At 38.7% G+C, this 70,685-nt stretch overlaps 5 protein-coding genes across 7 annotated transcripts in view; 3 read left to right on the top strand and 2 right to left on the bottom strand.

Moving 5' to 3' along the window:
• The window catches only part of phlpp1 (PH domain and leucine rich repeat protein phosphatase 1), a 47,658-nt gene extending 39,565 nt beyond the window's left edge, over positions 1 to 8,093 (top strand). The window contains exons 6-17 of the mRNA XM_017422496.3: positions 446 to 673; positions 1,242 to 1,444; positions 1,805 to 1,865; positions 2,294 to 2,389; positions 2,998 to 3,153; positions 3,410 to 3,610; positions 3,748 to 3,910; positions 3,988 to 4,118; positions 4,351 to 4,464; positions 4,820 to 5,014; positions 5,203 to 5,431; positions 5,539 to 8,093. Of these exons, the coding sequence (XP_017277985.1) occupies positions 446 to 673; positions 1,242 to 1,444; positions 1,805 to 1,865; positions 2,294 to 2,389; positions 2,998 to 3,153; positions 3,410 to 3,610; positions 3,748 to 3,910; positions 3,988 to 4,118; positions 4,351 to 4,464; positions 4,820 to 5,014; positions 5,203 to 5,431; positions 5,539 to 6,852 (3,091 nt within the window). The 3' untranslated portion in view covers positions 6,853 to 8,093. The remainder of the gene's footprint in view (positions 1 to 445; positions 674 to 1,241; positions 1,445 to 1,804; positions 1,866 to 2,293; positions 2,390 to 2,997; positions 3,154 to 3,409; positions 3,611 to 3,747; positions 3,911 to 3,987; positions 4,119 to 4,350; positions 4,465 to 4,819; positions 5,015 to 5,202; positions 5,432 to 5,538) is intronic.
• A 74-nt stretch (positions 8,094 to 8,167) lies between these two features.
• On the bottom strand, positions 8,168 to 15,572 carry si:ch73-40a17.3 (meprin A subunit beta). Its single transcript, XM_017422497.3, has 14 exons — positions 15,423 to 15,572; positions 15,298 to 15,316; positions 15,150 to 15,200; positions 15,011 to 15,054; positions 14,829 to 14,907; positions 14,142 to 14,259; positions 13,791 to 13,969; positions 12,954 to 13,172; positions 12,584 to 12,736; positions 11,655 to 11,870; positions 10,463 to 10,930; positions 10,186 to 10,365; positions 9,852 to 10,005; positions 8,168 to 8,577 (listed from the first exon to the last, which is right to left on the bottom strand). The coding sequence occupies exons 1-14, from the start codon at positions 15,495 to 15,497 to the stop codon at positions 8,355 to 8,357; spliced, it is 2,178 nt and encodes a 725-aa protein (XP_017277986.1). The 5' UTR covers positions 15,498 to 15,572; the 3' UTR covers positions 8,168 to 8,354.
• A 5,151-nt stretch (positions 15,573 to 20,723) lies between these two features.
• opn7a (opsin 7, group member a) lies at positions 20,724 to 26,397 on the top strand. The gene is made up of 5 exons (XM_017422417.3): positions 20,724 to 20,811; positions 21,526 to 21,688; positions 21,974 to 22,101; positions 23,623 to 23,957; positions 25,042 to 26,397. The coding sequence occupies exons 1-5, from the start codon at positions 20,724 to 20,726 to the stop codon at positions 25,651 to 25,653; spliced, it is 1,326 nt and encodes a 441-aa protein (XP_017277906.1). The 3' UTR covers positions 25,654 to 26,397.
• A 953-nt stretch (positions 26,398 to 27,350) lies between these two features.
• On the bottom strand, positions 27,351 to 34,940 carry ripk1l (receptor (TNFRSF)-interacting serine-threonine kinase 1, like). Of its 3 annotated transcripts, none has more exons than XM_017422374.3 (11): positions 34,680 to 34,940; positions 34,207 to 34,369; positions 32,626 to 32,782; positions 32,373 to 32,510; positions 32,045 to 32,276; positions 31,802 to 31,951; positions 31,527 to 31,603; positions 31,285 to 31,369; positions 30,551 to 31,144; positions 30,304 to 30,453; positions 27,351 to 28,669 (listed from the first exon to the last, which is right to left on the bottom strand). In XM_017422374.3, the coding sequence occupies exons 2-11, from the start codon at positions 34,365 to 34,367 to the stop codon at positions 28,371 to 28,373; spliced, it is 2,043 nt and encodes a 680-aa protein (XP_017277863.1). In that variant the 5' UTR covers positions 34,368 to 34,369; positions 34,680 to 34,940; the 3' UTR covers positions 27,351 to 28,370. The 3 variants fall into 3 exon arrangements, with proteins under 3 accessions (XP_017277863.1, XP_017277864.1, XP_024863059.2); XM_017422375.3 differs by having other exon boundaries at positions 34,689 to 34,940; XM_025007291.2 differs by lacking the exon at positions 34,680 to 34,940 and adding an exon at positions 34,592 to 34,614.
• Positions 34,941 to 42,060: 7,120 nt separating this feature from the next.
• On the top strand, positions 42,061 to 48,275 carry irf4a (interferon regulatory factor 4a). The gene is made up of 9 exons (XM_017422418.2): positions 42,061 to 42,197; positions 42,869 to 43,068; positions 43,303 to 43,489; positions 44,271 to 44,356; positions 44,465 to 44,639; positions 45,146 to 45,226; positions 45,618 to 46,013; positions 46,869 to 46,981; positions 47,875 to 48,275. Exons 2-9 carry the CDS (start codon positions 42,871 to 42,873, stop codon positions 48,022 to 48,024), a joined length of 1,386 nt encoding a protein of 461 aa, XP_017277907.1. The 5' UTR covers positions 42,061 to 42,197; positions 42,869 to 42,870; the 3' UTR covers positions 48,025 to 48,275.
• Positions 48,276 to 70,685: the final 22,410 nt, after the last annotated feature.

Raw genomic sequence — 70,685 nt, 5'->3', positions numbered from 1 at the left:
TTTAGATAGGTAGCAGTATAATCTCACTCTGTATTTATTTGGAAAAGCCAGCAATGTATCTTTACAAAATCAAGTAAAGTCTATATGTTATTTGGCTCTTTCTACCCCACCAAGACATTAGGGATTATAGGAGTTATTTATTATTTAGGTCAGTGCCGATAATTTGAATAGTACATGTCCTTCAAACTCAGACCTCATTTGAAACCAAACGCAGTGGCATGCAGGGTTGAGAATGGTCAAGATGAGAAGATAATCTGCAAGACTGATCTGGTATGCCTGTAAATTCCAGAAGTTGCCAGTAGGGCGTCAGTTCTGCTACTGCCATCTGCTGGATGTTTATTTTACTGATTATGGAAGCAGAGAGCATTAATCTGGTAGAAAGTTTAAGACTTTGAGAGACTATTAAAACATTCCTCATTATTAAGGAGAGTTATTCTTTTCTCAGTTTGCAGACGTTCCTGTTGGATGGGAACAGTTTAAGTGACCTCCCCTCTGAGCTGGGTTCCCTGCAGAGGCTGACTTATTTAGGCCTGTCCTTCAACCAGTTCAACCACGTTCCCCAGGTGCTCGAGCGGCTGTCCTCCATGGAGAAGCTTTGCATGGCTGGAAACAATCTGGAGACGCTCACCCTGCAGAATTTCAGGCTGCTTCACGTCAAACACATCGATCTAAGGTACGGCACCGCAGGCGGATCCTCGTACACTTTCTGAAAAGGTTTTCATTAGCTCTGCTGGCCTTTTTTTTTTTTTTTTCCCCCCCAGTGAACTCTGTCAACTTTGTCTCCAGAACACTCAGCGCTTAAATCGCCGGTCATGCTTGTACGGACCGCCGCACTCACTGACATACTTTATTTCACTAATTATGGAAACAAAAACACTCGGGGGAGGCCGTCACACAATGAGACAGTTAAACAGCACAGAATCAAGAAATCATTTGCCTGCAGTGGCTCCGTCAGGTGCCTTCTCATTGTCTGGGAAAACACTGATCTGGAATGACTTGCACTATTTTACAGTTAATGCTTCACTCCCTTCCAATCTGCGTAGAAAGTATAAAAGTTTGGAAGTTGTACTTATTTTTTCGCCTTTTTTTATTCGCCTTAAAAAGTAACATTTGGTATCTATTAGGAGCTTTTCTTTGGAAACTTTTGTTTTCCCAAAAATCAGCACACCCGAAAAGGTGTGACAAGAAATGCCTCAATTTTATCCGCTTGGAGTTGAACTTTTGCCTGCTTGCTCCGTTAGGTTGAATAAGATCTCCGTCATGGTGCCAGACGAGCCCGACCTGCTGAGGCACGTCACCCAGCTGGACGTGAGGGACAACAGGCTGACGGAGCTGGACGCCTCCGTCTTCCCCCGGCTGGAGGTTCTTCACTGCGAGAGGAACCACATCGCCAGTCTCAGAGTCAAGGGTTGCTTGCTCAAAGGCATCTACGCCTCCACCAACGGTGGGTGTCTCACACAGGACTTCATCGCATCCGCGTCATCCACGGCTAAAAATAGGAATCTACCGTTCATTTCGCCCCACACACCTTGCACGTTTCTCAACTGTAACTGACCTTCTCTTCTACGAACCTGGGAGATACAGTAAATGTGTCCTCTCAAATGTCGCCATCGTGCTCCTCTCTTCGCACACGTCAATATTTCTCATCAGTGCATCTGCGTCTAATTGTGTCTCTCCATCATTCCGCTCAAACTTGTTATCACTCGCCTTCCCATCTTAAATGCTCTCCTACGTTTTCTATCGTCCCGCTTCTGTGTTAGACTGTCCTTGCTGTAGGTTAATTTGTTTGGATTTCTCCCCACAGAGGTACGACAGCTGGATATCAACCCTGTGCCCTCCAATCTTAGTTACATGGATATCTCGAGGTGAGAACAACCCCTGAAGTATTTTTTGTTTATTACAAAAAAGGAATGCATTACTAATGAAATGTAAATAACAGTAAAGATGTTTTTTTTTTCTTTGAATCAAATGTCAGAGTTCCAGATCATACACATTTATAGTCAAAAGGCAACCACGCAATAAAATGCTGATTTTTTTAAAAGCTGCATTTACTTTAAAAGGTTACACTTAACCCAAGTGGCATTAAGAGAGTCACATGATGAATATTTTTTTAAGGAATTATAAAATATATTTGACTGTACCGCAGCACTGCTGTGACCTCAATTATCTGAAGCTGGACTGTTCTAAAAAACATAAAAAAGCTCCTTTGTTTTCAGTGTATTATATTCCATTTTAGGTAATTCAGTTTGCAAACCGCACATAATTCATCATCATCATCAACCCCCCTCTGCAGGAACCACATGGAGTCGTTGCCAGACTGGCTGTGCGAAGCGAAGAAGCTGGAAGTCCTGGATGTGAGCCACAACCTCATCACTGAGCTCCCAGCGAGGTGAGTCTCCCTCACAGCCAACGTGCTTGTAAATGCAGACCAACGCAGCGTTATTCTCCCTGCCCTTTGTCAGGCATCCTATCTATCCCCCATAGAGCCTCATAAATCACACCAATAGCCTGTAACCTCCCGGTCTTTCGCACGTTCTCCTTCTCTTTATGTAGCATTTTAGAAGGTCAGATGCATCTCTTCCTCTTTTTTTCTGTGTTCTGCATCGACTCTGTCAACCTTGCTCTCTTGGATTCTCTCCACCTCTACCTCTGGTCCCCCTCATTGCCTGGAGATTTATTTTTTACCCAATAAGCGTCAAGATGATAAATTTCACTTACAGGTTCCACTAGAGGCACTGCTACTGTTTGATTTCTATTCTTCCTCATGTAGAATCCCATCATTGTCCTTCACCTTTCCCATTTTTATCCCTCTTCACTGTCTGTCCGTCCAGCTGTCTGTCCGTCCGTCCGTCCGTCCATCTGTCTGTCTGTCTGTCTATTTGTTCCTTTTCCCTCTCTATCTCTCTGGTCCATCAGTTTGTCCAGTTGTTTGTTCATCTTTTCATATTGCTATTCATAGTGCTGACCCAGAACATCTGTATTTCCCCCGTGCCGCAGGTTGTTCTGCAGCAACAGTCTGAGGAAGCTCAGTGCAGGACACAACCAGTTGCAGAAGCTGCCTGAAAGAGTGGAGCGCCCTCTGCTGGAGGTTTTAGACGTTCAGCATAATCAACTGGTGGAACTTCCCTGCAACCTGTTCCTCAAATCCGACAGGTAGCATAAATCCCCAGTAGGAAGCGATGACTTATTTACGTAACGTGACAAAAAGTAAAAATTACATTATTCTTTTTATTTAAAACAGGATAACTAGGGGCAAGGATAATATGCAAATGAAAAACAAACAGCCTGGGGGTTATTTTATTGTGGATTACACTGATACATGTTTAAACCTAAAGTGACTTATCTTATTTTTTTTGGATCCCAGCATGAAAGCAAACAAAAACTGAGAGCATACTTTTTTTTTTGTCAGCCTGCGATGTGTAAATGCATCAGCCAATAAGCTGGAGCATCTGCCACCATCGAGTCTGTCAGAAGAAAGCCACAGCATCCTGCAGGAACTCTACCTGACGAATAACTGGCTGACAGACAAATGTGTGCCCATGCTTACTGGCCACACACACCTGCGAGTTTTGCACATGGCCTACAACCACCTCCAGACCTTCCCAGCCAGGTAAACGTCAAATTTGTCTTCTCAAATGGTAGACACTAGGACTACAGCAGGTGATCGTTCAGTTTGTTTTCAGCGACCTCACCTTCCCAACAGTTCAGTCACTCGTCAGCTCACCCATTTTTATCTGTATCTTTCAGTAAAATGGCCAAGTTGGAGGAGCTGGAGGAGGTTGACCTGAGTGGAAACATGCTGAAGACCGTTCCCACCACCATCATGAACTGTCGGCGGATGCACACGCTCATCGCTCACTCCAACGCCATTGAGGTTTTTCCTGAGGTCATGCAGCTGATGGAGATGAAAGTAAGTCGGCAGCAGAAAGGCATCTCTCAGGTTGGGCAGTGTGGACGGAGCTGTGACATCTCGTCTTTTGTCGTCAGTGTGTGGATTTGAGCTGCAACGAGCTGAGTGAGATCACTCTGCCAGAGAATCTACCTCCAAAGCTTCAGGAGCTGGACCTCACTGGTAACCCACGTCTGAACCTGGACCACAAGACCCTCGAGCAGCTTAAGTATGCCTTTTTTTCTGTAGCTCTTTCTGTTTTTATAGAACTCTGTTATAGACCTATAAGTGTGACAAAAACGGTTTATTTACTTCGACCTATATTTCTATATATTTTATTTAATGTAGCTTGTGTTTTGTATAGGGATAGCTTGTGCTGTTCTCTGTGGATTATGTATCTTTTTGCCTCAACATAAGGCAGTGATTTTGATCCGTTTCAATTTTTTTTTTTTGTCTTCCAGTAATATCCGCTGTTTCCATATTGATCCACCTCCAACCTTTTCATCGAACGAGGCATCTGGTGGGCCTGCTGTGTGGAGTCATGGTTACACGGAGGCCTCGGGCGTAAAGAACAAGTAAGTTCAATTCAGCGAACGGTGGAAAAAACAACCCCCATCTTGTTCATCCTTTCGAAGCCTCACAAATCTAAACCTCCTGTGAATGTGCCCTCTTAAAGCCACATGAAGTAATGCTCTTTTGAACACATGAATCACATGCGTGCACTTGCTAAATTATAACTAGAAAACAAAAGTCTGAGTGGATGCATATATTTTGGTTCAGTTTTCACCCATGTAGGGGATTCTCTCTGAGCAACTTTCCTATGATGGCAGAGGTTGTTGTGTACTGTCAAATCAGTCGTGAAAGACGTTGTGGTCTAACACAGTGAATATGTCTTTAAGGCTAACAGAGCACGTGCCTCTTTTTCTTCAGACTCTGCGTCGCAGCTCTCTCCGTAAACAGTTTCTGTGGGAGTCGTGAAGCCCTGTACGGTGTGTTTGATGGAGACAGGAATGTGGAAGTGCCCTACCTTTTGCAGTGCACAATGAACGACGTGCTGGCCGAAGAGCTGCACAAGACGAAAAGCGAAGAGGATTACATGACCAACACCTTCCTCGTCATGCAAAGGTAAACAATAGACTTGCTTCTTTTATTTCAATTTGTTATAAGCTGTCAAAGAATTTGTTTAAAAAAAAAAATACTTAGTCTTCAAAGTAAAGTTTTAGGTTACTGTAAGTATGGGTTTAGACTTCTGATCTATAAAAAAAAAAGTAAATACTGATCATATAAAACCACCTGTATCTGTCCCCCTGAAGAAAACTTGGAACTGCGGGACAGAAATTGGGGGGATCTGCGGCTCTGTGTCACATTCGACATGACCCCACCGACCCCGGTGGCTGCTTCACGCTCACAGCTGCTAATGTGGGAAAATGCCAGGCCATCTTATGTCGGGACGGGAAGCCCATGTCCCTGTCACTGCTCCACAACGTGGGGCTTGAGGACGAATACCGTCGGATCAGGCAGCACAGGGCTATCATCACTGAGGTAGAGATTATCTGAAACATCACATGTTCACTGAAGTAATTTGATGTCAGAGTAATTTTAGGCCTGCACTGAATGAGCGTATTGATTTGTACAATCTTTTTCTTCAGGACAACAAGGTGAATGGGGTGACCGATTCAACGCGGATTATGGGCTACTCCTTCCTTTATCCCTCTGTCATCCCGTGTCCCTACGTTCAGACAGTCACTTTGACTCCTCAGGATGAGTTCTTCATTTTGGGTAGCCGTGGCCTGTGGGATGCTGTGTCTCCGACCGAAGCCGTGGAGGCCGTTCGGAATGTCCCCGATGGCCTGGCTGCTGCTAAAAAGCTTTGCACACTGGCACAGGGATACGGCTGCACTGACAGCCTGAGCGCTGTCGTCGTCCAGCTGAGTGTGAGCGAAGACTGCTGCTCCTGCTGCTGTTCTGAGCCTCCTCAGCCTCCCCCTAGCCCTGGTTTGGGCCCCTATCCTCCATCATCCTCTGCCATGAAGGATCGCCCCTCAGACGGCTCCTTGGCTGTCCCCCCTTCCTCCTGCAGCGAAATCAGCAGTGAGATCAGCACCAGCGAGATGAGCAGCGAGGTGGGCTCTACAGCCTCATCCGACGAACCTCCGCAGAGCTCCTTGATGCTGCTGCAGGAGCCGCCGCATCACTCCCACCTCCATCTGCACCAGCAGGCTCATTTGCTGTCCTTACAGCACCAGCAAGCCCAAACAACCACGCAGCCCTGCCAATATCTGCTTCCAGGTTCAGAGCTGCCTTCTGCTCGTAGCTGCTGTGCTCTCCATCCTGCCTGCCTGGCAGGCTCCTTTCAGAGGCAGCTGTCTAGTGCCACCTTCTCCAGCGCCTTGTCTGATAACGGGCTGGACAGCGAGGACGAGGAGCCCATCGCTGGTGTTTTTTCTAACGGGAGTCGAGTAGAGGTGGAGGCAGACGTTCACTGCCTGAAAGCAGAATTGTCTTTGTTGTCATCACCCCAAACATCTGTACCTCCGTCCACCAGCCAGGAATGCACCCTGCTCTCTCTTCCTCCTCCACCTCCACCGCCAAGCACCCCAGAGCCCCTAGAAGAGGACACAAACCAGGCGGAGGCTGAGATTGGGCTTGAGCGAGACGAGTTGTGGCAAGGTGTCGGAGCAGGAGGCAGTGACTCCGGAAAGTTGGCGGGCAAGTGGAGGGTTAATGGTTCTGTGGCACGCCAGGAAAAAAGTCATAACCTTATTGAGGTGGCAGCGGACGCTCCCTCCAAGAAATCTGGGGGTTACTTCACCGCTCCAGCCCAGCCCGACCCGGACGACCAGTTCATCATACCACCCGAGCTGGAGGAGGAGGTGAAGGAGATCATGAAGCAGCATCAGCAGAAACAGCAGAAACCGACTGGGACGGATCAACCCACTGATTACTACGACACGCCTCTCTGAACAGCAGCACCATCACCTACAGCCTTGTCTCCCTCAATCCTCCCATTCATGTTCACAAACAAGTGGGTTTCCCTCAAGAGGCTGTAAAATGCACATGAAATCGTTTCATCCAGCTTCCATGCCCTGCACAGCCTAGTCTTTGAAGAAACATGCACTGCAGCACTCGGAGAGTGAAACAAGCAAATGAGCCCTTTAATGATATTAAACCTTAATGAATCGACACAGATCCTCCGTGTCCGTGGTCGTGCCCTTCACACAGACTGGAACTTTATTTTTACTGTAGACAACCAGCTGAGTATGTAATCAACACTAGTCTATTTGCAATAGCATTAGCTTTTCACAGTACCTAACATGGGTAACAGTTCCATGTTTTCGTTGTTTTGTAAGAACTTATCATATCTTTTAATGTGAAAGCAGCGAAATTTCTGAACGAACCTTTTGAAAGCAGAGACACATTATCTTTTTATTATCAGTGAGCGATGGTGAATGCTACATCATTAATACCACACTTAACTGTTGTAGATAGGGCACTTAAATACTGTTTTTCTTCAGTAAATCATGGCTGTTGGCCTGTAAAAATGACCTAGAAATTTTTTGTAGAAATTTCCAATACTAACTCCTAGGAGTTGCATACTCTTTATGGTGACTCAGTCACTTTTACTAATCTTCTCTGAGAGAAATGGTGATTCTTTTTTTCAATGACTGTACATAAGAGAAATGTTGTATACTGATGCTTTTAAAGGAACTGCAAACCTGTATGTCGGTGAAGGTTTTGGTGGCTGGGAGGATGTATTGTTTGACGTTATGGAGGTGTCACCCCCTTTTTATCTTACAGTGTAGACCCACAGATACATACACAGACACACACACACACACAAACAAATGTAAATGTGCAATTGCAGGATAGAAACCAACATTCCGTACAATATTTCTGCACTAAGTTGCTATGGTTTGTTTCACTTTGTTTAATCGTGATGTTCTGTAGTCATCACTGTATCTATTTAACACTAAAAAAATTTTTGCATGCACACACAAATGCCCAGACATAACACGCACACACACACATACACAAAGACATGGATTCTCACAGGTTATTAGTCACACCTCCCTCCTACAGTAACTGTTATCACCGGCATGACTGTGTCTAGTTCAGTAATACCAACAAATATATCCACATGGAAAAGAAACAACACAAATGTTCCTGTCTTTGGTATAATAAATTTTAAATTTGTGAATTTTAAGTCAAGTTGTCTGAGACTTTTTTTGTGGCACAAGATGTTTGTTTAGTAGTTAAAAAAAACCCAAATACAATAAGTTGTTTGTGGATTTAGTCCTTTTTTTTAATTAAAAGAATTTTGAAACAAATTCATTTTAGAAGATTTAGTTTACATAATGAATTTCCTGTTCTTGCTTCAAGTGGCCAGCAGATGGTAATGTTGAATTCAGTTCTGTACCTTAAAGTCTACTGTGTTCTTCTTATCAGTGAAAAGTCCAGTTTCTTCTTAGGGCCTGTTACCAGCCTGCACGTTCCCCAGAACTAAGCTGTTCTCGCTGACACGTTTCTGGAACTTCTTCTTCACGCAGACGACGCTGATCACTGTAATCACCACCATTACTCCCAGTACAGACAGAGAGGAGGCCAGAGCAAGAACGGTTTTATCTTTTAAGGACCCTTTGTGCTGACAGCTGTCCCCGTAGTACCACCAGTCATTGCCCACCACACACCTGGAGCGCAGAGGAAAAAGAAGAATGAAAGTGGAAAATAAGAACTGAATGTCATTCCAGTACGACTAAGGAATACAGCCTCATTTGCTAGTAAGTAAGAAAAGAGTTATACATAGTCAGACTTTTTAGAAAACTTTTATTCAGCTTATAAAGCAGCTTCTTTGAGCCTCATTCATGAATGAAACTATAGTTCTAAATGTAAAAATCATTGAAAACCAAAAATCTTAACAAAGGAATCAAATACACACTTATTGTTACAAATAGTCACACACTACTATACTACACTTAGAATACTCATGTGGATTCCTGTACATAACCTCTGACAAATACATGTTTTACACATTAAAAATAACATAAATCTGGTTAAGTTTTAGCTCTTGACAACCAAGTTTGTCGCCCTAAAAAAAGTACCAATAGCCAAACTAGCTGCTAGTAATACATATGCCTATTAAACTAGGAGAAATTGGAGCCCTGCTACCATCCTGTGGCTTTCAGAGAGTGATAATAAGGGGTGACACACAAAGGTTTGGACATATTTGTTTTAAAGAAATAGCTAAGTAACAGATGACCTGGTTTTCAAAAAGTTACAGTGTTATAGATTAAATATTTTAAAAATAAAATAGGCAAGATTACTTATTATTTTTTGTATTTTAGAGTTTCAAAATATTCAAAAATTTGGATTGCTTATATTCACTTTTTGGAATGCACCACAGCCTGTAAACACGCTATAACTGCAAGTTTATTTTAGCTCTTGTTTGCAGGTTGTCTTTTTTTTTGCCAGTTTTTTAGGTTTTCCAATTCTTTGAGAGTTAGGGTTCCTTTGCATGCACTGAGGGTTTTGTTTGTTTTAGGTCCATCTACAGGTTTTATTTGTGCCTGTTAGTTTCTGTTGTAAATGTCACTTTTATAAATGCCGGGATGTCTGCCTTTAGAGTTGGCTGGTGTTAAATTGAATGAATGAATTCCTTCCCTTCTTTCATATTTAAGGCCTAGTTTTACACCCAGATCATCTCCTGTTGAGAAATAACTGCATTGTGGCCATTTTGGTTAAACACTATGGGTTGTTATAAGCAATTTTACAAGACGTCAGGCTCAGAGAATGTGTGAAATGACTCTGAGCTATTACCACACCAAATTTTAGCTCCATATCTGTAAAACTGACAGTTACAGCCATTTTTGTGCTGACTAATGTTAATTAGCTGTGGCGGCCATAGTGAATTGCATTGACTCCAAACGTTAATGCTTTCATATCACTCCAGTGGAAAAGATCTCACCTGCAAGCTGCTCTGCCTTCATCTACGATGCAGACGCCACCATTCTGACACTGCTTATTGAGGCAGTCTTCAGACGGGGCCGTGGTGTCAGGCGTGGTTCCAGGTTGTGGTGTGGTGTCAGGCACTGGTTGGCTCTCTGTCAGATGGGACACATCTTGGGAGAACAAAAAGAGCAAACATGAAGCCAACAGTAAGAGCTTGCTGGTTCGATTAATTAATGTGTTGTTCTAATGGCAAACATTGAGAAGAGTGCAACAAGATGCATTAGGTTTTACAGAAAGCTAAGACACGGATAAGCTTTTGTTGAGTTTAATCTGGGATTCATTACTTTTACCTTCCATGGTGAGAAGAAAGATGGCATCTCCGCCCTTGATAAAATCTCTGCTTTTGGCTCTGAGGTGGGTGAGATACACGGCAGTACCTGAACCGGGCCCTCGGAAATACTTGGATCCATCAGCATCTGTGACCTCATTACCAATCTTGCGAGGATCATCCCAGAAAAAATTATCAGAGGCTGTTGAGTAGAATGTAATTTAGATGATAAACTCTATACTTTATTATTTCTTTATAATTTGACATTGACATATTTGAATCGAGAAAAAAAAATGCACCTGATGACTTCTTGTTGGGGTCAGTTGTGACACTACGCTGATTGGACATGCGTTTTTGAATGTGTGGGTGCTGGTCCATTAGCATCATGGTTATCTGTTTCCACGGACATGGCCATGTTTGTCCTGTGTCCCCTTCACCAGCCACCAGATTAGCATAGGCCGACAGCTGCCCGGGGTAACCCTCCTTTCCGCTGGGGTAAAGCTTCATTTGGAAGGTGTAACCTTCTTTAGAGGTGAATGGAGGGCTAAAAATAGCCGTATTTGGTGCAGTGTTCTCCAAAAGGTGGGTGAAGTTTTTTACTCGCCAAATGAACTCTGGGCAGGTGGTTTCAGAAAGGTTGATGTCATCCAGGGACAGTCCCCCTGCTGCAGGCCCGGAGCCCTCCTTGGTCCCTTGAAAGACAACGCGGAATTTTGTTTTGACGTCTAGGCTCACGTGGTGCAGCTGCCACAGCTCCTGAGGAGATCCTGTCACAGAACGAAACACAACAAAACAAAATCACTGAAATGAGCAAGTCCGTGACGGGCAGAGCTCATCTACAGAACTGTAAACCAACTAAAAAGTTGCATTTTTTGCAAAAGTGCAGTGTGAATGCTGAAGCTGAGTTGTTAAAGCTAAAAGAAGCAGAACACAAAGCCAAAATGAGCTAAATAAACCAAAAGTAACAATGTTTCCAGCAAAAAGTAGCAAAATGTTGGCTAGATGCTAAAAGACAGCTAAAGGGAAGCTAAAAAAATGTTTTATTTTTTTATCTTTATATGACTTTTCAGTTACCAGGTAAAATGTTTGAGAACCAGTTCTTATTTACAAACATGACCTGGAAATATAGCAAAGGGCTTAAAAGCTAAAAGTAGCAGAATGGTAGCTAAAAGCTAAAAGTAGCATTAGAAGACAAAAACAGAGCTAGTATGCTCAAGCAGATAAAACAAGTGTTCTTAAAGGAATATAAGATATCTTGACATATTTCTGTGGGGAAAATACTTGTAAAATTAAATATTTTGATAAATATTAAAGTAAAAAAAAAAGAAAAAGCCTTAGCACCAATCTTGTGAATGAGATGGATGTTTTGGTAAACAGTATGAATGGATAAAATAGCACAAAGTATGCAAGAAATAGTTAGATTGGAAAAATAAAAAATCAAATAAAAACACAAAAAGCATTAGTGTGAATGCTGAGTAAGACCTTAGTTACCGTCGATAGTTTTTATCAAGCGCAGAGTTCCTTTGGGGTTGGATTTGTCGTACTCCCTGACATAGATCTTCAGTGTGTCTGAGGGAGCAGCACTGTTGTAGAAGAAGAACTGCAGACACTGGTAACCTCTTCTGGGATAAAGGATCCTGCTCTCCAGCACAGCTGTGTCTCCAGTGTTGGCTGTTCCAGTGCTGAAGTGCATGAAGTACCCAGAGCCTAAACAGATAAATGTCATGAATTAATAATGCCAGTAGTCATTACTGAATCGTAGATGTTTCGATGATGCTAATCAGTGTCATAAAACTTAAGAGCCCATCTTATTCATAAATGCAAGTTTGTAATTATATTGGAAAGTCTGTTAGAAAAACAAGAAAAAGAAACACTGCCAGATTTCTGCACAAGATACTGTGTATTACTGCAGTCGTCACTATTTAGCAACTTTTTAGCGAAAGAAATATCAATTTAGAAAACATTTCTTATCTAAAAACACCAAACAGACAAACAAAAATAAAAAACTCACTCAGACAAAGTTGTTTTCTGAAGGTGCTAAAAAATTAACAAGCACAAAATGACCTTAGAAGATAGGTTCACATTTTTATCATCTTTCTGGTCCCTTGTATTTATTATAAAATGTAAAATAATTTAAAGTTAAATTTATTAAAAGTTTTTCTTTAAAAAGTAGACTAAAGCAGTCCACTACGGCTTCAATTCAGGTAAATATTTTTCATGTAAAATGCTGTCCTTCAGTTTTAATAAGCAACTGTTTTTTTTTTTGTTTTTTTTTACAACCACCAGTGAAACAAGAAGGAACTCAGTGACGTGTGACTTCACATGTAGGAATATTACAAGTACTAAAATTTTTAATCAGTCCTTTGATAAAGGGATGTGGGTTTGAATGCTGTGTCATAACCCTCCGATGTCCGTGTCACCTGTGCATTTGCCCATGTTGGAGTAGTCTGTGTCTGGCCCTCCGGCAGCCTTGGAGACCCTGACCCAGTCGGCCTTATCCTCTCGCCCCTGGATCATTCCGCAGATGTTCTCGCCCTCGAAGTCACATGAGTCCAGAAAGGTGGAACCTTGAGCTAGAAGACATTTCAGAAACACTGGTGGAACACTTTGAACCGCAATAAACTGATTGATTGCATTGCAGCGGTTATTCCAGTGCATCTATAAAATTCCAGCCACTTGGTTCACAAACTTTTAGAATAACCGTTTTGCAGCATACAGGCGAGCTGCAGCTTGACAGTCTTTAAGCCGTTTGTCGGTTGCAAAAAACGAAGCTGGTTTGTTGAAGCTTACTGCAGTTATAGAGACGGTTCAGCTTGAGCAGATCACTGTCACTGAACTCTATGCGCTGGCCAATGACGTCGCTGAAAGTGGGGATCTTCGTGACGATGGTGGGCTCCGTGCCATTTCTGAAAGCGGTTTTACTGTAGTGCATCATGGAGCCGTAGTCGTAGGGTATGCCCAAGGAGCTGGAGGTGGTGTCATTGTAGGTGTTAAAGTTGTGCTCCTTACCTGCAACATCAGACGTACAGTACGCTAGAAAACTGTTTTAGAATGTTTTCATTATCTATTATCCCAATGTGGGTTTCAGAAAAGGGTTTTTAAGATCTCGTATAAAGTTTGTTTTATCTACAGATTTTTGAACCCTTGACAAAATAGTGCTGACAAATCACACACACTGTACTTTAATAAGAGATTCACTTAATGAGCATAGGTCAATGCAATTATCACTGATATATGGATAAGGATGTATCATTGGCTTATCTTGTTAGGATTTTAATTATGGAAATAACAGCCACACCCTTATCACACATGCAGTAAAATAAGTTCTGCTCTTAACCTGAACCCGGGGCCTTTGGGTCAAATTGACCCAAAGTTACAATGAGTTTTCTTCCTCTCTTCAGTTATGAGGGCTTCAGGGGGCTTAAAGATTCCCTTCATTTGTGATATATTGTATATCATATTGTACTGTGTTGTATCGTTTTATATTACATGATATATTGAATCCTAATGTTATGTACATCATATCGTATTAAATCATATTGCATTGTATCATAATGTTTTGCTCAGTATATCAGTGATAATAGGTTACAAATTACAAAAAGGCATACATAATAAATTGTACATTACCCTCCGAGATGTGGTCCCACATAATTTTGACATAATCATCACGGTCAGATCTGGACTGCTCATGCCAGAACCCCAGAGCATGAAGGAACTCGTGTTCTATGGTGGCGATGCGGTCACAGTTGTTTCCTATCGACAATCTCTGCTTCCCAACTCGCCGATTACCAACAGAGGAGAAACAGCTTGTTTGGGAGGAGAAAACAAGGCTTCTCTGAACATCAAATAGAATCTGCAGCGTCTTATCTCAAAGGTTTTACTTGTGTACAGGATTTACAATGTTTTAATCCCTGAGTGAGTACAGCTTGTCTTCTCATTTAAACACAGTGTAAAATGAGTTCCTTTTTTTTGGTTTACCCGCTCCCTTTAAAGATGGAAATGTAGTTTTTTTCTCCGCTCCACGGCTTGAAGTCGATGCAGGTCTTGAGGCGATACTGCTCAAAGGCCTTCAGAATCACACCTTTTGCGTTGATCTCTTCAGGGAAAATTAAACACGCAAACAGGTCTATTAAAGTTTTGATATTACGTCTCATATCTTCAGTTATAAGAATAGTCATAGTCGTGTAAATTCACAAAAAGACCTCACTGAATGAGTTAAGACTGACAAGATGAAATCTGATCATGTAAGAGTCACGTTTGTGCGCTCAGGATTAGCTGTTGGTGGTTTGACATCAAACATTAAACACTGCTGCTGTGTACTTTGACATGGCTCCAAACTAGAGACTAGTTAGTGATTTTGAAATAATGTCAGATTAACTGTTTACTGTAAGTTAAACAAACCAAAAAAAAAACTTTTTTTTAAGGAAAAATAAAAATTCATAGTAATAATCTGTAAGATTATTTCTAAGCATAAACTATCTGATAAAAATTAAATTAAGAACTAAAAGTAAATATCAACTATTTTAAATGGTAATAAAGATATTTTACAGGAATATCAATATTTAGATAACTTACTAGATAAAAAATAGCAAAACGGTCAAAGTCCAGGAAAATTTATTTACATTTTACATTTTACTATTAGCTTCTTTTTTTCTTTTTTTTTACCTAAGTCATCTTCCATGTAGTAAGGGATGGTTTTTGGCCACCTGTACTCCTCCCCTATGATGGAATTTCGAGTTTGCTTCTGCAGTGGCAAATAAAAACAATCACAAAGTCATGAGTCCAGACCGAGCTCTACAAAAATGAGTTTGTGTGGATGAAAAAGGAAAGCATTCAGATTAACATACCCCCTCAATCACAATGTCCCCTTCTACCAGATTCAGCCCTGCCTCTGCAGGGGGGTCAAAGAGCGCAAAGAAAAATGGTTTAAACAATAACTCAGCGATTTCCAAAAAGGAAACTTCAACACTTCTTTTTTTTACAAACCTTCATTGATGTCAAAAATGTCCAGATCTCGTCCACCATCTACGTCCAGATCTTTAAAAACAGAGGTAAGGGAATGTAAATAAATCAGCTGAGGTGAAAGTGACACCATTGCAGATTGATCTGCAGGTTGTTTGAGATAATCACTTACCTGGGATCTGTGGAGTGGGCTACAAAATATGAAGTAAACAGATGTTTGTTTTTTATGATTAGCTAAAATAAAAATGAATGACATTTATATTTGTCAGAATTATTCAAAATGAACCAATTTCTTACCAAGGAAAAGGTAGAAACACAAAGGAGGCATGCAATGTGAAGCAAAATTAGAACTGTTGGTTTTTTTTCTGCCATGTCCAAATCTCCCTTCAAACACAGATGGAATATTCTGAGCTCCGACACGCGCTCTTCAGGAGGCAGAATTTAGAGAGGTGCATTTTGGCAATAAAGTATTCATGTTCACAAGTCAATAACTGACAGAGTTATAAATGTTCTGGGTTATACAGCAACTATAACCCTCTACTATCTGTTAACATATCTTTACACCTTGTTACGGGACCACAAAAAAGTCATAAAGGCTGCCCAAAGTACGTGAAAAAAAACCAACACATTTTGTCAGTCTAATTGTCCGTAATTATGGGGCCTCCTGATACACGAAGACTCAGTTTGTTTCAGTTGTCCGTCAAGCAGCTCAAATTTTCTTCAATGCCAGTGTTTAGTTGATCTTGAAAGTATCGTCTGACTCATCAAAGCTGTGCTCCTCTTTGCAAGTTTCAGCCCGTGAGTCAAAGATTGTGACACGTCGTTCGTAGGACTGACACACAATAGATGCGGCTTTGTGTTGACACTTCTGTGTGCTGCTTTGACTGCTGAATGGTGAAAGGAAAGAAAAGAAAAATGTTATTTATTTTTATTTTATTTATTTTTTTTTGCTCATAAACCCTCAGAGAAGCACAAAGGCTGGAAACAAAGTACTTGCCCTCTTCTCTGTCCTCCTTCCAGGACTCAACAACTTTTTTTATCCAAACTCACAGAAGTTTTATCCTTGAAAAACTTTTCCCAAGGCTCAATGCAGTATTTTGTGTCTTTTGCCAAGCTGCTAGATAACTTAGCTTTATCTTCCCCTATCTGTTGGATTTCTGAACAAGCCATGGTAATAACTAATGGGTTATGGTTCATATCTAAAAAGACCCTCTTGTTCAGCTGGGGTTCAGACATCTTTAGGTCACATCTGCCTGCGCATTATTTTTGAGGGGTAAAAAAACAAGCTGTACATTTCCATACAAAGTCAAAACCTACATTAAAAACACAAGAGTGGGCTTCTTGGCATTGAGGCTTTCTATTTTGCATCTCTTCTGTATTGAAATACTTTTGCCATAATGGAGCATTATTAGTCATACATTCAGCTTATAGGCTAATTAAATCCCTTCCTTGGTAACTTATTATATAAGTGTGGCCTGGTTCGCCTCCATCCATATGATTGCTCCTCTCCTGCCCTCTTTCTGTCAAACTGATCATTGCTGGTGAATGTGAAAGTTTGCATTTATGTGCAGATATCTGTGCGTTTCTTTAACATTTCATGCCAGCCTGTGGTGGAAGCTGAGGTGGGACAACTCTGCAGCTGACGGATGCCCACTTAGAGGTTTTTAGAATACCATGTCCTTACAGCAAGGTTTGGATTTTAGTTCCTGTACTGTACTGTACCTTTGTTTTAATGGTTGTTTCGTTCTGGAAATCTTATTTTCATAAATCTACTCCCGTTTTGCTGATTGTGGTGGAAGTTGGCTGAACAGACGGTCACAACGACACAACTTTCGTCCTAGAGCTCACTTTGTGGGGTCTGGCGGTGTCGTGATTCCAGCTTCTGTGATTATCTATTGATATTTTCTTGCTTCCACTTTATATTACTTAAAGCGTGGGTTCGTGAGACAAATGGAACTAATGGAGCTGAACTGATGCAACTCAGCTCCAGCCAAAGCCTCTCTGAGACTGACCTGCAGCTATGAGGTTTACGTTTTTTGCACAAAAGATTTTCTGAAAACAAATGAACTGGAATGTGTTTTCAGTAAAAACAAATCTAGTTATATGTGCTAATCATCTCTCAAACACAAAGGTGAAGAACCCACACAAAAACAAGAATTTAAATATTCAACTTTATATAATGAAACATGGCATGAATATAATTAGACTTCTATAAGGAATAGGATAAAAAGAGTAAAGCTGGGAAGGCAATTGTAAAATGAAATAGTTCTAAAAAAGTGAATATTGGTACCATTCTGATACATTACTGCAACAGCTTAACTGAGGAAAAAAATGCATTTAACTGTGTATTATATTTTGTGCTATTCAGTAGGAATATTTAAGAAATGAAATCCTTGTGTTCTGTGTAGTCATGTCTTTGTGGGGACGTGGGGGGATGGAAGGTTGTGGCTTTTTCTTATCAGGTGAATTTGTCCTAAAAACTTTTTTTTTCCAAATTCTCATCAGACCGCTTTGATGTCCTCGCTGTGTTTTATCTAATCACATTCATTTATTTCTTCCTGCCTTTCATGGCTGCGACAATTAATTCTTTGAAAGCACCTTTACCATTTGGATGGTGCTTTCATCTCATAGCTGGGCTCAATCTGTTCCAGCCTCATCCGTGTCTTAGTGTACGTGACTGTGTGTGTGTTTGTGTGAGAATTCATGCATGTTAGGAAAAGGAAGTGAGCGTGGCACACGAGGCAATATGTTCACAGTGTGGTTCCATTAAAAATAATTCCTACTTGCTTTCAAGGTATGAAAAACTGGATTGTTTCTCTTTTTTTGCATTTTGGGGACATGTTCAAAGTTAATTTTCAGGTGCCACCTTATGTGCTTTTGACCCTCTTTGATTTATTTGAAGTCGTGCTTGTGTAGGGAACATACAGCGTTGAGTTCTAATTAAAAGAAGCAAATAGGTGCTGCAGTGACTAACCCGTACTTTTGAAAAGCATATATTCAAAGGACTAAAATTATTAAACATCTTACAAACAGCATGAGTCAGAACTGCAATTTTTCTTTTTATTATTATTTTGAAATTTAGGTCAAGGTTGCAGAAAGTCTATAGATGAATGGAAAGAGGCATCAAAAGCTTCCATCTTCTTCACCAAACAGAGTAGGAAGCAACGATTTCACTTGTGACAGTCATTTAATTTTAATTGATGAAGAATTTAGCTTTTCATCCTTTTGAAAATTTTACTACAAGCTACACAATGTGACTGAGAAAAACAGGCTATTCTGTTTCAGAAGGCACAAATCTGTGGTCTTAAACAAAATGGACAAGACAACTGTTGAAACAAAGATTCATTTAAAATGGGAACAATTTTGTTATAGTGATTGAAATGGGGTAATTGTGACTGGAATTGGTGGAATAAACTATATATATACTGAAATAGTAGTTCATGGAAAAAGTGAAAATAAGAACAAATTCACATTCAAGGTGGGATTTGAAGTGATCATAAGAGGAGGAAGTATTGCACCAAATATGGCTATTATGTTTATAAGCCACTCAGGTTCAGATGTCACATGCCCTAAAAATGAGGTCCACTGAATACCTGAATATACTGGAATGACCCGGTCCTAAGAATATGTTCTGAAGTGATAAAAAGGAATCCAGGAAGTCTGAATTTCATAAGACAGAGCTTTTTTTTTAATCATCAGAATGTGATAAGACTTCTCAAAACAGTTCACCTAAATAATAGCAAATTTTGTTTTCTATTTTCTTACTTTTTTTTGTCTGGTCTTTGGGACCAGACAAAGAACTTTTAGCACCTTTAATATGAATTGCTGTCTTTAAATTTTAAAGTTGAAAAGGATGTTTCAGGCTTCCTGAACAACATAATGCCAATCATTTTACACTGAAATGTATAAAATGAAGTCAAAACAAGTATTTAATCACATTTGATGGTAACTTGAACTTGTCTCGTGTTGCATATTTCATGACACATATGAATGTCATTAAAAAGTTATTTATTTTAAATGATATCAGGTGCCCCTGATGTCTTGTGTGATACCATGATATCAGCCCTGACTCTTGTAGACAGATACAAATTGGACCGAACAAGCTGTTTTTAATAAATTAGGTTTTCATTAAAAAATCTGTGAAAATCTTCTGCACCTGCTGCAGTTTGATCAGTTTGTATATATATATATATATATATATATATGAATTATTTTGGAGATGGAGTGATGCTCAATAGAGAGATGCACCATGGGGGTTTTCAGAGCCTCCAACCCCCCAGCGGAGACGAGCTCGCCTACGCGCATTTAGGAAATCATTCGTATCTGACGTCATAAATTGATCGGAGCCGTTTTGCAGTTTGGAGCATCTGGATCTGCAGCTCCTTACAGTTAAAGCCCATCTGAGGCGCTCACTGTTGCTTGCTGCTGAAAGGAACAGCTCTGACATTACTTGGCAAGGTAATTTTGAATCATCTGTGGAAGTGAGCTGTAAGCTGTGAGGTTATTTGAGAAGGTAAGGCAGTTTTTGTTACTATTTAATATATTCAATGAAATGTTTGCATCTACAGTGTGGTAGAGCTTTTGTTTTTTCCACTATATAAAGTATGCAATTTTAAACTTACACTAAATCGTCAGTTACTTGATAATTGACTCACTTTCTTCTTCAGTTGTGCTTCATTCATCTTATCTCCAAAAAGCGGATTTATCTCTCATCTCACCTTCGAACACTTTCTTCCTGCTGTGAACTGAAAGCGCAAACAGTACCCATATCTTTGACCTACATCTGAGAGCTCCTTTTGTCAAATCCCGTTTGTTTTGCTGGATGCAGTGAAACCAAGATGTTTGCTTGTCCTGTTAAAAAGCGCCTGATTAAAACTCACAAACAGGAGGGGGCCACGGGTCCGCATTCCGTGCGTAAAAGCGCGTTTGTCCAACTTTGGAGGTTTTGCGCGTGAAGGGATCACTTATAAAAACAAGTCTGCACAAATGCACTCTTGCCTGTCAACATCCATCCAGGACACATCTGTGCAATAAGAACTCATTCAGTAAAATCTGCAAAGGACTCATGGATGCGTTTTATTTATTTTGCGATTACGCGCGTCGGACATCTGATGTGATGGTTTTTAATGCTTTCTTAAATAATAAATGTATAATAGGTATAAATTAGTGTATGAAATATTATTTTTGCAGCAAAGTTTGGTATAAAAATGTATGTTCTGAGTCATAGATTTAGGTTGTTTATTCAAGAGAAGAAACTTGGGTTACATGCATGTACAGTAGTAATAGATACATATACACACACTATCATATTCTTTATATCACCTCACTTTACTACTTCCTGTTCCTCATGAAAAAACAGATTTCACACAGTTATTTTTAAAGACAGTGCTAAGGGTGGCAAGATGGCCACAGCTCACATTTTCTGGAACAAAACTTACTTTTATCGCTCATAACTTCTTACAACCATCCACTTAAGTTATTAGTTGTTCACTTTCCTCTAGTTTGACAAAAATGATGAAATGAGAGTAAAAACAATCCTAAAAACTGACAAGTGCAGTTGTTCTAGATCTTAATAAAAACCAGTCAATCTCTTTGTAGATGGGGCTTTTGGCAGAAGACATTGCATTCCACTCGAACATACCTGGGCCAATGGATAAAACTCTCGCTGTGGTCTACTCTGTTTTTGGTGAGTTAAGTTTTGCAGTATTTCAAAGCCACTTTCTTTTTATTTATTTTTTTCGTTAATTATCTTTGAGCAGGCCACCAGCTGAGTTAATAATGCTGTAAATTAGTTTTCTGGAAGTTCTGCTCAAGCAGGAATGAATCCCAGCATGAGAAAATAAAACACACTGTGAAGCCTTGGGAGTTTATGTTTGCCATTAAGTGCTGTGGAATTCAAGAACAGGCTGTATCTATGAATATTTATATCTGTCTTTACTGTACTGTGCATATTCAGATTCTGTCTGTATGTGGAATGCTTCTGCCAGTTTATAACTGACTGCTGAGGGTCTTTTTTTATTCTTTATGTTACATATAGAGGAGTAGATTATGCAAACGTGCATTGACACAAACTTATACAGAGCAAATGAAGGCCAAAACCTATGATTAGCAGAGCAGCGCACTGAACAAGGATGAACAGCACCACATGTGCATCTTCTGACTACAAATAGATTCACAGACATGAATATGGCAACCAACCATCAATTTACATAATTTCTTCAGTGTTATGGAACCAGTTAGTTTAACTTAAAATACTAGAAAAAAGTAAATAGTCTTAAAACAATAAACTCATCTGAGGTGCATTAAAAGCTCACAATAGAAACTGATGAGTAAATTGCTGTGGATTTTATATGCTGTTGTGTACTTGGACACATTACAAAGTGCTCATTTGTTTTTGCAGGCGTATGCTCACTGTTCGGCAACTGCACTCTGTTGTATGTCTCCTACAAGAAAAAGCACCTCCTGAAGCCTGCAGAGTACTTCATCATCAACCTGGCTGTTAGTGACCTGGGCCTCACTCTGTCTCTCTACCCCTTGGCGATTTCTTCAAGCTTCTACCACAGGTACTGAACTTGTAATCTGCTGGTGCATGAAACAAACAACAAAAAAAACAAAACAACAGAACAAAGAACACCACTGGGGAAATGGGATATTTTTATACTTTTCTATATATCTCGGCTCTTTTAATAATAGTGGTTCGCAGTATGACTGCCAGTGAGCTCACAGATATGGAGTGTCATGTTCCAGCCACTCTCTTTTTATGCTTCTCTCACCTTCTCCCTCATTGATCTTTCCTCTTTGTCTTTGCTCTGTTCTCTCCTCACACCTCCCCTTGCCCTCCCGCACAGGTGGCTGTATGGGAAAACAGTGTGCTCCATTTACGCATTCTGTGGCATGTTGTTTGGCCTCTGCAGTCTGACCACCCTAACCCTGCTAAGCATGGTGTGCTTTGTGAAAGTATGCTATCCCCTTTATGGTAAGTCTTTCAAGAAGCTATGTGTGCCCAGCAGAATGATTAACCACCACATCCCTGAGAGAGGAAACTGAGAGTTGATTTATCTATGGAAAAGAAATAGATAATCCCTCTGTGTAGGACACATTAGCCTTTCTTTGATGACTGACAAGTGAAGAAGCTGAAGTCATTAAGCATTGCATGTGATGTTTGGTTGATGCGGTGCAGCTGGGCCTTTAATGTGGCCACAAGAGAGTAAGCTCTATTCTCACAAAAAAAGGTTTTATACATTTAACACTTAATTATAGGCACTTAGGCATGATCCTATTCAAAATACTGCATTCATTTCAAGGCACTTGAGAAATAAATTGAGATTTCTTTTAGAAATATCAACCTGCGTAAAGATATTTGGTCTTAATTGCATTTTTATCATTCAAAATTGTCTGCATATTAATTCATTTCATACTGTTACATATACAAAGGGGACAGAATTTGGTTGTCATTTTGTTTACCTGCTTTGCCTGTTACGACAGAATAATGACATGTTGAGATGCCCAATGTTCATTCTCTGTTTGAGCCTATAGCTTGGCATTTATCAAACCATGTAATTACCTCATGTTCCTTGATCACACTTGCAAAATTGATAGAGCCAATTTCCCTCACATCTTGCAGACAAAAAGGCATTTTGGCACCGGTCTCTACATCTGCATATAGACAACTGACGGGGTCACAAGTGCGCACAAAACAATTGCAAACCCTTTGTTGCCGCATATAAATTAAACATTTTGAAGGAAAAGTATTTGTTAAGCGTCCAAACACTTACATGCCTTCAAGGCTAAAATGGTCAATAGGAACTAGGCTTGTGCATGTACATGTAGTGTAACAATGATAAAAGAAAACCATACACAAGGCTTTGCAAGTTTTAATAAAACGTAGAATACCCCTTTCTGCCTTTCTGTGCAAACAATTTCAGATATGAGTGTTATCAATTTGGTCCAAGGTCTTCTCTGCTCTCCTGTGTCCAACCAGGGAATTCATGGGCTGCAGTCTAAAGGCAGTACCTTTAGGTGCAAATATTACTAAAGTTTCACAGCAACATGCACCAGTCATGATTAAAATACAGGTACATTTTAAACAAACTAACAAAATGCAAAAATAAAACCAAAAAAAAAAACAACAAACATGCAAAACAGCATGAACATCATGACAACATTTAAAAAAAAAAAAAAAAAGAAAAAAAAAAAAAAGCAAAGCAAGAATTTAATGTCTCATCTTCCATCTGTTCAAATAAGGGCAACATGACAAATACCCACCATAAAAGACTGCCAGAAAGTGTGCATCAGCTCTTGAAGAATCACCTCATTATCTGTGTTAATAAATTGGAAAAAGCTAATACTTTTGACTTATTCTGATACTATAAATAGACAAATTGGTGTAGTAAGAGCCTCTGACAACACATAGATGATGGAAGCAGTTTGTGAGTTTCTTGTCTACAAGTCACTAAACTACCTAATATTAAAATATGAACTTATTTTGTTTTGTCAGGAAACAGGTTTAAGTCTTTTCATGGCCAACTGCTCATCGCCTGTGCTTGGGTCTATGCCCTGTTGTTTGCCTGCTCCCCGCTGGTCCACTGGGGAGAATATGGACCTGAGCCATACGGCACCGCCTGCTGTATCGACTGGCGCCTGTCCAATCAGCACACCTCAGTACGCTCTTACACTGTGGCACTGTTCGTTTTCTGCTACATTCTTCCATGCTGCGTTATCGTTGCATCCTACACAGGCATTCTGCTCACTGTGCAAACATCCAGGAGGACCATGGAGCAGCATGCATCAAGACAGACAAGCAAGAGCAGCATTCAGTCAATTATTGTCAAGGTAAGATAAGGATCTAGGGTGCAAAAAAATGTTTCCATTTCACCACAGATGGTGTCAATTTTATTGTAACTTGCTGCAGACAACTGGTTGACATCAGTCAACCAGTGTTGGAAGTCAGCCACTTTGCCAATGAGCCCCACCCCTTCTTAAACAGTTCTAGAGAGTTCATTTAACTTCATTTGTTGAAGAAATTTGAAGTGACCTGACCTACATCATTAACCCTTTTGATGAAGTGTTTCATAAGCAAAAGTTGTTTCTGGTTTTACTGTAAGGAAATGTTAAAGTTACATCTGTCTTTGCTCATAAATTATAATAAACATGAAAAATAATTAAAGAAAGGATTGTGATAACAAAAAAAATTGCTTTAAGGGTCCTTCATGATCAGTCTTAGTCAATGCATTTTGAACTCAAGCATCCATTTCCACAATTAGTGAATTATTGATTCAAATTTTGTTTTTGAAAGATTTTTAATCCAGTTTTTATCTGATAAAAACAATATTAAGACAAAGTGTTAGTTCTGGCATAAAACCATAGTTAAAGCTACCATTGAGCAATACACTACAACTGATTCATATCTATTTAAAACCGAACATTTAGTGAAAGTGTTGGAGAATGCTCCTTCATTGTAAGACACTGCATATGATTTTGAAACAATGCAGAACTTTAACAATGGGTTACGCATCTCTTAAGCAGAATCTTGAGCTCAGGGTGAGCTTCACTTCATTATCTACAAGCTGCAGGTCCCCTCCCCTCCCTCTCTGCTGTGCCTCAGCACACTCCAAAGTTATGAAAGCATCTGCAGAAACATGAGTGTTAGAAAGCATGTAGACATGCACAGAGCAAACATGTAGCATACACTTCCTCTGGCTTCTGACAGTACCTTTTCACTCAGGCACAAGCAGGACCACAGGAGCCAGAGTTTTTTTTTTTTTTGCAAAGATTTTGCATTGAGTATTTTAAACAAAGTTTTTATCAAATATGACAAATTATGTTTACTAGATCTGCCATATTTGACTCTAGAACTGACATGTAGTAACATGTATTTCAGGTATTCTTTTTTTTCTGTGCTTTTTTTCTGTCAAAGCTGAGCGTGGCTGTCTGCATTGGTTTCTTCACGGCATGGAGTCCTTATGCTGTCGTTTCCATGTGGGCCGCCTTTGGACAGGTTAAAAACATCCCCCCTCTTGCATTTGCAGTGCCTGCCATGTTTGCAAAGTCCTCCACTGTCTTCAACCCAATCATCTATTTGACGCTCAGGCCGAATTTCCGCAGAATGATGTGCAGAGACCTAGGCGCGCTATTTGAACTCTTCCTGAAGGGCTGCCTCTGCCTCAAGGGGCAGGCAAAATGCTGCTCGAAGCCAAAGCTCGCGGTCAAACTTCGCACAATCCACCGAGAGAACAACCAGTTTCCTTCATCCATCTCTGCCTCTCAACCACATGTAGTAACGATAAAGGATTTCAGTTGCCAGAGGTGTGAGGATAGTTTTGAACACTTTAGACTCTACCCTCAAAGGTGCGGTATTGCTAATCCAGCTGCCAACAGAGACTCATCAAAAGACCAAGACACTCCACTTTCCCAAGCACATACCCAGGTGTCTGAGAGGAAAATGGCCATTATAAACACTTCGGAGACAAACAACTTCAAGATTCGTTTCAAAATGGCTCAAAGGAACGCAAAACAGGCTTGGTCTTGACGGCGTCCATATTTAAACTGTGACAGTGTTTGTATGTTTTGCTCTTTTAGATGTGCGGTTACTGTCAGGAAATCTCGTTCAGGAATTCACGAAGCGTTCCTCAGCAGCCGTGTGATGTATTGTAACATTCGGTTTGCTGAGCTTCTCTTTTGTCTCGTGTTGTTCTTGTGAAAACGCTGCTTTGCTTTGGCCAGTCTAACAGGAAGCTGAATGGAAAATGAGTCCATGCCTTTGAATTGTTTTCACTCCGTTCATTTTTAAAGGCTTTTTTTTTTTTTAAATTTTGTTGGAGGGTTATTTTACACATACAGCATAATTATTCCAGAGCAGCATAGTTTACTGCAGAAAAAACTGCTGAGTTTTCTTTAATTACTATTTTTAACCAACAAAATTAATTTCTTAATAAAAACATGCCCACTTTGCTTACAGCTTCTCAACAGCTTGGTTAAGTTAAAAAGTGTAAAAATGTGGATACCTAAAATATTTTCTAATAGATATAAATAGATAGGTGCAAAAAAAAACAGAGTGAGAGAATGAAGTAAACTATGCTCAATCAAAAACATCACCACAGAGAATTATCTCGGTACATAAAGTCAAGAACATTGACCATGTTCATAACCAAAGTATGTAATCAGTTGTGTAAACATTAAGGCACTGTGGATCAAATTGACTTTTATTAAGTCAATTGTTTGTTTTAGCTGTAAGGATTCCAAATCAGTTTTTCACATCTAATAAAATGTTATTTCACATTATCATTTGTCTGTTTCTGTTTCTGTTGCCCTGAATTTCTTTACAATGAAAACCATTTAGACACCCACCAAAAATAAACAAAGCTACTTTTGACTATTTTTAAGGATTCTTAAATCAAGCATTTGTGTCACCATCCTTCAAAAAAAAAGTCATTTCTTTCGGTTTAGTTTCGAACATTAGATAAATAAAGTAACTCTCCAGTGTATGAAAGCACTTCATCTTCACATCATAAAGCCGTTGGAGTTCCAGCGAACAAGGAACTCAATAAGAGAAGAGATAAACAGAAATATCAGAAACACTGTTTGGCATTTAAGAACTAAGTTTAAATACGTGGAATGCACACTGTAATTTTAAAAACATTGTTTCTAATTTTGGTATGTTGTTTATTTTAAATGTCAAAATGGCATTCCAGTAGGCTTTTGAATCAGTGTAGAGAAAACACGCTTGTAATTCCTTGTGGTAAACAAATATCACTTTGTCGCTAAAACAGCCTCAAGATAGAAGATCAGTCAGATAAACATTTTATTATTATTTATTTAATAATAATAATAAAAAAGACATGACCACATCTCCAAGATTATACAGTTTTCAGACACAGAGAAAAATAATTCATTATTCAAACTGTTCAATACGGTTCCAGCAACACCTCATCAGATTAAAGATAATTACAGGAAGTCCTGAAATAAACATTCAGTAAGTACTGATAAGTACATAAGAGATGACATTTATATAAGACAATATGTGTAACAAGCCAAACATACAAGAAAATACTCTTTGGGGTCCATGTGGTTCAACAAATACATTACAGAAATATTTCACTGCAAAGTGTTAATTTACATACTACATTTTTATCGTATTTATATGTTATCAAATTCTTTAAATGCTGTCCGTATCATTGTATTTGTGTTAGAGTGGAACAAATATCTAACACATAATTTAATAGGCCCAAAATATTGTACTGATTGTTCAAATAAAACAGCAGAAACAATGCATATGTTGTGGCCTTTTTTTTTTTACTGTAAAGTTGAACTATAAGGAAGAAGTGCCTTTACAAAATTTCTATTAAAAATATACGCTTGGCAAATATTCTGGCTTTGGCTCAATATGTGTAGCATGACCATAAAACCTGGTTGTGCAAATGTTTATTTCTATAACGTGAATTTTAAAACAACATGACATCACCCTGACCACGTCCTGTGCTTGTAAGCTTAGGATTGAAAGAAAAAAAGGAGAGTACATAAAACAGAAATCTGAGCTTGATAAAAATCACAATTAGATTTTTTTTTTTTAATTTGCTTTGTTGATTTTTGACCAAATAACACTCAGAAAGGGTTCAGTTATTGCAAGCTATTGACAGAGAGCACCTTAATTATCCATACCACCCTGGATATTATGTCTACATTTTGTATACTGACATTCTAGTCGCTGCTACAATAAACTTTTGAAATCAACATTACACTGCAAACCTCAAGATTTTGAAAATAAACAGCATAAAAAATAAAGAAATTTATGTTTGAATGGTTTTTGGTTTTTGTAACAATGTTTCTTGGCAAACACTGTTATACCGTTAGAAAGCCTGTGTATTTCCCCTGAATGATGCCACATTTGTAAGGAAAATGCATTTGTGTGAGCAGAGTTGAGTATGTGGGTTGTGCCCATGAAAATCTCTACCAATGCCAAACAGCTTATTCTGTTATTGACTATTGTTTTGAGGTTCTGGTACCGCAGGTGCTGACATTCAGGTGCCTGATTGTCAGCACTTGAGCGCGTCCAGTGTCAATCCCATATCTCCACAGTCTGGGACCGAACTCTATCCTTGAACATGACAACACTCGGCACCATGGGAAAGAAAACAGGCTTTCCACTGTAAAAGATTTATTGCAAAGAAGCCTTGGTACATGAAAGAATTAATCTACCAAACACAAACTTCCATACGTTTTGTGTTCAGAAAATGTGATCAGTTGACTTTAGGTCATCGGTGAAGAAGATCTGCACAAGTCCAGTATTTCCTGGATGACATCTACCTTTATGTTTCCTTCCAAGGCTTGGCAAAGCTTCCCAATGGTACAACCATAAGACCCCTCCTTCATTTTCCAGAACTCCAGCATCTGGTGCACCATCTCTGGCAAGCCATCACGGGAGTAGTCATGCTCTATGGTTTCTATTTCCACGTTAGTCAGACCCAGGCGCCGCGCACAGCGTTTCCACTTGATCCCAATGTTGTCCCTCAGCAGATCCAGGTGTACCTCGTTTACGGCACAGCAGTCTATATAAATCAAAGGGCAGCAATGAATGAGAGACTACTTAAAAAATGAGAAATTGCTTTTCTTTTTTTTTTTGCAAACTGTATAGTAGTGCAGCAATAAACTCCTGGAACTAGAAATTCATAATTATGTAGTAAGGAAAATAATTTTAAAACCAATTTAATTTCAGTTGAAACCTTTGTGATATTACTGAAAATCTGTAATGCAATGTAAGGCAGTGACAGTCATTGTATAGCAGAGGGAACTCCTAATGCAGCAGCTTCCTCTGTCAAACGTACAGAAGTTTTTTAAAATATAAAAAGGTCAAACTGTTGCAAAAACACAGGTCAGATCATGACCCATAATTTCACCATCTGTTCTCTTATTTCTTTTAGCTCATAACTCCTATTTAAACCTTTTTTCTTTTAAAAATGTCAAATTTTAGCTCGATAAAAAAGCACAATAATAAGACATTACACAAAAATTGTAATGACTGTCAGTTCTGAGCAAACTAGCCACTGGTCAATTTAATTAAACACCCAAGAGCACATATATATATATATATATATTTTGCCCTAACCACATGGGTGGTTCCACTTTCACTTCAAGCTGGGTGCTCTACCAGAGCCTGTGAGCTTGAGGGTTCTCCTCAGTATCTTAGCTGTTCCTAGGACTGCACTCTTCTGGACAGAGATCTCTGAGGTTGTTCCTGGGATCTGTTGGAGCCACTCTTCCAGTTTAGGGGTCACAGCACTGACCGCTCTGATGACCACTGATACCACTGCGGCCTTGACTTTCCACAACTTCTCTATTTCCTCCTTTTTTCTAGAGCTTTTTTGCTTCTTCTTCCTGATGCTACAGTCACTTAGGACTGCTACATCTATCCTTATTCTCCTCTTCCACATTGGGTTTCTGCTGCCTGAGACATTCTCTTAGCAGATCATCATTGTGGGCTTTCTTCCCGATGTACTCCAGGAACTTGGTTGTTTCATCCTGTATAGTGGCTCTGATGCTCACTAGTCATCTGCCTCCCTCCTTTCTCTTAGTGTACAGTCTCAGGGTGCTGGAGTTAGGGTGAAACCCTCCATGCATTGTGAGAAGCTTCCGAGCCTTGATGTCAGTGGCTTTTATCTCCTCCTTTGGCCAGATTATTATACCAGCGGGGTATCTAATGACTGACACGTCATATGCGTTGATGGCTTGGACTTTGTTCTTACCATTCAGCTGGCTCTTCAAGTCCTGCCTTACTCTCAGGAGGTATTTGGTTGTGGCTAACTTCCTTGTGACCTCATCCGGGTTGCCATTTGTCTGCGGGATACTAAGGTACTTGTAGCTGTCCTGAACATCTGCAATGTTGCCTTCAGGTAGTTCATCCCCTTCAGTTGTGATCACCTTGTCTCTCTTGGACACCATTCGGCTACACTTATCAAGTCCGAATATATATATATATATATAAACAGTCTGGTAACTTCCAAAATGCACATCTTAATTAAATAAAACAGAAATTAGTCAAAACATGGATATCTGCTCAGATATCTGATATAATACAAAACAATAAATAAAAATTGTAATTTGGTTACGGTCCTGATATTTTTCTTATAATCTAAATGCATATACAGTGACATTGTGGTTGCATATAAGAAATGTTGTGGTTTACCATATTTACGAATGCCTTCTTGTATTTGGTAGTTAGCGGAGCTGTTAGCAGACAGAGCTAAGGACTTTAGGGAACCCTCAGAACCTCTGATACTCATTGTGTTGTTGCTTCCGATCTGGATCCCGCTGGCATTCTGAATGTAGAGAGATCCTGGAAGAAGTACAACACCAGCACAAAGTTCCGTCACTACGGTGTATATGAATCAAACAGACGAAGCTGCTAAAAAAACAAACATTTTTCTACAAACCTGAATCCTGCAGCGAACCACATGTTTGGGAGGTCAAAAGACGCCCAGCGGTTGTGTCAGGGGCGACGGTGTCAGGCACTGGGCAGGTTGGCCAGGACTGTTGTCGGTCAAAGTGAGTGTGTGGATGTTGCTGGTTAAAAGGAGATAGAGACGGTGTGCTGGCAGACATATGGAAATGAGGCAGGTATTGTGAGGAGGTCATAGACTCATAGAGTCCTGAGCTGGGGCGATTACAAGCATCCTCCTGAACTGGTTCTCCTTTTGTCCAGGAATGAACAGATGACATTTCCTGTGCCGGCTGCCTCACAGTGTTATCTGTGAAATCGAAACAGTTTTGTAAAAAAGGATTTGAAGCACTTTTATGAAAGCTGTTGGCAGCTTCGGGCTGTACGCCACAAACATAGCTGCCGTGTTTGTGGTACTGAAGCTCCCGGTCCAGCTTCTCCTCCAGCTCCGACGGGCTGCTCAACACCTTTGCGTCTGTTTGAAGAGAATCTTCACATGGTTGATATTGGACGCCATGCAGGTCCTCAATACTGGCTTCAACTGGCATGGATACACCTTTGTCTGAACTCAGCAAAGGAGCTGGATGATCTAAAAGCAAAAAAAGATGATTGCGGGTTTAAAAATGTTGCAAGATTTCTGAAAAATTCAAACGCTGGATGTGAAACAGCACTGAAAGTGAACATCAGAGTGTCCATATGTAGTGTACCGAGTCAGTCAAGATTACCTACCATGTTCACTTGTCAAACTACATTCATGGGTCATTGATAACGATTTCATCTTTTCAACAAGTTCATCTGGGCCTTCATATTCCATCTGTAACAAATAACACAAAATAACCAATCATTAAATACTCAAAACCTGTACTGATATGCTATAAATAAAACTTATGATTTGTTGCTTTTGCTAAGGATCTTTGTGAAGTACTTCACAACGTGACCAGAAAAAAATCTTATAAATGGTATATACTCACCCTTAACTCGCATAAATCTTCCTCTACACACGGTTCGAGTGTTTTCATGTAGAAAGGACGGAAAGAGTTGTAAGCCTCTGCACAGAAGGGAAAATAAATCAGTCTTTTGACAAACCTTCAAAATATAACGTGTGTGAGGCTTTTATCTGCAACACTTGAGCATTAAATTCTGCAGGAAAAAAAGGCTAAATATTGTCAGTACATTAATGCCATCATTATATTAGTCACTAAGAAACCAAAACACAGGAAATGAAATATGTTATATAAACGGATACCTTTAAATGTTGGTCTTTGTTCAGGATCGGAATCCCAGCATCTCTTCATAAGCTGAATTATCTCCGTAGGCGTGCTTTCTGGAATGAGGTGCTCTGCTGGTCGGTCACCATTGCAAACACACTGGGTCAGGTGCTCTTCACTTCTGGCATCTGAACATAGAAATATTTGGTTCAAATACCTAAACAACTGCAACAGGGACTCACTGTTTGTACATTTTGGAAGTGGATCCCGTCTCAGCGTACTTGCATATGGTTCTTGCCCCGTGAGAATGACCCAAACCACAATGGCGAAGCTGTACACATCAGACTTCTCTGTGGAGGCCGTGTGGATACTCCTCAGGTGCTCCGGCGCCATGTAGCAGAGCGTGCCGGCTCCTCTCAGCCCAGCCGTCGGATCCCGACGGCTCCTCCTGCGGGACTCCTGCTTTGTGAGCTTGCTCCACGTCTGGCAGGTGGCCAGGCCGAGATCGGCAATCTTAAAAGCGCAAAAGGTAAGACGTTTTTACAGCGACTTTAAATGAAACAAACAGATACAAAGTGTTAAAAAAGCACAAAAGAACCAAAAATGCACCTTGATGTGAAAATCCTTATCCACTAAAATGTTTTCTGGCTTGATGTCCTTGTGTATGACATATCTGTCCGTGAGGTACACCATCCCCTCCAAAATCTCTAAGATGATCCTTCCTTTGATGGACACTGGCACACTGACCTAAAAAAAACAAAAAACTTAAAATTAGAGCTTTTTAATACTACATTTCAGAATTTTACACCTTAAGAACATAAAAGCTTCCATGTTCTATATGCGAAACGTTAGACAGACTGACCGTTTCCAGCATGACCAACAGGTTGCCTCTGGGGAGGAGCTCCATAACCAGAGAGCAGTCTTTGTCCTCCATAATCACGCCGAGCAGCTTGACCACACGCTCGTGGTTGAGGCTCGCCATGATGTTGCCCTCCGCTAGGAGCGACCGTTTATTGTCTCTGGAGAGTATAGAGAACACAGAGAAAAAAAACGTTTGCATGAAACAGCTTCCAGACCATGCATCGTTTTGAGTCCAATAAAGAGGCAGAAGGAGGGTCTAATACATGAAAATGTCTATTTTATTTTTTTAATTGAATTCATTTGTAATTACATAAAAAAGTTCAGATAAATAACTTAAAGTCAAAGCTAAGATATTCCAAATTTCCAAGTGAATGACAAAAAAATTAGGAGTGAGTCGTTATAGAAACCTCTGCATTACAGTGCAATTAACTTCTGCCTTTATTTATCATTTTGCAACTTCATCTGAATCCATATAAAACTGTCACAGTCTAAGAACAATTTTTGTGATTCACTTTCAAACCAAAAAAAAACAAACAAAAAAGTTTTTTTTTTCACCATAAGAGCCCCTTTATGCTTTCGATGGGAAAATATTTTTTGATTTGAAGTCCGCTGCTCTTTCTTCACTGATATTTTGCCATAACCTTGGGGTGGTCAGCTACTTCCCTACACTGTGTACTAATTTTGTTTCAGGAACTTTCATTATTTTTGTTCATGCCTCACTTTTGGTCATTGAGTTCTATCCCTTCTGACTTGTGAGGAGAGGTGAAGCGGAACAATGAAATACTGACTGCCCGCTGCCATGAAAGGTGGGGGATCATGTAACTCCTTGTGTCTGGGAGAAAAATATCTCATCCACCACTGAATAGTATTTAATAAAACATCACAGGGCCACATAGAGACAAACAACCATTCACATTCTCACTCACACCTGGGGACAGTTTTTAGAGTTGCTGCATCAAATATCAACTAGATGTCACAAATCCATATGGTACATATACTCCTGAAACCCAAGCTTTGGTTTGGTGTGCATTTTTTCAATGCAATGTCTCCGTATGAGGACGCAGTGTCTCAGGAGGACAAAGAAAAATGATGCTTTTTTTGTATCTCATATAGTTACTTTGTATTTGCCTTAATAATTATAGGTTCAATCATTAAAATGATGGCTTCAGTGCTCATTTGGAAACGTTTAGAAGAAAGACTTTGAATGTTTTTGTTTGTTTTTAATTCATCTGATCTGAAAAAAAAGAGATGTCAGACATGCTTCTGCATAATGTGTGATGGACAAATGTCTCATAGGAAGTGATCTAAAAAAAGAAATCAGTGTTCATGTTATTTTCTTTCCAGCACATTCACACATTTTTTTTTCTTCTTCCCCTTTTTTTTTTTTTTTTTTTTTTTACACATTTTGCATGCCTCCTTGCACATCAGAGAACTTGAGTCTGCTTTCTCTGTGCTCTCTTGAAAAGCCCCACCACGCCAGCTGTCCGTCTATGGGGTCAGCCTCCATACCCGGACTCGTGATTCGAGTTACGGGAAGAGGGGATTACCCAGGATGGCTCCCACCAACGCGGGGAGGACTTACTCGTTGCGGAGAGGACCCGTATACACCGTCTTCAACACCACCTGGCCCAGGGTGACGTGGTAGCACAGATAAACCTCCCCGAACCCTCCGTAGTCCAGAGGCTCCTTCTTGATGAGGTCCGTCGAGCTCATCTGAAGCGACGTTTGAGGCGCGGTGGCCATTTCTAAGGCAAAATACAAGAAGACACGAGAATTGGAAGAGCTACAGCCCAAATTATATCCACAACAAGGTCGTTTTGGCCTAAATACATTCTTTTTATATGCAAAAAAAGCCGGCGCAGGACAGAAACTAATCGGCTAACCCGGCGAATCGACCATCCGTAACATTGAAAACACCTCAACACGGATGAGCCATCACCTACATCCCAAAGTTTTGGCAACTTAACTTTTATTGCTGAGCTCGTCACCCAAACACAACGTGGACTCAACTTTATTCGTTGCAATTACCAATCGGAAACAGAGAATAAGCAGTACCTTAAGTACCTTAAAACGCACGTAAAAAGGAGAGTTGTTTGCGTTTCCGGTGTTTCCTCGACGTGCTTCAAAACAGAAACTGGGGCTAAAAACTACTAACAGGCTCACAGCCCGACGGCAGAGAAAAAGAACCAGGACGGCGAGTCGATTCATGCTCGGGAAGAGTTCACAAAAGACCTGAAAACGCATTAAAATGAAACGCAAATACAGAAAGTTAAAGTGCGTCTCTTGTTCTTTTTCTTGTTTGTTTGTTTGTTTTAAAAGATTAGTCTAAGCTTTAACTTTATCTTTGTATTGCTGCCCCCTGCTGGTCAAGTTGATGAATTGAAGATGACATGAATTCCCAAGCAATTTCATGGCAGTATTTTAAAGACTTGACCTTGAAACTTATGTTTTTAATTTAGCTTTTTTTTTTACAAATATATATTATAAGTGTATTATAAGTGTATCTTATAAGTGAATAGAAAACTTATATATGACTTGTTCAAGACTTTGATGATTTGAAAGTTTAAAAACTAACCTATTTTTTATAAATTACTGATCAACATAAACATTAATGCTCTTCCTCAGAGGAGGGGAACAAGTCCATTGATAAATCAGGCATTTATGTGAAACTAGAGTGGGAAACCACCTGAATTGTAGCCTCTAGCAGCGTGGGCGAAGTTTAACATGTAGGTCTATATTTTGGGCAGCCTATCTGTGAACACCCACACTATAAATTCCTCCTTTTTGCACACTAAAACCACAACAAAGCAGTATCATGTTTACCTGTCTTGTCTTTTGTCAGTTTAGTGGCTTCCCTGTTTTTTTTTTCTTTCTTTTTTTCTGAAATGCATTTATTGATGGTAATCTGAAAGTTATTCAGAAAATTCCGATACCCTGAATCTAGCACTGTTACTGACAATTAGATGAGCAAAATGCTAAACCAAAAAAGGTCATCTACAGAATATGTCAGCAACACCTTATTCACTGTAAATGATGCAGATCATACAGCCGGGCCACCTTTTTTCTCTGTAAGGCTCCATTAAAACTTTGTTTTAGAATTATTTGCAAATTGCTTCACAATCACAAAACAGTAAATTCATCATCATCTGACTTTAACATGAAAAACATGAGCAGCCTAAATTAGCATTAAACTACTTCTTTGGCAAAATAATTGAAAAATATAAAACTGAGACCAAAAAAAAAGCAATTGTTGACCAACTCAACCAACTCACTCAACTGTGTGTTTGTTTTTTTGTCATTTTGCGTGTCTGCCACAAACATCTCCCTCATTCAAGTCTGGTTTAGCCTTTCCACAACAACAGATCACCAGGAAGTTAAAGCAACTGGTGCCTGACTAGTGAACGTGCAGTCAATGTGGGGCAGTGGGTAGCAGCGCTTCCTGTTGATGTCTTTTACAATGATAATAATCAGCACAGAACTGCCAGGTGCCATCTTTCTGTCTGTGAGAGCAGCATGGCCATGTTTACGTCTGTGACTGGCTTCTCAAAGTCTGTGAGCCGTCAGAGTGGTTTTGTGTTCGAGTTGGTTTTCTGCTCACAGACATGTTGAGAACCGAGCTTGTTCCTGCCAGTGAGATGTAAACGATGATGAGGCCCGATGTTAATGCTGTGTTGGCTAATACAATTTGTGGCAAAAACCTTTTATTTGTAACAGAAAAATTATACTTCTCTTTCAAGTTTTTCAAGTAAAGATCTCAGGAGCTGTTTTTGCAAAAGCAAATTCTGAATGGCAATCTGGGTCTCAGAAAAAAGGAAAATTCTCTTTGCTCACCATTTTCTTGCAACTGTTTAGCCTCAATAATGTCATTGCGCTCATCTTAGTGCTTGAACAACTCAGAGCATCACACCAAGCCTGACATACTGGATGTCCCTGCAGGTTCATCAGGATGACGGATTAGATGCACACAATGCTCTCAGGTTATAGTTTGTATTGCTCTGTAATGTGTGAGCATTAAAAGATAAAACATGCAAGTGTTCAAAGTGAACTTCTTTCTCCCTTTCAGGTCATGGGAAACATTTCATGAAAAATGCAGCTCCTGTCCTGCCGGTGGATGGCTCTTTGTTTTGCTGTAATAACATCTTGCTCCTCGGGTGGTTCATAAAAATGTGCATCTCAGGTTTCTCATTCATCTTTTCTTTTGGGAGAGTTTAAGGAAGTGAACACAGCTGAGCATGGTGATTGGGTGACGGCAGTCAGACACAACCCACACACCGGTCTAAGTTGTTCAGGAAGACATACACGCTGATCACTGGGGCGCTTCTGTCCGTGCTCTTTCCCAGAGAGAGTAAACACCGAGCTGCGGAGCTGATTGAACAATGCAATCAACAGCATTCGGTATCGTCAGTGTGTGCTGAGATGTGAGCACGTACAGTATGTTAGAGTTAGTAGTTCTTGTTTCAGTCAGTACTGACTTTTTTTCCCCTCTGGATTATTTCATCTTAAATGACACTGCATCTGAAAGTAAAAAAACAAACAGCTGTGTGTCTCAGCCTCTTTAAAAAGACACAAAACTATATAATTTCTTTAGCTTAAAATTCCAGCTCCAGTGCACACATACATTTTCAGTCCGTAAGTGTGTCAGTCAGTGGTGACGTTTATTATCTTCTGATTTGTGCTAAATACTTCAGAGCAGCTGAGAGGTAATCAGTGTCACCAGATGACCTACCTGTGCTTTAAAGCATCCGACCAGCTCTCACGAAACCTGTAAGTATCAAAACACTCAGCACAGCATCGCAGCACACAACATGTGAAAAACTGAGGCAAATATATATATATATAAAAAAACGCATGTCCATTTTTCATGGGCTGGTGTTTGAGGTTTTTTGTCATAAAGCTAAAGTGTGAACAATAAGCTTTCACAAGGTCAACATTTAACCGTGGACTCTTTTTCTCACATAAAAGTAACACAGTTGCATTCAGCTCGTGGTGAATTAGCTGTTAGATTTAGTCAAGAATGCATGTCGTATGCAAAGGTACGGTCTTGTTTTTATTTAAAACTTGAGAGGACTTGACTTGTGCAGCTTAGTGCTGAAGTTTAGGCTCCAAAATGGTAGTATGATTAAACTGTTCTGTGTACCCACAAACATCACTAGTTATAAGTTCGTTCACCCCTAACTGTCTATGAGTAGATGTGTCCAAACTAAATTTATGCTATGCATATTTGTAGCCATCTATCCACCGGAAAGTTTGCAAACCCTTTAGAATGATCTATATTATCACATGAAACTGATTCTAAACATCTTCAACAAGTAAAAGAAACATATGCCCCTCGTCGGAAATTATTCAGTTCAGTCTAAAACCAAGAGTTGCATTAGTCTGCAAGGTTACAGAGGAACCCGTGGTAGCTTTTAAGTTACAAAAGACCTTCTTTGACGTTGCCTAATGCTCATGTGTGTCACTCAATTAGGAAAACAATGAATGGCTACAATGTGTATGTCAGAAATGCAAGGAAAACGAAGCTACAAGAGAAAAACAACTATGTTGCAAGTCAGCAGTTCACCAAGATCATGTGAACAACCCTGAAGGATGTTGTAAAATGGATTTGTCTGCAGATGAGTTGAAAATAGAAACTGTAGCTTGAATGAGAAGTGTTTTCTTGGAGAAGGTCTAATATTGCATTAAAGCTTAAGCACCTCCTCCTGTTTTTAAAACACAGTGAGGGTGGTATCAGTTATGAATATTAACAGTCTTTTGCATGATGAAAGCCATCAGCATTCCAGTTTTGAACTTGTTCTGCAGAGGGATGGGGTGAAATGCCTCCAAACTGATGTGCAGGACCTAATAAGATTTATAATTTCCTGTTCACATACTACTGCTGCTCGCGTTTCACTCTCATAGGCTTTAAAGGAAGAGGTGCTTTTTAATCGATTGAACTGGAATCCTTTTTTTCCTGTATACTGTAAATGTTCATTTCATACAGATGTGGACAAAAACATAAATTAAAAAAAAACTGAGATCACAGCGTGCAAGTACACAAGTGAAGCCATGCTGCACAGGCAAGATTAAAATGAAAAGGGAAGGCCTATTCTTGAACTTCCCAAAACAGAGTACAGTAACAAGTCTTACCACACTGTGTTTTTGGAGCACGATAGCTCACTCTGTGTTCACAGGGTGAAGTTATATTTGCACAGACAGTGGGTCTTCTCAGAAACACGCGGGCCTTTTTAGAAAACCTGCAGTGGCAAAGTTTTTTTTATTTTATTTTTTCTACTTAATAATACGTCTTCAAAGATTTCTTTCGAAAGCTAAATTTAATTCAAATATGTTGCTCATAATGTGTGTATTTAATCAACATTTAGACTTCACTTCCAGCAATTCCTGCATTTCATGTTTTGTACGTCTGTCACTATCTACAGACTGGTTTCTGTCACTTGAGGCACATGTTTGACTTTTGCAGCTAGAATTTGGGATCTTTGCTCATTTGGATTTGGCTTCAATGTAACTTTTTTATTTTCTTTAACAGACGTTTGGATATAAAAGGCATTCTTCTCCCCTTATAGTAATGTCAAAAGGTATTATTTGTTTCAGCATATTGCCCATCCAAATAATATACTAATGGTGATCATTTGAAGCAATTAGTGACTTGAAATGATATTTGTTTTCTTATTTTAAACCAGAATGGGGTGTTAACATGTACAGAATAGCATGTCGTTTCAACCACTAACTGGTCTCAATCTACCACTGATTAACTTTTGGAGCCAAATCCCCGTCAAGATTGTTGCCACACCCAACTGACCTCAGAAAACACAAAATGGCAAAAAAAAAATAAAAAATCAGTCAATATTACAAATATTGTGCTAAAATTGGATGCGATTGTACTTGAGAGTCTACCAGATTAGCTACGCTGAAGTGCTACTCATCACCAAGATCTTTGCTTGGAAATTTAGCTGAAAATATCTCATGAATAACTTGATGGATTTTATTGAAACTTTCAGAAATTAAGCATTGAACTTAGATCTACAACTGATTAACCTTTGGAGTAAATTCAAGATGGCCACTACAGATAAACCACATTATCTAATACAAAAATGGCTATAACTCAGTCAGTTTGACAGATAATGAGCTAAAATTTGACGTGGTAGTATTTGAGAGTCATTCACAACACATCCTACGAGCGTGAAATTTCGCAATGTTTCATGAGATTGTGCATGACGTCATTTTCAAGGTTTGTCCAAAATGGCTGTAACTCTTTCATTTCTCAGCATTACAGGATCTTTGTTTAAACTAAGACGTGAAAGGTGGTGGGTGATATGCATTCATGCAAGGAATGCTAGGCCTTTAATTTATTGTTCCAAAATAACGTTGCTGTGATATGACACACAATCAGTGTGACACCGGGCGCACACACTCAACACTGACCTGGAAATGTAAAATAAATAATAATAAAAAATAATAAAAAATAATAATAAAAAATCACATGAAATCTTATTTTAAACCATTTTTTCAATGAAATATTGAATAAGAGTAACACATTTTGGTTTTCATTTAAATGACTGGAGATAGCCACCAGCTCCCCACTGCACAGAAAGGAGCAGCGGGTAAAGAAAATTGAAGGATGGATGTTCTAAACAGAGGTCTTTTTTCGGCAATAATAAATCAGAAATGGAATAAGTTGTTGTGTCTCTTATCTTTTTCTACATATTTGCATTTAGTTATTTATGCGTAAAAAGGAAATATAACTTAAACTACACCACTACCTTTGTATGGACTGACTGTTTTTATTTTTCTCCACCATTTGGTCTTCATTTAGACAAAGTTTCTTTTCAAAATCTCACTTTTTGTCTTCTCCTACTTTCTACTCTTATCTCCACTCGAGCTTGTCTAAAAAACATTAGCCCTTAAACCGAACCTACATTTGGGTCAATTTAGATTAATTAGTCTCTAAATTTACTTGAAGTACTATGAATGAAAGAGTGCATGAGTAAAGTATTTCATCTCTGTGAAAAACAGACAAAAAACACGTTTTTAAAGTGTGTTGACCATAGTGAAAAAGGTTTCTTAGTATTGGAACCTTTTCTGCAGCTGGACAGTATTGTGCACGCGGTGGAGTGTAAATACATTTCAGAATGTGGTGAATGGATGCATTCTTTGTTATAGCAGTGAAAAATGACACAGTTGTCTCCACAGTGACCCATTTTGATAATGTGACTTTGGTTTTAATAAATATATACTAATGTATTTAAGAACAAAATGCAAAACTTCCATGCAAAGTTTGTTGAATGATAGCTAAAATAATTTTGTATCGGTTTAGTGTTTGCATCATGGTTTTTCCTCACTTTGTAGTTTTACGGGAGTGTCCCGTAGTGTCACCCTGGTGGTGGCCTACATGGTGACCATGATTGGACTGCCTGGAAGGATGCCTTTGCTGCTGTGAAGCTGGTCTGGCCCTGAGCTTCCAGCAGCAACTCTTTGAGTTTGTGGCGACCCAACTGAACTGCTTGCCAGGGGGCGCAAAGCGAATGATGAAGAAACAAAAAGCCCCGCTTATGCATCTACAGCCTGAAGATTTCTCTTCAGATCTTTTTATGAGAACTTTTTGCAGCTCAACTGACTGTAGGATGATCAAGTTTGCTGGAACTGTGTGAACTATTGGATGTTTATTTTTTTATATTTTTGCACAATAAATGATCCCCTGAATGTCATGGACACATATGCATTACATATTTTTTTATTTTTTTTTTTTCCACTGGCTCACTTTGATTTCAAATTTGTGAACCCATTTGCCGTGTGAGGTTGTCGGTCGGTGGTCTGTCTTGCTGAAGGTGATAAGACACATTCTGTACTCTGCTACTCTGTTTCCTGGTTCTCTTCCTGTTTGTCTCATGTGCAAGAGAGGTCATGCATGGTGGCATCAAAAACAGCAAGATCACATTATTTTCCCAGCCTTTTGACTCAATTAACTACGCAGGCTATAGAACAATAATGTTAATGAAAAAAAAATCCAAATTGTTGCTAAGTTAGATTGCACATTCTGTGGACATAGCAACCGGATTTTTGGAAAAACAGCCACTTGAGGGCAGTATTACTAACAAATCACACTAAAAAGTATTTTGAATTCAAGCCATGTGAGTCCTTTTGACAAATTTGGCTGATATTATCCATAATGTCTTTTCTCAACTTTATTTTTACAAGTGAAATACTGTACATGTTTCCAGAGAGCAGCTCTGTCAGTGGAAAGAGGTTGAGCTTTCTATTAGAATAATTGAAAAAAAAAAAAAAAACTATATAGGGTATTTTTTTTTCTGACGGCACAAGTAATTGTTCCATTCTGTCCTGATGTGTGCTTTGGGTGTCACTATATCAGAGGGATTCCCCGCCGCCGAGCTGCGTGGGCGAAGAGTTTTTACTGAAATGAAGGCGCGATCTGCTGCGCATCTCCTCATGAACCTCTCAGAGCCCGAGGACAGGCTCCTCCCTGCTGAAAAAAAAAAAAATCAAGATGTGATAACGTTTAAGAATAGGACCCTGAGAGTCTCCTGACAGATTTCCGCGGTGGACTCTGCATCTCTAAAGGTAAGCAGCAGCAGACTGCTCCAAAATCATCTGAATTCAGCCTGCGTGAAAACTTTTCCTTTCAGTGTGTCAAGGCAGAAGTTTCTGTCCGGAGGAAATGTCTGAACTCAGCCAAAATCAGTTCTACTTTAACAACCAGCCAATCTAAAGATGGAGTTTTTAGACAATATTTAGATTAAAATGTTATGCAATCAATACCAAACACTAACTTTTTGTCTTTCAGCTTTATATATATATATATATATATATATAGCTGATCAGTTTATGTTATTATTCATACATGTGTCTTAAATGAGTCATAAATTTCCCTTGACAGAAAAGAAAACTGCCAAACGTGATGAATGCAATTTGTCATTTCAGCCTAAATCATTGCACCCCTACATTATAAATTACTATCCCTGAGTCGTGGTTTGAAAACAAGATCAAATCTGACAAAAGTGACCTCTGGTATTGTTACTTGCACTGAGACTAGGTGTGACTCCAGAGATCAGTTATAATAAAATGCATTTGGAAAGCAATTCAAACTGGAAGTTGCAACTTTGTCTGTTTTAAAATAAACCTATCCGTGTTTTGCATTCTTAGAAAAACCGGAGTCTCACTGTAAAAAATCTAAAGCCTTGCTGTGTCCAAAGGCCGGCTGCGTCCTTTATTTTATTCCGTTTTGTTTGCAGAGATGAACCTGGATGAAGACAGTGGTCTGTCAGTCAGTTGCGGCAACGGCAAGCTGAGACAGTGGCTGATAGAGCAGATTGACAGCAGGCGATATTCCGGCCTTGTGTGGGAAAACGATGAGAAAACCATCTTCAGGATTCCTTGGAAACATGCAGGAAAGCAAGACTACAACAGAGAGGAGGATTCTGCACTCTTCAAGGTCAGACCGACTCGTCCCTCGCCTCAAACCAACCACAAAGCACCTGATAATTGCAACTCTAACACTGTGAATTCATTATTTACAAGCCGAAAGCTAATAGAGTTCAATGACATAAAAGGATTTTTGAAAAAATTGCCATTTTTGCTTGATTCATGTTGCCCCAACTTCGAAGCTAAAAAAAAATCTATTCACTTGTCAAATTGTTTGATACTTTTTTTTTTTTTTTAATCTCAGGCATGGGCAATGTTTAAAGGAAAATATAAGGAAGGTGTAGACAAACCAGACCCCCCCACATGGAAAACCAGATTACGCTGTGCCCTCAATAAAAGCAATGACTTTGATGAAATCGTAGAAAGAAGCCAGCTGGACATCTCCGAACCGTACAAAGTTTACAGAATCATCCCAGAGGGAACCAAAAAGGGTGAGAATTTAAAATTGTTCATGCACGATGTTGTGCAGCTGTAAAGATTCAGATCGATACTATTTAGGTACTCGTGTTTAAAGTGTGTGAACCTTTTAGAAGTTAAATGATTCATGGTTGAATTTCAATAGCAAACAGTAAAATTTGCTGCAAAATGTTGCAATTGCTACGACACATCTACATCTGACCGAACACGGCTGCTTTTCACACAGCGAGTTACAGTGTTTAAAGACTATTGGTGATTTTTCACTTACATTTGCACCACTGCTGTTGATTCTGATGAGGCAGGAAGCACAGGAAGCAAAGGCATGAACCAAAAAGGCCGTAGTGCTTTTTTTAGAGGGCTTCGGTTACTAAGTGCAGGGTGCACATAACAACAAGACAACCTCAGCCTTGCATAACTAAGTTTCTACCATCATACAACAGTTATTGTCACAGAAAAGCAGTTTCTGGTATCTGCTCTAATTGTCAACATGAAAAAGAAAAGTAGATGCAGTCTGCCATCTGTTGCACTAGGTTTGCAAATCATACTCAGACAACAAAAAAACAACAACCTAACAAATGCAGGAAGCATCATTCACAGTTTAGACTTGCTAAAGAGATTTGAATGTTTCTGATCAAGATATGTAATTGCACATCGCAAATCGACATAAATCATCCTAAAAGTTTATTGTTTGTCTGTTACATGAAATTAGGTCATAGATCTTTTAATAACAGTTCCTTTTTTCTGATAATTCTTGCTTGGTAAAGCATGACAGTTTCTGTTTTTGAACATTTACAGGAATGAAGATGAGCCGCTTGGAAGAGACACCCTCACATGTTAATGCACATGGCTATATTCCTCCTTACACATCACTGCACAACCAGGTTAACAGTTTTTGCAACACTCAGTCTTCTTAAAAAAAAAAAAAAAAAAAAACACTCTTGTTTTAATAACACACTATATGAGTAACCATCCCTGCATTTCCTGCGTAGGTGCCCGGCTTTGTGGTTTCCCAGGAGAGAAGAGACTGGAGAGATTATCATGCACCGCCAGAACAGTCTGTGTCTAACACACACCCTCATGGACAACATGCAGAGCTGCAGTACGGCCAGTGCCACTACCAGCCGTCGATTGGGCGGGTTTGGCCCGGTTCACACACAGAAAATGGTAAGATACAACTGGTTACACTTTAAACTATTTTAGACTTTAAAGTACCATACAACATAAAAATAAATAAGAATAATAAGAATAAGAAAATAATAATAAAAAAAATATATATATATATATACAGTCAATAATACTAGCATTATCTTTTAATCACAACCTGTATCATCCTTTTAGCTCTTCTTCCCTTACACGATTTTCATATTTTCTGTAAGGGTTTTAAAGGAAAAATCAGTCACGTAAGAATTAATAGAACATTGAAAGTGTTGTATGAATGTTGTTTTTAATGCTTTTAATTTTGAACATGTTTTAGTCTGCTGCTGTGACAAACCAATTTCCCTCAGGGGATCTATAAATTGTCTTTCTAGTTTATTTATCTAAACTGTGCACATTTATGTAATCTAAGATACGGTTGTCCATTTATTTGGGTTTTAGAAGCATTTAACGAAGCCATTAGGTCATTTCAGTGCTCTAATCAATGCATTTATCTATTCGTTTTTTAAATGCAGGTTTTCAGCTCTCGTTCCACACCTACTTTTCAGACTCTCAACCGCCCATGTATGCGATGGACCACAACAGTGCCATGCTAGGTAAAGAACTGGATGCACACAAACTCGCATAACATCAGCTTGATATAATGCAAAACTGTAATACTTTTAATCTGTTCGCATTTCTTGAAATGAAACTTCAAGCACTTTGTGCAAAGTTTACTTCCATGTTTTGAAACCCAGAGCAGCGGTTCATCATATTCAACTACTTTTTTTAATTGCATGACCATAGATTAAAATAGAGGGGCGAAGAAGATCCTTTAAATGATAAGACGGATATAAGAAACACAACATAGAAAGACTGCTTCTAACAAGTTACTGTAGGTTTTATTTATGGCTTAGACACTTTAGACCCTCTTTTTGAACACACTATGACTTACACTATAATATTTTCATTTAGAGGTGTCAACTAAAGGCTCATCTCTTTTTTCAGATTGCAGTCTGCATGTGTCTCTATACTACAGAGAATCTCTGGTGAAAGAAGTTACCATCACCAACCCAGACGGTTGTCGGATCACCTCCTCCTCTGCATCCTCTCCATCATCCTCCTCATCTTCTCCGTGTCCAGAGGACAAGTTTCACAGTGGTGCAGAAGTTGTTCTTTTCCCAGCCCCATATCCCGAGTCCCAAAGACAGGGCGCTGAGATGCTTCCCAACATACTGGAGAAAGGGGTGCTTCTGTGGATGACAGCTGACGGGCTGTACGCTAAACGCTTGTGTCAGGGACGGGTGTACTGGGAAGGACCTCTGGCTCCATATCTGGATAAACCCAACAAGCTGGAGAAGGATCAGCCTTGCCAACTGTTTAACACCCAACAGTTCTTTGATGGTAAGCAGCAACACGCATGTTAATGTATTGATTCATCGCTGAACATCAGGTCTATGTAAAAATTATCCCTATTTCTCAAGGACAGCCCTTTTCTGATGCTGTTCACCCTTTGTTTTGTCCTCCACTTGTCCAGTTAAGGGTTTTACTATCCACTGCACAGACATACTGTATACTAAGTTCTTGACTAACAGATCTTTGGCTTTTTTCCCACAAATTAAGCTAAAAGAAATGGGAACAAATTGCAGGTTTTTGTGACAGGCTGTTGTAGCAAATTTCCAAAAGATGCATTTAAGTTTTGAGTTTCTGCTCAACTGAACCCAGTATTGATTTTAGGCTAAAAAGAACTTGGTCCTTTGTGTATATTGTTATCCCTTTGTTGGTGTTTTTTGTTGAACTTAAAAGTATTGGCTTTTAGTTGTCACAAATTAAAAAAAAACCACATATGCTGTCTCAATCATTTATATATCAGTGGTTGAATTGATTGATAAGGGTGGGGGTTGTGATGATCGAGATGAGAATGATGAAACAGGGGCTGCAAGTGCTTTAGCTGGGTAAGTCCCTCTTGCCGTGTAGAGGTAGCACAAACAAGGAACTCATCTTTTCAGCTGGGGGCCAAAGCATGTGGAGTCCCCACCCACATGTGGTCCACAACACTGTGTGATGTGACAGCATTTTCTGTGTCTTTTCAATCTGAATTTCCATCATCCCCATTAGTACTTTCCAGAAAACGTATTACAATGAAGAAAAATGTCATATGATCAAAAATGGATGTTGACTTGTATGTACTACATCTTATATGTTCACTGGGCTGTTAGTAGTGATATATCCCATTCTTTTTTGCTCTTCTCCTCTCAGAGCTTCAAAATATATCCCATAATAGTCGTCATCTACCACGCCACCAGGTGACTCTGTGTTTTGGAGACGAATACCCTGATCCACAACGTCCACAGAAGTTGATCACAGCACAGGTACCATATAAAAAAATTAACTTGCATGTAAAAAATAGTTTGAAAATTCAGGTTACTTTCTTAGCAGACTTGAATCTCAGCACTTATGGTTTTTAAGCTGTGTCTTTGTAGCAAATATCCAGAGTTTCTGGGGTTTTAAAGCAATCAGCAGTTATGTGGATAATGAACAACTAAACATACTTTTTGCCCACTAATTAGTGTTCATTAAGGCATTAAGGTGCTACTTGTTTCTGGCCTGAATGCTGATAAACCAAATAAGAAATCACAGTCAAAGATCACTGGTGACAGCTGAGTGTTTCAGTGTTTTTATTTTACTTTTCTTACAACTGTCGAACTATATGCATCTGTATCTGGTTCCAGAGATTATTGTGCTGTCAGTGCACAAAGTGAATTGTTGCTCCTTCGGTCACATTTGGCTCAGACTGAATATACCCTATTCTCTTTTGACTGTACAAAAAGATAACAAAACATGTAAATGTTCAACACATGTAAACCTAGATAAACCATATTAACCCGAGCCAAAGTGGGCGTAGTTTACAATGCTATCTAAAGAGCTAGTAATATCTGAAGCTACAATGAAATTATATGGCTTTTACATAATTTTTTCTGACTTTATGTGTTGGTTAGTGAAGAAATTATTACAGAAATGTTTAGAAAACTAATTAACTTCCTATGGCTGTAAATAGATTTACTCAGGCATAACAGATCTAAGCAAAACAGTTATTAAATATTAACAATTTAGCATAAAGTTTACTATAATTTTGATTGCAGTTTCTTAGCTAAAGATATATTGACCTAAAAGGAATCTGTAGAATATTTAAGTTTATTTTCTATTTTCTTGGGGCAACACTTGGATAAAAAAAAGTAATAACATAAACCTAATTTTATTTTAGGTGGAGCCAGTGTTCGCCAAGAGGTTGTTGTACTATTACCAACAGAACACCAGCCCCTACCTGCGGGCCTACGATCACATTCAGGAACAAAACACCTCTCCATCAATAGACTATGCTTCCCAGAGACCTCTGCAGCATATTCAGGAGTGAAGAGTACATCAAAAAGAAAGAAAATGAACCGTAACCAGCAGGGGAACAAATGTGAATTCAAAGCTGTGACCTTTTATGATGCCTTGTGACGGCTGTGTATATTTTTGCTCTGAGGGGTGGAGAGTGCTAGCCAGTTTTACATGCACACCTTTGCATTGTAGACTTTGACTGTGGAGAAAGACGCATTTTTTAAATTTTTTTTATTCTTCTTCTGCAAATATTATTGTGACAGTGTGAAGGATGCGGTTTGAGGGTGGGGGTGGGGGTGCGGGCTGGGGGTGAGGCGAGCGGAGGGCAAACTGAGACAGGAAGTACTAGAGCAGGTGCACAGGAAGAATGGCCCCTAAGACAAACCCTGATATGTCAAAGAGATAAGCCAGCATGAATGAATACTTATTATTCACAGATATCAGGTCAAACATGTAACCCTTGCACAGAGTTAAGTGATACCAAAAATGATCAACATTTCATCAGTGTGATACAGCTCATTCTGTGGTTCACTAACTTTATAATCTACTATACTTGACAAGTAAAACTCTGAGGAGACTTATGTCCGAATCTTCAAAATGGGCATGTTTACAAAAAAGCTGACTATTTTTATTGTAACATGTCACATATTCTGCAGCATTTTCTCTGAATTTTTGTTTTCTTTCTTGTGAAATATTGTATAGTTTTTCTTCTTTGAATCTTGTAATAAATATTTTTTGAAAGCAATCTGTTTCAAAGGTGCGTTTTGATTTGAACTTGCAGACTAAACCCATACGCTTAGGGTTTGCAGCTAATTATTACTTTGCTCATCAAACAAAAGAAGTTGACCGTAGCTGCACAACGTATTATCAAAGAGCAGCCTGTGGTTCGAACTCTGTGACACGGTCCGAGAGGCACGTTGACTGGAAAATCACACTTATCCCGTAACTTACAGGGAAACGATACCTGTTCCTCTAGACCTGAAACTGGTGGCCTCACAATTGGGAAAGGAAACTACCTCTATGGTCGGTGTGCAGAGTTAAACAATAAGGAGTGCCTCAGTTCCCATGCATCTGATTCCTCATGTAGAGGCTCATACTGTACGCAGAGTGTCCCACAAAAGCTATCGAGAGAGTCGCAGACACAATACCACACAGGACAGGACCACAGAGATTGTATGTGCAACAATTAGCAAAGCAGAATCCCTGTTGCTGCTGGAGTCCTAAATGTTAAAGCTGAAGTAAGAGGGAATTTGTGTTTAGTTATGTTTTTCTTCTGTGGTCCAGAGTTTCGATCTCTGCATTTACTTCCCTCACACTTAAACCACATCACTTTCACAAACTTTGACCAAAATCACAGTCTGGAATGATTGTTTTTGTCATCAACCATAAATCCTTTTTCCTCATAAATCTAGTCAGTGAGACCCCTCCCCCGCCTGTGATTCTCTGATGACAGCTTGCATCAGTTTGCAAGATGAGTTTATATAGAGCATCGTTGCTGTCTCTGTGTCGTAAAGGACCACATGCGTGACTCTGTGTGTGTGTGCGCGTGTGTGGGGGTGGGAACACACTTGTGGTATGACTGTTAATGGGAATTGACATTTATGGCCTCAGGATGAAACATGTGCCTCCCCACCTACAGCAGTGGTGACTCAAACTCAAACACACACACCTATCTCACATCACAGCTTGCACTTACAGTAAAGAAATTATCGGAGGAAATCGCAAAAATTATAATCAGCCCTGTGAAGGAATCCAAAGACTACATCAGTTAGCACATTATGCTTCATTGTTGGATAAAACTACTTCTACTGCAGTTGTTTAATTTTTGAGGTGGAAACATATGGAAGCAAAGAAAGTGAGACTGAGCGAGAGAGAGAGAGAGAGAGAGAGAGAGAGAGAGAGAGAGAAAGTCAAATTTGGTTAGAAAAAAAAGACCAAAAAAGAAGAAGAAAAGAGAACATATATCACACATTTGTCATGGTGTTTCCCCCTCTGCAGGAAGCCACATCATTTATAGTTAGACATTAGATTTTCCGTCTTTATGGGTCGGTTTTCTTACTTTTACCCTTCACTTGAAGCTCTGTAGCTAAACGTTTAGTGAGACGATGATCCCAAAGCACCCCTGAAAATGTGTTAATATAGAAAAAATACACACTCACATCCCATCAGATTTATCCAAAGAATAGTTTCATGTTTTTTTACATGACGACTATGATGAATTTGACATTAATTACCAAACAAGTTCTGCAGTTTATTTTAGAGAAACTACTGAAGTTTTGTCTTTATACAGAATAAAAAGACTTTATTCCAGCGAGGTAAATAACAAAGAGCAATAGTTTAAAAACAGGAAGCCTATTAGTTCCCCTGTGTTCCACAAAGAGTTATCATATTTTGAGTTTACTGCAACTTTTAAATTTATTTTATTTTGGTAATTTAGATCTTGAGTGACACTGAGAAAACATGTTGTGTCAGAAATGATGCAAAAAGTGGTTTATTTATCTAGTTATGTGTCAAAATACAACTCAAGTTCTCAGACAGCAAAATAGAGGTTCTGCTCAGACCAACACTTTGCTCTGCTGACATCTGCTGGACACTGTGGTTAATTTCACATATATATATATATATATATATATATATATATATATATATATATATATATATATATATATATATATATATATATATATAAGACTTTTAAGGGTCTGTTAAAGTCTCATATCCTACCTGGTTCAAAAGCAAAAATAAGTAAAGCAGAGATTTGAATTCCTCTACAGTGTGAGCAGTGGGGCAGTGTGTATAATAGATGTGCAGTAGAAGTAAATTGTTTTATAGATTAGGAGCAGTCACTGGGAAAGTCATCTTTCTATTTTAATCTGGATCGGGGAAGATTATGGTTTGTAGACTGAGGTGCTCCTAAAAGTGTGAATAGCAACAAGGTTGTTTAAACAAGAGGGGCAGAAAATTTATAAACTTAAAAGTAAGCAATATATTTTTTTTATATATCATATCATAAAAGGGCAGGAAGCCAGGGGAAAAGATGCCAAGACTGGGGTCATGTGTACACACAATTTTGTACCCGTTAAAAGATTAACTTTTACAGTCTAAACTGTTTATAGACGATACAGAGATGAGCTTTACAACTGTCTAGAACCGAGGTCATAAAGGCAGGAAAAACCTTTGATAAAGTGACAAGGCTTCACCTTTGCAATAACTTGGAAAAGGCTTGAATATACAACAGCACTAAACTGCAGCTAATAAGGGCTGTCAAGAATCACGCCCAGATTCTTGACATGTAGAATGACTGCATGGAGCCATAAGACTGGTAGTATCATCAAATTAATTCTGTTTTATTTTCACCTTGGTTTCATTTAATTTAGACAGTTTGGTAGTGAATATAATGGCTGTAACTGGTACTGTCTATAAACCTGGATGTCATCAGTCGAACAATGAACAGGAATAATATGTTTCCTCTAAAATAGACCCCAACAGAGAGAACAGCATAGAGCCAGTATGGATCTCTGAGTAACCCCATGACAGAGAGAGATCACAGAAGACAAAAATGTCTCTTTAGGGAAAAAATACCTTATTTTGTCAGATATGTTGACCCATTCCAGTCCTGAAACTAGGACATTATGCTAAAAAACTATTTTCTCTAAAACTTTAGAATAAAAAGGCAGCTTTCATACAGTTTCCATGCATCTTTTATTTTGTAGTTTGAAAGAACAGTTACTTCAATATATTATTAATAAGGAGCTCATATAAAAGTAACAATAAAAGCCCCTGAAATTGACCCTGAACAACCATCATTGCTCCCCTACCTACTGCTGAAGGTGTGTTTCCATAAAGTATTTACTGATGGGCACAAAAACTGGGCATACTTTCAGTAAAACCTGAGCTGGAAGCTTCACACCCATATTTTACTCAATATTATCCATATAGTCAATCTTTTACTGGCTCATTAAACGTATTATCACCTGGTAGTATAGTGAGATAATTTTCTGAGTATGACCTACAGGAATCAAAAGAATTGCTTCCATTTCCAGAAAATAAAATCTTTATCAGTACAATAAATCAGGTTGAATTGCCTCAGATGTTGCTGTTTATGCTTGTGTCAACAATGCTCTTGACCCAGCACACTACGATGACAGGAAAGCAATAACAAGTTGTCGGATAAGGAGCAACAAACGCAATGGAAAACACATGCCTGCAAACAGATAAAAGTTGATAAGCAGAACAATAACATAAATTACCTGGCATCAATGTAAGGGTGACGCTGTCTGTTTGATTTGGCTGGCGATCCCTTGAGCCTTTGATAATAAAGAATGTTGAACTAAAATATCATTAGAAATGCTTAATTTTCACAATTATTTAGATTTGTTTAGATCTACAGAATGAACAAATGAGGGAAGATTTTAAACAGCCTATGGACTGTGCATGAACAAAGGTGTAGTGAGTTGAATAACCAGCAGGGAGTGGTGTATGTTAAATAATGTATGCTGCAGATGGCCACAACTGGGTTGCAGTGCAATAATCCGCATCAAAAAGCCATTTAGTTCTGAAATACCAATGACTGGGGTGTTTCTAATGCAGCTAAGACAGTCTGCACAAACATAGAATATCTAATTAATGAACATATTCAAACTGAACTGTCATAAATCCATGTAAGCGTTTTAAGACTTTTCCTTTTTTGCCTTTTAAACAAAAATGCTTTATTTTACACATCGAATGCCACTCAGGCTCAGCACAGACAAAGAGACAGAAGTGGTCAAAGTGACAGCCAATAGGCTTTATTGCATGAGAGTGAATTGGGCTGTTCTCAGACTCTGTGTGGTCTGAGTGTGTGGTCTGCAGCTGATGGGCAGGGAGGAGGACGGTAGAGCCCTGTGTGTGTGTGTGAGTGTGTGTGTGTGCTCATGTGTTTACTCTGTTCAGAATCAGGCCCAGCCATGGTTTTAGCAGAAAGCTGTGCCTTCTGCTTATTGAGCCGACCTGGTCCGAAACATAAACACGCAGATCTCACCACTCTGATACAACTCATGATTTGGTTCACGTGTGTTTTTGAGACCTTTAGGTTCAAGGGTCTCAGTGTTGCGGGGATTTTTAAAAACCATTTATGCAGCTGCGTTAGTTAAAAATCCAAATGAAAAAGGGGTTGCACATGTTATCTAAAGTTTTAAAATCATGGTCATCTTGCAAAGAAAAACAAAATAAATTAAGTATTTACTTTTTGATAAGGCATTTGTCACAAGCTTTATTAAAGAAATTATGTCTGATTGACCTTTGGAAAAATATGCAATGCTGAAGTTGCTTGTAACATAACACTTTCCCTCCTTTTTATTATTTCTTTTATTAAAATTTTTCTGCAAATAGAACAAATTAAAATATGATAGGAAATTAGACGTTTTACCTCTCAACCATCCAACGCAAGCAGATAGTGATGAAAATTAGACATTGTTGATGACTTTGCATACAACTTTATTTACCCTCACGTATATAGGCTGTACACTCATATTGACTCCACACTGCTCCCACGGCGATCTCAGGGGGAAAGCTTTGTAATGCTGCACTGCTGAGAAAGCTCCACAAAAATATAAATACAACCTCGCCACATTTCAACCATGTAAATAAACAAGGCCACCCAAATTTCCAATTAGAGCTTGTGTTGAAGGCAGGAAATGGGGTAGACAAGAAGAGACCACACCTTCTTCTCGATCCTTCGCTCCAGAAAAGAGTCCAGGTCAGAGACAAGACAGTACTTAGAACTTCACTCATGGCTGGTTTTGCACATCTAATCCCAACATCACTGTTCTCCCACTTTTTTAAAAGAGCTGGAGTTGAGATTTGGGCATGAAACAAATCTGTGGGACATGATGCTTAAATCCATAAAATCAGTTTGATTCATTCATTCAAGTTTATGTCCTCACTAATTTGAGTATGAGACAAAAGTTTTACACCTTATCGATGCCATCAAGTTTACAAGGTGATTCCTATCAGGCTTAAATCAAGCCTTCCCGCTGTGATCCACATCTTCTTGGAACAGCCAGGCACCGGTTTTATGCAGCTAAGCTCCAAGACCACCCCGGAGTTTTGATCCAGTTGTAAAAAGGCAAACTCGAGATTGTTCAGTGGGATAAGAAAACCAAACCTTTTTTAATGAAAGATGGTGCTTTGATAGCGTACCAAGATCTGAGTGGTATCTGCCAATCAAAGCCTGGTACTGACTTGCCCATGTCAGGCTAATTATGTGCCTGCTGGTCGCTGCTTCAGCTGCGGTCGGTCAGCAAACATCATGGGGCCCATTAGTTGACACAAACACACAACTTAGTGTAATTACCCCAGAGAGTCAAAGAGCTGTGTCATGAAAGTCACTTTCACTCCAAGATATGCTTGTAAGAGCGACCACAAGATTTCTTAATGACCATAATTCCGTCGGAAAGGGCAGAGCTCATTTAGATAATGTCAAATGGAAGTATAAGGAGGCAACAATTTATAGTGCGTGTGTATTCATACAGAGCAGCTATTAAACTTGGATTATCTCATGTTGAGATGTCCTTGGTTGGCACCATAAAAAATACCTCAACATTGTTTTTTTGGAGCTGTTCCTTTTTTGCTTCCATCGTTCATTGTTCGGTGTTTATGTTTGATTGGTCTCTCGCTGCAGCGTCTCTTCCCTCGCAGGCTCCTGAACAGCCACACAGGAAACAGGCAGCATAAACACAGGGATAAGCAGATCCTCTCTTGCCTCCTCGACTCTGAGCTGTAGAACCCTTGTGTAAACACTGGCGAGTCATTTTGGAAATGCTTGTAGAAGTATGAGCCATCACTCAAAAGGAAATTTAACCAGTCTCCCTCCCAAAAGAGAAAGATTTAGCAAAATTTTCTAAAGATTTTATATGATTGCATAACCATAGTTAAACAAGCCCCCAGACTGTGTTAATTTGGTAATTTCATTTATAATTATTGAGATATTTCAAAATACTTTTCTCTTTTCATTTTAGCTTGGAAGATAATTTTTACATTTCCTGTCTGGTTGGCAGAGACAACCATTATGGAAGAAGCTCAATCTAATCTTTAAATTCAACTAACTACACTCTGGGTCAAAAATATAGGGAGTTTGAGGAAAATTTATTCCACCAGGGCTTCAATTTTTGTGGTGTTCAACAATTCAGGATCCAGACCCCCCTGCTGGAAGCAGAACGCAGACAAAAACGAACATTAATTTTGAAAACGAAAAGGACAAACTGGAAACTTCACACTAATATTGACCTTTCATTAAATGGGGCTAAAAGTTTTCTGTCCTACTCTCAAATTAAGACCTGAAAGTCCAATGGGAGGTGTTTTCATAACAGTGTTTGAGCTGGTTAAACAATCTGGGTTAGAATAATGTACTGCAGACTAGTACAGCAGAAAAACACTAACTTGTTGGATTAAACAACCACCTCAGCATCAGTAAGAAAAACATCAAGATGTATTTAGCGAGATAATATTGGGTGTAAGATAATAAAGATTAGTGGCAAGCCTTTTCTGTCTGTTCTGTATGAATGGAGCGCTTGTGTGGCAGACTTGAGTTTTTTGTTTGAGTCACTCTTGGCAAAGCTGGGAACCGGCCTTATTGCAGCTGCTTCTACGTGCGAAAAGTTGTCTAAATAAGGCTACTCAAAGCCAGCTTTGTGGGGCATATTAAAAACAAGTAATACACTGATGTTATAAGAAAAATAGCAATAAATGAGTTTATTCCAAATCAGTTTATTATAACTATTTGGAAATAAATACACCTGTAAATCTGACTGTATTTTACACACTACCTTTAAAATTCAAATCTGCTTTTAGAACAGAGAGGAATTACAACAAGATCAAGCAAATTGAATGGAAAGTGCAGTTTTACAAAATCTGCCATATTTATAAAGAAGGAAATAGTCAAATACTGTAAATATTGATTTTTTAAATTCAACATAAGGTGAAATCAGTGACTTCATCCACTTTGCTCCTTTTCTATATGTATAAATTTATTAAAGAAGACATAACCACAATTTCTCTTTTGCCCAATAGAGGGCACTCCTCTGACCAAATACAGTGTGTTTTTTTCAACTTATTAAAACATTTAAATAATTAAAAATTAAGCTAACAAAAATTGAGATTATGTTGTTTTGGTTTAGAAGTAAAGCAAGTAATGAAATAGTAATAATTATTGGAGAAAACTAGGACTCTGGTAGTGCACATGTTTTTGTGTGTCTGTGGCTGAGGGTGTGTGTGTGACACCATTTTCAATGGGACACAATTGAAACCACTTTGTGCCTGCCTGCCTGCCTCTATCAGGACAAACAAAACCTGTATGTGCAATGCCACGTCTGCTTTTCGTTTCTTAATCACTTTAATTACAATCACTTAAAATGAACCTTTGTTGCTCTTTTACGCTCATTTGCATCATCTCTCTAGTCTTCCTCCAACACGTTGTCACGTCAATGTTCATCTCAGATTTCTCTTTTTAATCCTACTCTGCTCATTTGGCTCAGCAGCTTGTTGGAAGTGGCTTTTATTCACGCACACACATACAACTACACAGCAAAAGGTTTGACAAGAGAGATAAATAATCTCCTAATCTGAATATAACAAAAACATGTGATGCTTCAGGATTAGTAGTTATTTTATATGCAGATTTAAAATTCATTGTTTGTTATAGTGGCGGTTTTAGAGGGAGGCACAAAGTGGCACTGGAGAATATCTTGCTATTCTGGTTACCAACGTGTTTGTAAGCTAATTAATATATTTTTGTACATTTTGCACAGTGTTGAAAGTCAAAGACATCTCCACAGAACTTAGACCTCTATCCTAACTCACTGATTTAGAAATTACGCACACCCTTCTGAAACCTCTTGCTACACCTTTACAACCCTTAGAAAAAAATTCTAGATTTGCCACTGTTATGAGTACTTTCAAGAATAAAAAAGAAAAAAAAAAGGTGCAAAATCATTTTTGAAGATTTTGGGCATCATAATCTGGTAAGACAGTGTTTGGGGACGTAGGAAATGCAAAAGCAGACAAATGAAGCTAAGACAATAAGTAGTTTTGCTTGTATTTCCTTTGAAAACCAAAATATATGGGTAAGCCTGGTGTTTACATGTGGCTGCATGTAAAAGAAATAACCTAGCTAAGATAGCAAGTCATACACATTTTTACAGATCCTAATAGTTTTGAGGAAAAGACAAAGCCCGATTAATAAGATTAATAAAGGAGGCGATTTGACTTGTGCAAATGAGCAAAAGGTAAAAGCTATAAATTTGGCTTAATTTCAATTCTTCTTGGGTCTCATCAAAGTTGCTTAACCTTGAAAGATACTTATTTGCGCAACCAGTTTACAAGTGTATGTTTACAGGAATAATCATTTCTGCAGGACTGTTTGTCAACATTATTTAGAGCGTTTGTTTGAATGTGGGTGTGTGTGTATGCCTGGTTTATGTGACTCACTGCAGGAAATAACTTCAGTGCAAAGTAAAAGCAATATAACTAAAGATCATATTAGGTAATGCAACTGTTTATTTTAACTGCTTTCAAGAAACAAATAAATACTTTTTCACTTTTTCTCAGCAGTGATGAAAGGTAAACATCTAACACACAAAAGCACCGACAAACACAAGCAGATTCGTCATTGTATCATGCCAGGTGACTTTTATTGTCTTAGAAATAAATCTTGGTCAGGTTATAGATTACAAATCAGTGTTCCTGTGTGTTGTCACTTACAGTGAAGTTATTGCTGATAAAGTGTCAATGAGTCTAGAGTACATCCCGATAGTAAAATGTCCAGACGGAACACCACACTGCTAATGTTTAAACAGAAACACAATAGCTGATGTAACACGGCACAAAGATTAATAAAAGTTTAAGTGTAGTCCCTTCACTTTAAACCTTAACTGCTACTTAAAGCCACACAAGGCATTGCTGTTTAATTTGTCTTTTAAAAAAATGACCGTATTTTCTGCTAAATGCTGTCATAATACTGGTGGTAGACAGCAGATATTTAGCTGATGCACAGAACAGATAAAAGCAACATTAATTGTTTCAACCCAGCAAATAGAAATCCAACAATTTCTCCTTTTTGCTGCACTGAGTGTAAATCATCAGTATTTTTTAGTGGAAATGCCTGTGTTTCCCTTTTCGTATGCACATTCACTCTAATGCTAATGTAAATGTTTAGATTAAAAGTTTTACATCAACCACTTTGAATAAAAATTAAACAGTAAGTCAGAAATACTGATTCCTTACACAGACAACTTAATAAAAAATGGATTTACCAAAACTGATCTGAGTTAAATATTTTATTCTCCATTACCCTCAGTCTGTTTTGACTATTTTGTTTTTAAAAGTAACACATTGTCATTTGTTGATTAGTCATAATATCACCAGCCTTGCTGTGAGGTATATTTGGGCTTCCAGGGGTCTGAGAAGGGTCACGTGGAGAAACAGTCTGTGGTGAAACATTCCTGTATGAGGGAGTTTAGGCATGTGGATCTTGGGCGGAGCCAGACACAGGTTTGTTTATGTCCTTAATCCCACATCGCGTGCCAGACAGCAGTCACACATGTCAACACCGATCCCCAAGCAAGAACTCCCTTCCATGGAGACATTAGTCATTTACTGTTTACTACGACGACTATTTGTGTGATTACTTTGTATCTTACTCATCAGTTAGCTTATTGAGTAAGCTTAAAATCTCCAGAAGAATAACACTGAGGAATTTCAGGGCTACTTCTATATGTGTGCGCTTCGGTGCATTCTCAACAGATTGTTTAGATACGGGCCTCACCCCAACTGACAGCCATCATCGAAGCGGCACTTACTTTTGTTGTGGAGCTGTTTTTCTCCGTCGCCACTGAAAGCATGTCTGAAACAAGTTTGATTTCCCCGGCAAGCAAGGAAAATTTATTTCTCTCAGATGTATACTTGTGCTTATTTGATCTCATAAAGAGTAAAACTACAACCGTGACTCACCAAATATAGCCTTTCACAGCACAAGGGTGCATTTACTATAGTTAGTCTTTGACAGCTATAATGAGAAGGTGTTTGCAGCTACAGCTGACTTAATGTTTTTGAGTTCAACTAAGAATGGTTGCTTAGCAGGATGTGTTTAAACAGTGATACAACATCAGTTGATGCTCGCACAGAGCAGCAATTAAAGTTTCCAAAGAGCTGGTATCAAACTAACTATGAGCCTGTAAAATTACAAACATCATATTTATGGAAGACAAACACAATCTAACTCGCTCCATCTCCTAAAAGATTAGTTAGTTCGAAGTCCAAGGCTGTAGCTTCTGCTAACATTTCTAGATTTTTGATGATCAGCCATACAATTAGGTATCTAAATATAAAAGTCTCAAAATAACAGGCACACACTGAGTGTTTGAAATCTAAATAAATCATATAAAGAAGTGCCATTGTTTAGAACTAAGTTCATCTGTATACAGTTAAAAATATTTATAGATTTTTTTCATTTCGTTTTATATTGACTTTTCAGGAAAGTTAAAAATGTTGGTGATATTTATCGTGATTATTTGCAACCTAACTTTTTAGCTTGTTGGAGACTGGGCAACACAGATAAATAGTGGTGCTATGTTGGCTGTCATTTCAAAACTTAGTTGTTCATAGGAAGAGCGCTGATTTGCATATTAGCCTAATCAGTCCATGGCTGACTAATCCTAGAACTCGCTTTTATTGTTTTCCACTTTCTCATCATGATCTAATTTCCTGGTCAACGGCAAGGTCAATTTCACGGTAAGTGCATTTTGTTGACCCACCCCCCCAAAATCCCAGTTGGCTACAATACAACGTACCCATTAAATAGCATTATATATGCTTCAAAGGTAATACTGCTTCAGTTTCTGCTGTTTAGAAAAGCTAATCTGCTTGAACAGTTTACAAATATGTTTCTAATGTTTCTGTCACAGGTTATGGGGCTTACAGCTAAAGTGACAAACCCCAGACAGAAGGCACATAACAGCTGCCATAAACACCTTCTATTCACTGTTTCACTTGGATTTTATTTTATCACTCTCATTGTTTTTTTTATTTGTTTGTTTTTAGATGACCTAAAACACCCTCGTCTGAATGGTCTGCTTACTAAGAGAGGCCATGGAAACAAAAATATGTTTTTGTAAAGTTGCCCTATAATGTGTCATGATGAGTCATCTGGTGTTTATGGTTTTTTAACAAGGACATCGTCACCTCCTACGACCAGGGAGTGTATGCGGGTTTTTCAACTATAATAGTTCAATAGGTGGGGATCCTTTTATTTTCAGACTCACTCTGTGTAGTACATAAGCTATAGTTACCTGGCAGATTTATGGTTTTTCAATAATGTACTTATTTTTAGAGGACAATGTAGAGGAAGGAACTCCTTAGTCTGAGAAATTTGCACCCAGTGTACCTTTAGGCTAGTTTACATGTGTTTGAGAAATCGCAGTTAATCTGTCATGCTTTCGTTCTTGCTTTTGTACTATGTTTTGCGCTGCCGAGGGCATCTAATCATTTAATTTTTGTCAAAATCATAGGTTTGTGCATTGCGCTTCAAAGCTCTATAGAAACTGATTAAATTTGTGCAAAGACTTAATTAAACAAAAGACAGACAAATGTGTCAAACTTCAAAAGCAAACAACTTTCCAGTCCCTAGCTTCCTTTTCCACCACTCACAACGTCTTTGTTTTATAACCTTTACCCAACTATTTGTGCCCTTTTACCTCAGCGTTTTGTGTTCTGTTGGTCGTGGCTGTTTGATGCTGAATGAGGATCAGATTACAAAGACGTTGTTTTGATCTCTCTCAGTAATTCCACAGGGTGGAAATGACAAAGTCACTGGATAGGAAATACTTTCATTGAGTCTGAATGTGGCCCTGCATTGTGTTGATGCACTTTGCACTTTAAGGTGGAGTTCCCATATCATCAAAGGATGCAGCAGGTAATAATGAGACTTTTTGTGGTGCTTTACAGTTTTTGAGTTGCACTGAGAAATTAAAAAAGACACAAAATTATGAAATTAAGTTTAGATAAATACACCAATAAACTGGATAGACTGTTTTCAAGAAAAAACTATCTTTTGATTTCAAGCAAGAAACCAAACATCACAGAGATTCGATTTCCTTTCTTCGACCCCTGGTCTGTTCGGATCCCATTCCTCTGACATGTCACTGTCTGGGTCACAGGGACGAGCCAGATCATAGACTTATTGACGTCCTTGTTGCTCAGTGAGACTGAAATAGAAACTGCATCTCATCCAAGCATTCCTTTGACCTCATCACAACCCATCTTCCCCTTTCAGACACTGGGTGACACAAACACTGGGCGAAGCAAAGAAAACATCCTCTCACAAGTTGTTTTGCTGCCAGTTTCCTGAGAAAGGTATAGCCAGTCCTTTAAAGAATGTCTTAAATCTGAACCCAGTTTCATAAAAGAAGAAGTGGATGAGTTCTTGCAGTGAAATTAAATTTTTACTGGATATTACTTACTCAAAGTGTGCTTGGTCAACAGTGTTGTTTTGCAAACATTCTCTTTTTAATTTTAGCTAATGCCTGTATTTGTGGTAAAAGATGTTTATTATGGCACTACCAGGTAGCCAACCCCTTTAGTGTCACTTGCCAGTTAGTTGTAGCCTGATAGACTTTAATAAATGTCCCTCATCATCTGAAATAAACACCACAACACTGAGTGCTACTGACTGCACTGTTACTGGAACTGTCAATGTGCTAAATTGGACACTCCAATCTAAAAAATAGGTTTTTAAGCAGAGAAAAAAGGATTGGTGCTACATTATATAAGCTGTAAGCCCAACTATCAGCCACAACAAAGTCATCAGCCTTTGCTTTCTTCCCACTGATCCTGCCTGCCATCGTCAGGGAGATCTATGATCTTTACCATGTATTTATTCGAATCAAAGGTTTTATTTTTAACAATATTATCACCAATTACCAAAAAACAAATATAGAAAATAAGGATTTTGCCATTGTCTGTGTGTGTTTTTGTGTGTGAGTTTGTGTGTGTGTGTCTGTTACCAAAATATCTCGTGAATAACTGGATAACTTTTGATAAAAGTCTTAGAAAAAAATCGTTGGATGTGCGTCTACAACTCATTACTTTCTGGAGTCAATTCAGTTCAAGATGGCCACCACAACCAATTTATATTAGTCAACAGAAATATGGCTACAACTCAGTCAATTTTACAGATATTGAACTAAACTTTGATTTGCTAGTAGCTTAAAATATTTCACAGCACATACTAATGTGAGGAGTATTGTGGGAAGTTCTTTATTTTATTCTTTCTACACAAATCTAACCTCTGAATGTAGAATATGACAATATGTTTGTTTTATATGCATTCACGATGAAAAAATAGTCATGTTTATGGCTTCACTGGATGTTAAAAACATGTCAAATAGATACTCAATACTAAACAAAATGTGAAATTGTGTCTAAAATAAATTGTGTCTAAATAACTGCAAAAACTCAGTTTTAGAAGTGAAGAGCTGTTATAGGTAGACAAAAGACATAGTTCTAATTCTTAACTGAGCCAATTGAACTAAGTCCCTACAAAGAGACTTATTACTTTTATTTTTTATAAATTGCAACAAATATGCAAATCACCAATTTACTGTGGAAGGTGTGGTGACTGAGAAAACAAGGTGTATTATTTCAACTGCAGCGCCAGTGAAAGAGGACTGAAGAAAATAACGACGTTCAAACCTCCACCTGGCTCCCCGTCAGTCTGACAGCAGATTGACACTTGACATTTCTATTTGCATAGATTAGATTCCATCTTATTGGAACCAAGGTGCAGTTCAGATTATTATGTCCTCTGGTTTGAGCCTTGCCCTCATGAATCATCAGCAGACTTGGCGGATTTTCAAGCACTCGCATTTACCCGGCCAGTCATAACCAGGAATGTTTATATAGGGACCTGATTTATGTTGCTTTATCTGATGTTACTGATCAGTTAGATGAGGGATGATTCATGAAAAAGGGTGGAACCGGGTTCGTCATGCAGCTTGACAAACTGGTATTGGCTGATCGAATGACTGTGCATGTTTTTCTTTGAAAGATCTTTTAAAGCCAACCTGGACTGATGGTCTGGTGATCAAGCTTTTGAATTAAATTGTCAACTGTGAGACAATCAAACCTGAGAGCAAACAAAAAAAAACATTGCCAATCCATTTCATGTGCTCAAGTATTTTTCAGAAAACAATTAGTTATTTGTTATATTTGGCACTAATTTCACTAAACTTACAAATCCATGAAAATAAAGAAAACATTCAGCAAGACTTACATTTTCCTCAAACGAAATTATCTAAAGAGTGAAATTTTTAATGTCTACTGTTTAATGAGAATTTTCTTTCTTGGTGTGGCAAGTACAAGTTTTCACACAAGCACTTCTTTAGAAACTTTCTTAAAAGAAACTCTTGGGGTTGGGTTAGAGTTATTTTAATTAGTTTAAACAACTTTTTTACTTTATACAATGACGTTTTGTTAACAAATCCAGCTACACAATAAATGAGGAGTTTTAAGCTGCGTTTTTCTTCTCAGTTACCTCAAAGGGAAACTAAAAATGTGTCAATTCTTATTTTTTTCATTTTCTATTTTGTAGTCTTAATTTGGAAATAATGCACAAGTTTTTATAATGTCTTCAAAGTGACAGCTTTTGAAAAATCTGACCTTAATAGCCACAGGACTTTTAAGAATCAGCTGCTGTGCAAACATCTTTTGAACAGAGCCAGAATTATTTGATCAGTCATTTCTCAACTTTGGAGCATATTTTTCGCAAAGGAGTTTCACTCTAACGTCTACTTCAGTCCTGAGAGTTTCCTCTCAAACGCCTATCAGAGAAGCTTAATCCAAACACAGTTAATGTACGGAAAGCCAAACATGTTGTGTCAAAATGAACTATTCCCACATTTTGTCTGTATTATCAATATACAAACCACCAGTGGCCTTTAAATAAATACGTTTCAGCTCTCACCTGTATGTTCTTTTTTACTAATAAAACCTTCATTTGTGTGTTGTTATTGAAATAATTAACTGTGAAACTTCAAGATTACCTTACAACATTTTGTAAAACCCATTTTTAGAATAGATTTTTCAGATGTTTATTCATTTTGACTTGGCTGATAGAACCATCTTTTTGTACTTGACTTGTTTGATGGAATGACAGCATTCTTGTATGAAAATATGAGCGGGCGTTTGAGCTTTAGCTTCTGAAACTGGTTCTGATCTTGTGCTGATGCTGATCTAAATGCTGGCTCTGAGCAGCTCTGTGGTGGGGCAAAACAAGAGCAATATGTGGACTGTAGCTGAGGTGTTTAATCTTCACAGGATGGCAGGTAGGAGCAGCCTCATTCACCTTCCGTATAGTTTGTGTATTCAAGCCGTCATAAAAGATCTATTACTGCTGTCAGCATGTGTGCTGTAACACCGAGTTTCAGTACACCCACCATGCAATGCATGCACACACACGTAGTTGGTGCACACAGTCATCAAACATGTTGTAAACATTCTCTATTCATAGACATTGGGTGTAAACTCCCACAAGGCTTGGGGCATTGTACTGAGCTGCGTCCAGTTAAAGGAGCAGATCCAGAACAGGTCTGGGAGTGTGTTGCTTGGAAATAAATACCATTAAACTGTCAGATTGCATAAGGCCTGACTGAGTGTGCCACCATCCATGAGGTCTTGGCTGTCCTCCCTGGAAGGAGCAGATTTTTGCAGTTTCCTCCCTCTTGAATATATACATTCACCCAATCACAACTTACAGAAACAGACACGAGCATGTGCACAACCTTTATCACACACAAAACACCCATTAAGAGACCACCTGATAGATCAGTTTATCTGGGCGGACAATGACAAAAACCATGAAAAAAGCACACAACGTTGTTTCACTTTATCTGAAAATGTTGTAAATATGCTCAATCATTTCTGCCCCTGCTCATACAAACACATTGGAATGGAGTTTCATGTCTGTGGTTTATTTTGGTACATATTTAAGTCTTTGCCTAGTGGTATTTTATAGAAACTGAGCAATTAAATTAGCAGAGGCAACCCTGGCAACAAGAGCAACAAATACACGATGTAGCCACCAAACACTAAAAATAAGAGTGATTGTAAAGATTAGGATCACCCAGGATTCATAAAACATTAAATCATTTTGACAGTGGCATTTGGCCTCTAAATGACTCCTGTATGAGAAGGTGGAAATAAGGTGTGTGTTAGCAGATCTGTGTCGGTGTCGTGCAAGGCAAACAATTTCCAGGCACTCACCTGAAGGGAGTTCCTCCTCCTGTTTGCACGCATGGCTTTTTGTTGTCTACTGTAGAAACTTTTTTTTTTTTTTACCTGTCTCCTTTTTTCTCATTTGAACGTAACCCAAACAAGATTTGCAGACTTAGATATTATCGAGGCAGAGTTCATTTAAAGGGAATCCCAATACACTTCTTTTTTTTTGTCTTCATAATTAAGACTTGAATGCCTGAAGGCAATTCAAACAGGTTGAGCACAGTTGAGACGGGTTACATCTTGTTAACAACTCTGAGATTGTTTTGTTAACAGGTTGCTGAGATTTTGCATGTTAAACACTCGCAAGGTGTCATGAACTTTTACTGAGTGCAAACTACACATTTGCGTGTACTGTAAGTTGAGACAACACAAGGAAAAACTTCACTAATGTAATCCTGAAAGTATGACATTCCAGCCTTTTTGTAACAATAGGCTTGAAACTTTTTTACTTTTGTTGTTAACTTTTTGTTAAAGTTAAAAAAAACAAACAAGTGGTCAAAAACAGCCTGAGTTAAATGTTGATAGTATCAACCTCTCCTATCAAGATCCCGCATGTTGGTTTATGAAAGCAGCCTTTAATGTTTAGGCACAGGGCATCAGAACTTGGCCTCACGCAACTGTTGCCCTTGCAGATGAAGGTTTAAGATTTCTGGCCAGTGGTTACACTGGTATTCTGTCTTGTTGCTCACAAGGAAAAACTACACCTGTGTTAAATCTGCTACCACTGTATGCACAGGATCTATACATATTCTGTTACTGATTTAGGCTCTGTCTAATCCTCGAAAATATTTTATTAACTAATAATTAATAAAGTTCACATTGCCTGATTTTAATCACTGTGTTAGGAATTGACCTCAGCTCCTTTTTAAACTTCTTTTTTAGAGTGATTAGATTTACATGAATTTACCAGGTGTTGTGGCAACATGACTTAATACGAAAGAGATAAATGACAAAACTTGTCCCTGTGATGGATTTGTGACCTATCCAGGGTGTACCCCGCCTCTCGCACAGTGACTGCAGGAGAGAAGAAAAGAGAAAAAAAGAGAAGCGGGTAAAAGGAAATGGGTGGATGGATGGAAGTCTGCAGACTGTTTCTGTTTCAGTGGAGTCAAGTTCTGAAGGCTTTTTTGAGATAAAACAGGTGACAAAGACAAATGATAGATATATTATTGCCATAAGAGGTGAAAACAACACATGTAGCCTGGACAAATGCTATTAAGAGATTGATTTTTTAATGTCAGATTTTGAGAGGCAAAATTAGATATGCACAATAATAACAGTACTTGAAATATGCAGTAATTCTAGAGAACCTTGTCAGTTCAAACTGAACTGACTTGTACAAGCAATTCAAGACGCCCATACATTACTTAAACGCTTCCCTGACACAGACGGCATGTTGACCTGGCATCTCGTGATGTTTTAACTCTGTTGCTTGTCAGTAACAGCTTATAAGAGTTTGTCCGCTTGCACACAGACATCACTGCACCCAGAACCCCAAAAAGAACAAACAGAGAAAGAATTTGGTCTCTTTCTCTTTATGTTTTCACTATCATCACTCACACTGTTATGATGTTATACCCTCAGTCGGTCTGCAAATTGTTTTCCCCTCCGTGAGAAATCTCCATTCAGGGTACCACCCCCCACACTTTGTGCTGAGGCTTTGACAGAATTTCATTTTTATTCTTCGGATTTTTGTTTTGTTTTGTTTAAACAAGAGCTTGAAGGAGTTAGAAAGAAAAAAAAAATGAAATTCAAACTTGAAAGTCCTGCAGCTTGAAGGGGTGGGGGGTGGGGGTGGTAAACTATGAACAGGTCACTAGTCTATCGCTTGTCCAACACAAAAAAATGCAGAGAAGAGAAGAGAATATTGCATAACACACTCACACCTAGGATCAGTTTAGAAATTTCAAGTATCTTAACACGGATTCTTTTGCACTGTTGGAGGAACCGAAGAACCCAGATAAAATCTCCACGTCTACATAATGAACAGAAAGGCCTCAGCTAGGATTCAAACTTGAGACCTTCTCATTGTGTGCCAACCACTACGACACTGTGCAGCCCCACAAATGTAGACTTTCACTTTAAGTCCTACACTGGGTAGCTCAAGTTATTTTGCATTATTTGGTTTGTGCCACTAAGAATTACCAGATAACAAGTAAATGGTTTTAATATCTGTTCTGAACTTGGTAAAATTTACTTTTGATTGAATGAACAATTGGTTCAAGAGCAATTGCCAAACAACAACATTGTGTACTTTTTACCATCTAAATATTAATTTATATTCACACTCGCACAGTCAAATTTAGTTTATAAAAATGTTTAAAAATTAACTAAGACAAAGAATCAGTTTGGAAATCATTTCAACATTTTTTACATGAAGTAATTCTAAGACCAAATCCTAATAATTGTAACTATAAACAGATTACTTCTTGTATATATGTTCATTTTTTATTGTGTGCAAGTTTCTTTTATTTGTATTTATTTAGTGTTTTTTTTTATTTCTGAACTGTTTTCATTGGGATTCAAGTTTTAAATAACTTGCAAATTCTCAAAAAGCAAGTTTGGGATTTTATTCATGACAATATTTTTCAAAAAATATTGGAGAACTATATTTTTCCTTTATGTTAACTTCACAGTATGTCTTGTAAATCACCTCCTATTGCATTTGAAGGTAAAAGACAACGAATAAACTTCCAAAGAGACAAATAAAAGAGATAAATCTCTGAAACAAGAGTGTAATTTCAGAAAGCAGGGTAGGATATGCAGTATATGAAGTAACATGGGATGAGACATGTTCATAAGGAGTCACTTGTGTTTGTGCTGAGATTTGACAGGCACTTTGTACATTTTCATGTGGCTGTCAGTGCCCTAGATTTAGTGACTGACAATGCATTTTTTTCGCTGGGATGTATATTGTTTGAATAGCATGAGAGAGTTTCATAAACGGACGAGAAAATAACTTTTGAAGAGATGACATGGTCTTAAATGTTGTCTAGACCTTTACTCACAGGAGTTTGATTTTTCGGTAAATCATCTGACACAATCTACAGTTCTGCATGCAAATTCTTTTTGTTCATTTGTTTGCTCAGACAGTTAGTGACGTATGCTCTGGGTTATTTTTAGACTGAATGCAGAATTTGTTGCAACAGCTTACATTGCTGGGATTCTGAGCAAGGTTTGAATTGTTTTCTTGTGTTTTAAATATGTCATCTGCTTTGAACCTGCTGAACTCGTAAGATGGTTATCTATTTGATTGGCAACACTTTAAAGAATTAATTTTAAACAATACTTTATTCAAAAGTAGTAAAAACAATAGGGCGACACAGTGGCGCAGTGGTTACGGCTGTCACCTTACAGAGAGAAGGTTGCTGTAAGGTGAGAGAAGGTTGCTGTAAGATGACAGCCTGGGGCCTTTCCGTGTGGAGTTTGCATGTTCTCCTGGTGCACAAGTTTTCTCCCACTGATCAGCAACATGCATGTTAGGTTTAGTGGTAACTCTGAAAGTGGATTTATACTCTGAAAGAAGTGAAGAAATCGGCTCTCACTCAGAACTCAGTTGACATCCTTGAATAAAAGATACAAGATCCTTGAATCCCTAATTCCTTGAATCACTGTGGACCCTCAGGAATATACATACAGTAAAAACTGGTCTGTGTCAGATGCAGGGTTAGCTGATATCCACCCTGCCTTCTCATACCTGTAGGGCTGGGACTCATATGTCAGACTGCTCTTTCTGGATTTCAGTAATGTGTTTAACACCATCATTCTACAGACACTAGTCAATAAACTCCTGTTGCTGGGACTGAAACTGTCTATGCCCAACTGGGCTTTGGACTTCTTGAAAGGCAGACCACAGCCTGTGAAGATCCATGGTCCTTCGCCCTCTAACACCAGATCCCCACAAGGATGTGTACTGAGCCCCTTCCTGTACACTCTACTCACATATGATGGCTCTGCAAGGTATTTAGGAAATTCCACTGTGAAATTTACAGATGACACTGTCTTTGAACTGATTTCCAGCAATGGTGAATCTATACGAATTAGAGGGGCTCGCTGATTGGTGCAAGGAACATAACCTGAGCATCAGTGTAGCAAAGACAAAAAAGGTGGTGGTGAACTCCCGGAGGAAAGCTTCCACCCCTCCTCCCCTCATCACTGGGGAAGAAGCCCTGGAGCAGATGAAAACAGTTTGGTGACCTCACATGGGCCGCAAACACAGCCAGCATCATTAAGAAGGATAAACTGAATCCTGAATTTTACAGGAAGCCAGTGTGGATGGATAAGCACAGGGGTAATATGAGAGCAAAACAGGATCTTGGTAAACCTTAAATGGCAAATGATTCCAAATTACTTTTTTTTCAAGAACAGTAAGATCCTTGTTCACTTAATGAATAGTTGTGGATATTTGCAACTCTTTCTTGGTCATAGCTGTGGATGAATACCCTAACAAAGCACACTAAATACATGTTCTTGACAATGCGATATTTGTAGATAATTGTTCTAAAAAAAACTTGCCATGTTTGACTTTCACTCAGTTTCTTGGTGAGTATAACTGCTTTTAACTGCAGAATCAGGTTGTTGCAACATATAAATAAACTAACTACACTCTTATCTCTAATTTCCTTTTAGACATTAATAAAAGTATTACTCCTTGGTCAAAATGACATTCTTAGGTATTTTGGACAACACTGATTTATAAAACACGTACCTAATACATAAAGTACTTATTTGATAGCGCAAATGAAAATTATAAAATCCATATTGGGAGCTTATCAGGTATTTTATCAGGGCCCAGGCAACTGCCTACCTTGAGCCTAATGGCTAAGTCCAGGTCCACCAACAAAGCCCTGTTGGGTCATGCACGTGTCACTGATTGTGTCCCCTGTTCAGGAAAAAAAAAATCATTAGAACACATTTCACAAACATAAGAACTGTTTCTTTAAGCAGGCAGTATAGTATAGTAAGTATGTCTCTTTTTTCATGCTGAATGAATTCAGTTGAAATTAGACATTTCATTTTTAGTTTTAGTTGCACTATACACACTTTCACACATGGACTTTATGCAGTCACAAGTGTGTTGATGAACATGATACTGTAGTTAATAAAGTAGGTATGAGGGCAATTACTTTGGAATGAGTTTGGGATTCCTGAATGCTTACGACACAGACAAAATGCCCCTCCATTAATGATTTTAATGAGTGGTTTTCGCTGAAGTTTGATTATGAACGTCACTGCTTTCCTCAGCAGGACATCAGAGCCGCAGAGGCAGAATATTACACCTTCGTCTGACATCTTAAAATCATTTTTTCTGTGGTCTGACAGATGGAGCTTTCATTGTTGTTGCGTAGGTGTCACAGAAAGGACAAATTGTTATCATTATTGTGC

This window comes from Kryptolebias marmoratus, linkage group LG20 (genome assembly GCF_001649575.2).
Source record: "Kryptolebias marmoratus isolate JLee-2015 linkage group LG20, ASM164957v2, whole genome shotgun sequence".
NCBI lineage: Eukaryota > Metazoa > Chordata > Actinopteri > Cyprinodontiformes > Rivulidae > Kryptolebias > Kryptolebias marmoratus.
This window is presented reverse-complemented; position numbering and strand designations above follow the sequence as displayed.

Bases quoted from the DNA above. Each gene is read 5' to 3' on its own strand.
- opn7a (XM_017422417.3), top strand. From the start codon at position 20,724: ATGGGGCTTTTGGCAGAAGACATTGCATTCCACTCGAACATACCTGGG. The intron at 20,812-21,525 runs GTGAGTTAAGTT...TTGTTTTTGCAG, and splicing joins TGTGGTCTACTCTGTTTTTG to GCGTATGCTCACTGTTCGGC. The intron at 23,958-25,041 runs GTAAGATAAGGA...TTTCTGTCAAAG, and splicing joins TTCAGTCAATTATTGTCAAG to CTGAGCGTGGCTGTCTGCAT.
- irf4a (XM_017422418.2), top strand. From the start codon at position 42,871: ATGAACCTGGATGAAGACAGTGGTCTGTCAGTCAGTTGCGGCAACGGC. The intron at 43,069-43,302 runs GTCAGACCGACT...TTTTAATCTCAG, and splicing joins AGGATTCTGCACTCTTCAAG to GCATGGGCAATGTTTAAAGG. The intron at 45,227-45,617 runs GTAAAGAACTGG...CTCTTTTTTCAG, and splicing joins CCACAACAGTGCCATGCTAG to ATTGCAGTCTGCATGTGTCT.
- ripk1l (XM_017422374.3), bottom strand. From the start codon at position 34,367: ATGGCCACCGCGCCTCAAACGTCGCTTCAGATGAGCTCGACGGACCTC. The intron at 31,370-31,526 runs GTGAGTATATAC...TATTTGTTACAG, and splicing joins AAGATTTATGCGAGTTAAGG to ATGGAATATGAAGGCCCAGA. The intron at 28,670-30,303 runs GTAAACCACAAC...TGATTTATATAG, and splicing joins AGAAGGCATTCGTAAATATG to ACTGCTGTGCCGTAAACGAG.
- si:ch73-40a17.3 (XM_017422497.3), bottom strand. From the start codon at position 15,497: ATGGCAGAAAAAAAACCAACAGTTCTAATTTTGCTTCACATTGCATGC. The intron at 15,055-15,149 runs GTTTGTAAAAAA...ACCCCCCTGCAG, and splicing joins CATTTTTGACATCAATGAAG to AGGCAGGGCTGAATCTGGTA. The intron at 10,366-10,462 runs GTGCATTTTTTT...TCTACTCAACAG, and splicing joins CCCCAACAAGAAGTCATCAG to CCTCTGATAATTTTTTCTGG.